Genomic DNA, 60,948 nt, shown 5'->3' on the forward strand with positions numbered 1-60,948 from the left:
GAAAGAAGGAGAGAAAGGAGAGAGAAGGAGAGAAGGAAGGGGAGGAAGAGAGAGAGAGAGATGGAGTGAAAGAGACAACAGCCTGCACACAAATGAGTTTATTTCATTAGCTTTTATTTTTAAGAGACAGCCCCGACCCTTTGTGCTCTGCCCATGCAGGGGCCGGGCCCTGCACCTCCCTGAGGGCCAACGGGACCGGCGGGCTCGGGCCTCGGGACCCCCAGGGCACGGCGGGGGTCGTTCCGCCGAGGGGGAGCCTGATCCCTGGGATACCCCAAGGCTCCCGAGCAGGACCCCCTGATGTCCTCGAGGCCTCAAGGCCCCGCCATGGGCGGCGAGGAGGAGCCCAGGCGGGCGGTGGTTGGTGTCCAAGGAGACCGAGCGCACGCCGAGCCCGCCCGCCGCCCGCCCTCCTTCCCGCCGGGCCGCCGCCGCCATGATGATGCTGGGCCGCGGGCTGGACGCCAGGTAACGGCGGCCTGAGGGAGGCAGGGGCGGCTCTGGGGGGCCTGTGGCGGTGAGGAGGAGGAGGAGGAGGAAGAGAGGAAGGCTCCGTTGGGCCTAAGCGGGCGGGTCCCGGTGCCAGGGTGTGGGGTTGGGGGTCCGTGGGGCCGGCCCGAGCCCCCAAATTGCAGGAGGGGGTCGGCTGCTGCCCTCAGCCGCCTCACGGAGCGCCGGTCGCTGGTGTACAGGGCGGAGGGGTGAATAATTTGGGGATTTTTGTCGTAGTGTGGAAGAACAAGCTCTCTTTTCAGCGGTCTGATAGACTGCTTGCTCTGAAGCAACATATCTGGGTTTTTGCCCATAACAACTTTTTTTCTAAAATATTTTTTCCTGAAGAATTCCTGAGGAATGGTGTTCGCTTGACTGCATTGCTGTTAAGTCTTAAAGTGTTAAATTGCTTCACATCCTTCTCATTTTCATGCGTTGCGATACAAAGATTCTCTAATACCTTTACAGATTTCCCTTCTGTTGCCTGATTTCTCCAACCACTGACTTGTTTCTGTAGATTACAGGCACTTGCAGGAAGCTGTCTAATCCTGCCTTCTTTGAGACCTGCAGATTTTGGTAGTGTTATGTTAGTAATTAACCCTAACGGTAACGAGCTTTTGCTAAACCACAATATGAAGACTTCTGAGGTGATTTTTGTGATTCATGTTTTCCCCTATTGGATCTTTAAGTATAAATCCTACGTTTTTGTTATTGTTACTTATATTAGCACATGGTATATTAGACCACTAGGACTCTTATCTTTATCTTTTTAAAAGTAGGTTTGTTTTGTGCTAAAATGAGATGTTTAAGTCACTTACAAATTATCCACAATGTAATTATACGGGTTTTATGCTGTGTATGTTGTAAACATTTTTCCCCTTCTTATTTTTCATTTTCTTTGGTATCTAGGGACAATCAGACTAGACAAATACAAGATGCCGTTTCAAATGTGGAAAAACATTTTGGTGAATTGTGCCAAATATTTGCTGGATATGTACGTAAAACTGCCAGACTACGAGACAAAGCAGATCTTCTAGTAAATGAAATATATGCATATGCAGCCACAGAGACACCAAACTTAAAAGTTGGACTGAAAAACTTTGCAGATGAATTTTCCAGACTTCAGGATTATCGCCAGGCAGAGGTACAAAATTAAAGCTGTACATGTTGTGTTTGCCATCTGAACTCTTCAGTTACTTATCTGTGATTAAAAGGGGTAAAATACGCTCTGTAATCTTAAGAGAAGCATGGAAGAAATCACTTTTAAATGTATCAGTGGCAGAGCGGGATAGGTTGCCAAATCATTCATGGTTTACTCTGCTAATAACTTTAGTGAAAACTGCCTGCAATTAACCCTGTTGAAGTCAGTGAAAGTATGCACATGAATGCTTACGGAATTTGAGAACAGGGCAAGCCATTTATCAGTCTCGCATTCCGGATTATAATTTACAGTTAATAAAGTGTTTTGGTTTTAGTTTCGTGACTTGAGTTGTGTAGCAACATTTTCCTTTTGCTGAATCTGTTACCAGAAGCAGTGTGGAAGAGAATTGTTCACAGGGCACTCTGAGAGCCAGTCTCTGGTGCTGTCAGGGACCACAGTTGATTTCTGTAAAGTTGCTTTTCAACACTTCAAGAACAGACTTGATGTGGATGTTTGTCAACATGGCCATTCATAGTTTTGAGAAGCTAAGAAGCGTTATAATTATGCATACAAAAGGAAAAGAGACTGAAGTGTTTGACATTCTTGATGTTTTCACTCCTTTTTTCAAAAAAGGAAACAATTCCACTCTTTCTATATTAACAAACATAAATTAAGACTTTTAAATTAACTTAATCTATTAACTATCTAGTTTATTAAAGAGAGAAAATAACCATGTGTCTTTCACATTGTACTTAGGGATGGATATTTAGGAAGTAATACGAAATCCAAGGATGTGGATAGTGTGGGGTTTTTGTTGTTTTTTCATAAGCTTTTATGCTTCTGGCTCCAACTGAACCACAAGTAAGCCATTATGCTTTAATGGGTAAATTGCTATCATACCGATCTGTTAATAGGGCAAATTTATATTATGGCTGAGGATATATATGAAGTTGTAAAACATGATCCCTTAATCTATTTTCACCTTTAAATGATGACTGTATTTTCAGTCAATGTTAGGTACCTATGCAACAATTTGAGTTTGCATCTTTACATTTCTAAGTGTGTTTTTACAATCTGGCAGTTGGCCTAAATCCTCCTACTGTGCCTGTCCTCAAACCACCACCGCGCTTTAAATGAAGAAAGGCAGAGGAAGAAATAAGAGCTTTTAGCCATTGAATCAAGTTCTCATTTGCTCATGGAAACCAGCTCAGCAATCTTTGTCCTGTTTCTTTTGTGCATCAAAGTAACACTTTCCATATGCATTAACAATGTAGGCAAGAGAAAATCGGTTTCAAAGGATTTTCCATTTCTGGTCTTCAGCTGCAGTGCTCTGTATGTAAATGTGAGGTTCTTACACAACAGGTGGAAGCATAAGCAAGCGAGATGGGCAGATTGTTTGGTATGTCTACGTTGTGTACTTCATTTAGAGACTCTTCTGCTATCCCACTGGTAGTTTAAATTACATTGTTTGACAGTGCACAGGTAGAGTGGAGTAAAGGAGGTATGTTTGCACAGCCGACATAGATTTTGGCTGAAAACATTCCTAATGCGTCTAGTGACTGGTAAATGAACCATCTCCTGTTTCTGCATATCACACGTGCAGATGATTTTAGTGACCTTGTGTTTTCTTTTGTAGGTTGACAGGCTTGAAGCCAAAGTTGTTGAACCTCTGAAAAGTTATGGGACCATAGTGAAACTTAAACGGGTAGGTTAAGCATGTGTTTTCTCTCAAACTCTGGCCACTCAGTTAAAATTTCTACTCTGCACTGGGGGAGTGGTTGTGATTTTTCATGTTGCATTAACCAGTGTAAATAAAAAATTATATGAGGATACATCTGGACTGAAGCTATCTATGTGTTGGAGGAAAAAGCTTTGATGTGAGGTGAAGGATATTCAGATTACTTGAGCCCAAGCAAAGACTTTGGAAAAAAATATGGGTAGTGTGAATGAAGCTTCCTGGATAGTGCAAATTCAGGTGGAAGATGTTTTCTATATAAATACTGTCATTTTTTTAAAATCTTAATATTTTTATTCACAGTTCCAAAAGATGGATTATGTGTAATGCTTTTGGCTCTTAGTCATCTGTATGCTGCCCCTAACAGCTTTTCTAAATTAGAATTGTGCATGGAAGTCTGTTATGTAGAAAACTCTTTTTGAAACTGAATAAATAATAAAAATAGGAAATAGGTAGTGGCGTGAATCTTGTCGCCATTGTGTGGAGTCATCAGGATGACCTGAAGAATCAAAAATAACTGAATTCTCTTTATTCTGGAAATAGTGTAGCCATAAAATGGTTGTAAAGTTCTTTCCTCTGGGAAGGACAGCTAGTTTTCCTTGAACAAGTAAATTTTAATAAGCAGACGCCAGCTTATGGGATGAAAGTAAGTTCTTTCTAGTATTTGTATACTAGATATATTACACAGAGGTTACCTTCACCCTGTAAACAATCTGTAATTGACATGTATATCTTTATCATAGTCTGTATAAATAGAAAAGGATCAACATTTGATGGTATTTTAGGTACAAAAAAATCTTAGCATGCTCATCATATTTAATCTGAGCACACTGTGGCATTCCATCTCAAGCTGTAGTATTTTTCATAGGTTTTTGTTCTTTTCATATGGTGAAGAAGTGAGCACAGTGATTCCTTCACTGCCTAGCTATCCAGCTTGGTCGGTAGAGAAACAGTTGTGAAGGATACTTCCTGCACCTGTGTGGTACTGCTTGTGGTCTGTAGGAAAGTTGTAGACTACAGTGAGAGACATGTGACGTGCAGAACACCACCGGGTGCTCTGCACATCCGAAGCATTGAAATCCTGCCCTCAGGTGTCCTGCATTGCCACTGGTAGCCTGTAAATGCTGAGGACAGCACCAACTGAAGCCAGGTCATGCCTCGGAACAATGAATGGCATTTCCTGTTGTCTTTGCCATTCAGAATGCTAGAAACTATGACATGATGTTTGTCTTAGCTACAGTGAGGAGTCCAAAAGCATTCCTGAGCTGTAAGTGGGGTTAACAATTACAGCAGCGCACCTTTGAACTAAGAGACACTTTGCTAAAGATGTAGGCCATGCTTTTGTTTTTCTTCCTACCCATTACTGTAAACTTTGGTTAAAACCTCAGCCGGCTGGTCTTCTATCATCCAACAGTGGGACATTTTTAGTGAAAAAAAGAAGTTTTATTACATAAAACTAGCACAGGCTGCTAGCTGTAGGACTGCTTTACGTTCGCTGGTTAAGTAAATGAGACACAACAAATCATCATGGCACTTCTTACGAAGGGGATGTTCTTGTTGGATGTGTTCCACGGTATACACAAACTACTTTCATGCTGTATCTTAAAAAGAAGTGTTGCTATTTCCTAAGGTGCTATTTGCTTTAAAGAGGTCCAGGTCAACTAGAATGCATTTGTCCTTTAGCTGCTAAAGCAGTAAAATTGTTTGAATCGCATGTTTATGCGTTTATAATGTTGAGTATCTCTTTGGGGAAGGTTTTGGCAGCCTCAGTGGAATTTAATGTAGTATTGGCCTGTAATACAGCTTCAGTATAGGATTTTAGGATTTGTTTCTGTTTCATTGTTCTACACATCAATCTTCATTTTCTGCTTTTTGGCAATTCTGTTCCTGGTTCCTTTTCTCTGTATAAAACAGGACATCCTAAAATCAAGGTGCTCCACCTGCAGAAGAAAGGACTGGTTTGCTTTAATAACCTCACTGACTAAAGCAGGTAACAGTACAGTGGCGAGGATCTGCCAGCTCTTCGTCTGGTGGCTGTAGCTGTACTTATGAATGGTTTGAAATGAGATGGCTGAACAGAGTGACTTAAATGCATAGTTTAAAGCCAGTGGAACTATGAGCAATTTAATATTCTCTGTATCTAACCTGCATCTCCCTGGCAATTACATTCCATCCCATTTCTCCTTGGATGTAATTAAAGCATGTTTTCCAAAAGCACATCCAGTCTTAGTCTGAAGACACTGGGGGAGAACGTAGGACTGTTTGTGGTATTTAGTTAGAGGTTCGTTGATGTTTGTGGTGTTTTGTTGTAAATGAAAGATTTCTCATAATCTTTGGTGTTTATGTTCCACTAAGATTAAAGAGCTCTATGATACCTTGTTTTCTTCTGGGTGAAGGTATTTAGATGCTAGTAAAACCATTTTTTCATTCTTTTCAGTTAACTAAACATCTCAACTCCCAATTCTTTCACCATAATGACATCTTCCCCAGCTTTTGAATATTTCTATGGCTCTTTCTGCACCCTTTTCAATTTTCCTACATCCAGGATAAAATATGTATGTAACCGTGCCCTACCTTTGTATATCCAAAACATCTGTAAAGCTGTGCCACAGCAGCACCACATCTTTGTCAGTCTCTGGTAAGCACAAAGAGGCGTATCTGGTACCTGTTCGTGCTGCAGAGAACAGAGGTAGAGAAGGGAACAGTGCAGTCCTGTAGGCATTTCCGAAGTTATTATATGCTAAAAAAAAATACTGAATTTTATAATGGTAACTAATGGTTTCTTCACCATTCTTAAGTCTGCTTTGGAGTGAGGTCAGAGCCCTTTGAGCCTAGTGTTAATTCGGAGTGGCTGGTGTAAATGGGCCAAGGCAGTTGGTGCTGGTATCGGGGCTCACTCATTACATAATACCAAGCATTCAGCTGTGATTATGAGATACAAAACGGCTGTGTTCTGTGGCAAAAATACACTTTTTTTGCCTATTCTCTTTCTGTACCTTTAATTTGAAATGTAGAGCTTTAAAAATATATTTATTATTGCTTTTCTTGCAGCTGCATGGTTTTCATAAAGGAGAAAGCCCTTTCCAGCAGCCTGTCAGATGACCCAAAAGGTGCTGTAACTTCCCTTTTGCACGAAGAGAAGCAAAATTAGTTTTGATAGTCTAAAGTTGTGGTTGTTTTTTATTATCACAGACCAGCTTTGCGTCCCTAAAGTTAAAGCAAACTAACAGTTGTATACATGAGGACATACGAACAGACAGGAAAGATAAAAACTAAGAATAAATTGCTTATTGTGATGCTGACCTCATTACAGACTCGTTGAAGAAACACACAGCACTTTGAGACTTGGCAGGCTTGTTTTTGTCATTGACTAGTGACCTGGTCACAGGATCCCAGAACTTTGAAAGAGAAATATTCCTCGTTGCAGGTCTTCCAGGCCAGGAGAAGGAGACCTGCAACCATGATAAAATTCTGGAATCCCAGGAAGGAGCACAGACAACTTCCTGAGATGATAGATTTAAGAGCATTAGGACACTTCAATCTATTCCATTTTGGAGGGCTAGATAAATGGGAAGTGTTCTTTTTAGAGGAACTGATGGCCTAAAACGTCCATCCACTGGCTGCCTCGGGTAGATTTGGTCAGATTGATTCCTTTGGGTTGTCTGCTTGTCTTAAGGTACGGTTCCTTTAAATTAGGGTCACCAAAATTAGTGACATCTCTCATACCAGGGCAATGGAATGATACGTATCTGACTGAAAATTGTAGTTTCCATGTATGCCAAACTGTTTGCAAAACAGACTTTTATAGCACAAACAAGAATTTCAAAGCTGTATGTAAGCATTCTGAAATCATCGTGTATCTTATATCCTGCTTCTCCCTCAGAAATGAAGAGCAGAAATATTTATCAGCAGCATGTGCCTTCCCTATATCAGTGTTTTTTCTTCAGCTACATCATTACTTGGATGTATTTTGTTCCAAATGTATTTAAACACCTAGCTCACTGCATATGGAACTATGCAGTTGAACCCTTTCAGCCATGGATTTTCTAGGGTATCTTAAGCTCTTTGTAATGGTTTTCTGTTCTTAATTTCTCCTGTTTGTTTTCTTCCTTACTGATTTGTTAGACGTTGCTTTTTAGTTCTGGATGCCAACTTTAGTCCATCGCTGAACTAGAATAGCCCTGTCTTCTTACTGCTTTGGGGGTCTCAGCTTTTGACTATGTACTGTACTTTTTCTGAAAAGCTGCAAAATTCTTTTTCTTCACTTTTTAAATTGTACTGTGTGCTACAGAGAGTTATGCAAGGCACTAAACTCTCTTGGTCCCCACTGTCTTATCTTTTAGGGGATCATTTAACAGGGTAAGATCAGTAAAATCTGGTTTTGTTCAAAGCACAAGTTTTGTTCATGTTTTCTAGGCAATCCCTATATGACGAAAAATGCATTTCATGTTTTCCTAGATCTATTTCAAACATATCTAAACCATTTTATTTCCAGGATGATCTTAAAGCAACTTTAACAGCAAAGAATCGAGAAGCCAAGCAGTTATCTCAACTGGAAAAGACACGTCAGCGGAACCCGTCAGATCGACACATCATTGTATCCTGCATTTCTAGTGACTATAAGAAATATTTCTAAAATGTTATGGCAATTGTATTTAGAAAGCAGTAGAAAATTGCTTTTCAGAGGGACTATTTCAAATAATATTAGAGAGACTATGTTGATTTTGAATGTAAGTAACTTTTTGTAAACTTTGTGATAACGAGGTGAAGGTTATGATAGTTGCTTTGTTACCCAACCCCATTTTGACTGAAAAGAAACTGAAGTATTTGATACGTTCATGCCAGAGAGGTAGTCATAGATTACATCTAAGACATTGGCAAGTTTTGAAAGTAAGTGGAATCAGACACCTTTTTCACTTCTGTGGATTTTTATTGTTATATTTACATTTGCCCTTTTGGTGGTTGTGCTTCCTTGTACCTAGACAGGGCGTGAATTTGTGTGATGGGAAAAGTTGTAATTCTGCTGGAAGAATACTCAACCAGACTACTCTTCCTCTCAAGAGACTGATGACCCTCCCCAGTATATTGTTCTGTATCACAGAGGGAAAAATTAAGCTTCTACAAAACTTCCATTAAAACATCATTGATGTTTCAAATTCTGAAACAATCAGCTTTTAGGAAATGACAATTTCCTAATCCTTTGGGGCAATCCTAGTTCAGTCCCCTTGTGCCTTTATATTATGATACAGCATTTAAGTTCATGACCACATGCTGTTTATTTTTTCTTACACCCCGGGGTTGGACTCAGGATTGCATAGTGAAGCAGTGCTATTCGTTATAGGATTTCATCAACTTTATTTCAGAAATGATGATCTTTCTAGCAAGTGGAGCATGGGACAGCAGAAAAAGAGAAATGATTGTGATGGTCAAACGCCACCCAGGAGAATTGCATTCTATTTTTCCCTTCTGCTGAAGAATTTCTATTTATTACTAATCAAATCATTTAAATCAAGAGATGACTAATCAGAGTTCCTCAGGAGACAAGGACACGTGCGTCAGCTGTGGGGTTGGAATTTGAGCTGTGATGCAGAGTTCTCTTCCAGCAGGATTAAGGAAGTAAATCTTAGCAGTAACATATTATCCCCGCAGGGAAGCTGTTCCCTGTTTTCCTTCCTCTTGCACTAATTCCTAGTTGATTTCACATACATATTGCTGGCACTTCACTTGTTTCTTCTTGTCTCTTTGCTAAGCTTCTTCCAAACACCCTTCCATGGCCTAGCTTCTTGTAACACCTGTGGGTTTTGTACTTAAAACTTTGCCTGAAAACTTAAGTCTGAGTAGAGCCTATTTTTGGATATGCCCAAAGGCATGTGCCTTCCAAACACTGTGTGTTTGCATTTAAAGTGATCAGCACAAAATACTGGGAATCAGGAAGACATCGTGCAACTTTCTTCCTGGCCCAAGGAAGCCTCACAGGCTCAGCACTATAAACATTCTTTGCCTTGGGATAGAAAAGAACAGTACAATAGAGTAAGCTAAGTGTCAGACCACTGGTAAAGAAATGCTTAAAAACCGGGGGGGTAGTACAGCTTTGCAAAGAAAACCTTCTCAGATGTGTGTATATATATATATTCTAATATAAAAATGATTTTTTTAAATTTCTTTTTTCTGAAATGATCTAGCTAGGTTGTCTGAATTAAAAAAAAAAAAAAAAAAAAAAGTAACTAACCAAAATGTAAGTCCAAGACAAACAGCTGTCCTGTTTATAATACAGAAGTCATGATAAATTATATGACTTGTAACAGGAAGCTTCAGACAACATAATAGTAACATCCTCCAAGTACACAGAAGTTCTCAAATATCTCAGGTAAATATTTCACAATGTATAGTAATTGGAAGTAGAAACAGGTACTTTTATGAATATTTATTATTTTGCCATTTGTTTCCTTTACTAATATTTCCAGTCACAGGTGAGTGCTTCAGAAGAGGCAGTTCTAAACTGCTGCTGTACAGACTGCAGGTTCTGCAAGTTTAAACACTTCACTCTACAGCAAACAAAATTCCTTTCCCAAATCATCTGCGCACATCTGGCCAGTCTAAGATGGATCAAGAAGATATATTTGATTATCATAGAAATAACGTAGTGTGTTTGCATGTGTAATGGCTGCTCATGCATAACAGCTGCCTTCTTTTACTGAGAGTGAGTGATTGCAGTAATTGGGAAAACACAATATGTCTTTTTTTTACTCTGCTTACCTCCTGTGCTTTGGACAAAATCAAGGAAAGGAGATGAGTACGTGACCTGATGGAATACATTCAATGCAATACTGTCCTGGGCTACATCAAACGAAGCGTGGCCAGCACGTCACAGGAGGTGATTCTCTGCTGTGATGTGACCCCACCTGGAGCACTGTGTTCAGCTCTGAGGCCCCCAGCATAAGAAAGACGGGGACCTGTTAAAGCAGGTCCAGAGGAGGCCGTGAAGATGCTCAGAAGGCTGGAACACCTCTCCTGTGAAGACAGGCTGAGGGAGCTGGGGTTGTTGGGCCTGGAAGGCTCTGGGCAGACCTCCTGCAGCCTTCCAGTACCTCAAGGGGGCCTGCAGAAAAGCTGGGGAGGGACTCTTTGTCAGGGAGTCTAGGGGTAGGGCAAGGGGGAGTAGTTTTAAAGTAGAGGAACTGTATTTATGCATTAGTTCTTGGCTTGTGTGATCTCTAACTGCCCAGTTGAATATATTTTTATAAAATAATTATATAAAATACATTTCGTATTAAAGATACACATGAAATGCTTTTTAACCTAAAAAATATATTGGCTCTAGTCTACGGATTGAGATACTTATGGGAGAAGTGCATTAGTTCCAGCTGCTGCTTTACTGTCTAAAGAATTTATAAAACCTTAGACAAGGTTTAGTGTGTGGCACTGGAAGAGATTTGTTCTAGACACAACAGGTTGATCTGCGCTGAAAAATAAAGGGCAATATTGTCTGCTTTTCCAGCAATCTGGCCTGTGCATTCCTGTCTTCTCCTTTATTATTAGCTCTAAAAAATTACCTTTTTGTGAAGTGTAATCCCTTGGGGGTTTACCCATCTGGGCTTAACCCCCTGAGCCCAGTCACTGTGTGGTCAGATCATGTCTGGGCTGGATTTGCAGAATTAGCAGATAAGCATTTAGAAAATGGGTAGGGCAGTGAGACTCTCCTGATTGCCTGGAGCTAGTCATTTCTCATGTTTCAGATCAAAACCACAACACTATAGAAGACATCTTTATTAAGCTACAAACACATTTACGGATACAGTAATCCAGAAATGTAGTATTTTGAAAACCCAGATTCAAAGGTTTCAGAGCAATTAGATAGCAAATAGCTTTGTATCAAATACAGAACTAATTTCACCTTTGTGTTCTTTTACCAGGCTGAAAGTGAATTGCAGAGAGCTTCGCTGGACGCAACTCGAACAACTCGGCAATTAGAGGAAACAATTGATAATTTTGAGAAACAGAAAATAAAGGACATAAAAGTAGGTGTGCTTATGTTTCAGTATATAACATCATCTTCATCTTGCATAACATTTATTATAGTTACTCTTCAGCAAGATTAAGCAACAGTTAGTATTAATTTATGCTTACATAAATAAAAAGCTTGTGATATTGACTATTTCATAATCCAAACATCCAGAGCTTTGCAATTTGAAAATCAGTTCATTATTTTTACAGGTTCTCAAATTCCAAATTTTCGTATATTAGATGGTGTAGTATCTGCAGTTTCCAACAGTTGCTGTATTCTACTTCACTGGTAGCTGCATTTCGTAGTAGAATGATGTGTGGATTTATATCAACAAGATTAACGGAAATAGTGAGAAGTAAATAATATATTTTACATGCCAGAATTTGTATAGGTTACTGCAGTGTAGAAACCACTAAACGCTTAGTGACTGCAAATACAAAGCTTTCATTTCTCTCAATCTCAAACGTCGAGTGGCTCAAGTCCCAAAAACTACAGTAATTGAAAAACATTTAAATTATGTGATCTCAAATTCAATTATAAAAGTGAGATAGTTTTTATTGGAAAAAAAAAAAAAGACTAAATAGGAAAGAATGGTGAATGGGAATAGGAGAGATTGTTGGGGAAAAAAAAAAACAGCCAGTATTTGATGTTAGATTAATACGAAAAAGATTGCGTGAGTTCTGAACGTATCAATAAAAGCTTTTATATGTCTTTTATTACAAACCAAAAAACACATAACTATCTGTAAATTATAAATATGTATGAAGTTTACAGTTAATCTTTCCCCATAAGTTAAAAAGATACCTATCAATAAAGAAAAAGTCCCTGGCATTTCAAGTAGAATGTACTCTATAGCATTAAGAAAACTTTGTTCTTATTTGTTTTTAGAACATATTTTCTGAATTTATAACCATTGAAATGTTATTCCATGGGAAAGCTTTAGAGATTTATACTGCTGCCTACCAAAATATCCAAAATATTGATGAAAACGAAGATTTAGAGGTAAGAGTAATTTAAGATTTGCTTTTCAGTTTACTTACTACATAAAGACAGTTTTCATACTTCAGTGGTATACATGTCCCATGCAACATTACTTTTCAGGTTCCCAGAACAAGCTTCTCATTCACACTAAGCCCTTTTTTGCATTTATCCAATAAAATAAAGGTCCACGGGTTTATAAACTGTGCGATTTTAGAAGCAGACAAGAACCATGGTGACCATCTAATCATTCTCACAAAGACAGATAAGAGACTTCTAAATTAATTGCCATTCCAAGCTCAGCTAGTCCCAGTTCTTAAAGAACACTTCTGCAGTGAATCTTGCTGTAAAGATGCACAGTAAGACAGAATGTTATACTGCTCTGATAAGATCATCTAAAGACTAATTACTCCATTAAAAATCTTTATCTTCTTTCTGTTCTGAGTTCTGTTTTCTTTTTTCATCTTGCAGTTGTTATTTTTCATTACGCTGTACGCCATAGCAATCTTGTACTGCTGTAGTTTCACAATTAAAAGGGCATGTGACACCACTTCAGAAATACCCCTTAAGTCAGTATTTTACCTTTCACAGCCAGGTTTCTGGTTTCATTTTAGTGTTCTTGCTGATTTGACAAGATATGCTTTCCATGCAAATACTGACTTACCATAATTCTACTCTCCTCCTTCACATTATTAATAAGGTCCTGCATGAATAGTTCTATTATTTTTAGTATCAGGCTGATAGTCCTACAATTTACTCTTTTTGGCTGTTGGAAAGAACTTGTCAGTATAATGGATACCACATTCTCCCCTGTGTTCTAAGGGTTTTCCAAAATAGTTCTTGAGCTGCAGATCACTTGAACATTTCAGACAAAATTCCTGACATAGCTGTGACTGGCAGCAAGGATTTGCTTGTGAAGGGGCCAGGAGTTCATCTTCCCAAGAACTGGAGAGCCTGAGGTGGAGCTGCTGCAGTTTATAGCTCTAGCTCTGGGTTAGCCTGAAGCTCAGCTCTCTATTTTGATGGGAAACCACTGCAGTTTTTCACTTGTGAATCCCCTCAGATATCTGAAGAATGTTTAAATTGACCACATAAATGTTTTGATAATGTCTTAGGTTGAGCAAGGATGTTATTTCAGCTAAAAGCAATCGCTCCAAACTACAGCTGGTGCATCTATCTAGAGCAGGGCTAATTGCCCAATGCTGAGTTTTTGTTAGCTTCAGTCTTGGTGAGGGTATCATGATACCAAAGTAACAGCTTTCTTCATTTGAACAGGTTTTTCGGAGCTCGCTTTACCCACCAGACTACCAGTCTCGCTTAGACATAGTTCGTGCAAATTCAAAGTCCCCCTTGCAAAGAACCGGCTCCTTAAAATCTTCATTGAAGACAGTACAGGTAAGAAAGAAAGATTAAATACCAGCTCACTATATTTATTAAAAGAATGTCTTAAGGAGAACCTTAGCTAATGGAAATGAGTCTGCTCTCTTTAGTGAATTCAGGACAAAGTGATTTCCAGTGATACCATTTCTTTCATTAGTGAACTCTGGCATCTTGTACAGCAAAGATCTAGGAGCTTCTTGGGAACAGAAGTGCTGTTCTTTAAGTAATATTTCCATTTTCTTAGTCACAGTGGATTCTCTACCACATGGTGACTCAGATTAGCGATACCTCCTACAACGAAGCAAAACACTGAGCTACACACCTTCAAATTCAAATTCAAAGCAGGTGAAGGAACAGAAAGATGATTTAAAAAAAGGCAAAACAGCAAACAGTGTTACTGCTTTTGACCTAGCTACCTTGCAAAAATATATGACTGTTTGCAGCAGTAAGCTTACAGACATCATCACAAAATGACTGAATTTTTTCTTCATTACAGCTTTAATCATGTAACTGAGGTGATTCTTTAGCAGTGGTTCAATTACCGAGATGGCCAGATATAAAATGTACGCATCCCATCTTCCTTCTTTGGATGCACTGGTATCGTACCAGTAGACAGTTTTCTTCACTTTGTACATTACCCCTTCTCTGCTCTCAACACTTAAAGGAAGGATCATTACGGTTGAGTTACTCTGTTAATGAAAGTGTGAGTCATGCCATCTGAACAGATAAAAGAATCCAGGGCATGGAGACCAATGTTAGCATTAAGATTCCTTACCTCTTTACCAAACAACCAAATTTCAGGTATTTAAGATTCGTGGGTTGTGTTTTGTTTTGTTTTTTTTTCCAGAAAGTATTTAACCATTCATTTTCTGAAGCCCAGAGAGAGCCGTCAGAAATCCGTTGCCACATTCCTTGAGAATTCCCTGTGGTACCATAAAACTGTCTCAGTGTTACGGAAGTATTTGTAATTACTTCAAGGTGCCACAGCTAGCTGTATTTTGGGACTGTCTTTAGAAAAACAGAAATCTCAATGTGTGTATGCCCAGAGGTGGTGTGGGCTCCATTTTGACTAACTTGCAAGTTTACCTCTCTTTCAGCTATATAATGTAGGTGTTCATGTTCTCTTAACCTATTAATGAAATATCTGAGAGAAATGAGACCTAGGGGGAAACAATGCCATCTTACTGTGCTAGGCAACGGATCCAGGGCAGGGGTGGAGTGCCTGAATGCAGTCACTAGAGGGCAGTAAAAAGACGCAGACATCTTGTTGGGCACCCACACACACGTTGCCCTTTTTGGTTCTGCAATTAGTATGTTTGCATCAGAACCTTGGGTTACACTAGGAGCTGCAGTCTCTTAAACCCACCTCCAAACATTCACTAGCAAAAAACGCTGCTTTCAGCAGAGCCTTCAGGTGAGTGGTTTTATCTTTCTGGGGATCTTCCATTCCCAAAGTTTTCACATCTGTTTGATTCATGCACCATAACAATCTTTTACTGCCTACATAAAGCAGTAGTTTGGAATTTTCGATTTAAAGCAATATAAATTGTACTGGTAAGCAGTTTGCAGAACGACACAGAGTAAGGCTGCAGGAAGGGGAGAAAAAACAACCTGTAGAGGGGAAAAAATACTGCATATCAGATAGACAAATACTGTATTATGTAATTCATCCTTTCAGAGGATTCAGCTCATGCCATCCTAGAACAAGTTTCTGGTTCTTTCCAGTAGTTTTCAGTGTCAGAAATCTGAAGTACTCCTTGAGCTGGATTCACTTTGGAGAAAGTACTGCCTCCTTTTAAAATTCTAGTGCCTTGATTTGAGGTCTAACTTGGTCAAGCAACAAGATAATTTGGCATGTGTCCCATCACTTACAGGATGGCTCCCCATTATGAGAAGACCTTTTCAGACATTTTAAAATATTTTTTTTTAAACAGGAGTATTACAGATACTTAGTTTTACACAAGTGCTGAAAAGGCTATTTAAGTTTTCATAAAAATACTTAGTGAATCCCTGCATTTTGCCCTTTCATCAGCAGTTTTTCTCTAGTTTTCATTGTCTTGATTCAGGTTGGTTTGCTGTATTTTAGACAGAACTATTAGCAGAAAATAATGACTTCTTCTAGGTACTTTATTCAGATTTAGCTACAAGGGTTTTAGGCACATGCATTTAACTGGTTTGCACCTGTTCTTCTAGGGCAGAAAAATAGTTTAACCATGGCTGAAACTGTATGCAGCAAGGTGTTCCAACACCTTCCACTATGTAAGACATGAAGAGAGAATGGCAGGAGCAGAAAATTGCCATGCTTTCTGTAGCACAAGCAGTGAAGCATGCGGCTGAACAGCATGAGCAGGGACAGCCATCACCTACATGCAAACTTAGGAGCATTCATTTTCACATAAAATAGCTTAGGACAAGAAACAACAAATTATCAAGTTCCATTACATTTTTTAAAAGCAAATTAATTTTTCAGGTACTGGTACGTTCTAGCTTTATGGCAAAAATAACATGGGTTTAAACTGCCTCATTTTCTTTCTCATTTTCCTTACTCTGATCCATTTTGGTTCTCAGGTTAGCCACCAGCTTACCTCCATCAGTGAAAGTATTTAGTTAGCTCTTTATTTAATTACAGAGTGGTCAGAGATACTCGACCAGCGAGTAGAAAGAGCCTTAAACCTCAAATGAGCACCTCATATTCCAAGAGAGGGGAAGCTTTTATTCAGAAATACGATTGAAGCTCTCGAGAATTTCAGATGCTCTTAAATAGAGGAGGAAAAAAAAAGAGGGGGAAGAAAAAAAAAAAAAAGGAACTTGGAAGATGAGTCTGTTGAAATGAAGCTACCTTACCAGGTTCAATTTGCAGCACTCCTTTATCTTCAATTCCAAATCAGTGTCATTGTCTCTGTCTTCTTTCCCAGAACGAATTGCTGCATTAGGCATTTACACTAAAGTTAACCCAGTTCCATCTAATGATTAACTCCATTTTCTTTTAAGTTCAAAAATTTGCAACCAAGTATTTGCTTAAAGCTGAATCATATATTTTGTGAGCATCAACACCACTAAGGATTCTTCTGCTTTCATTAGTTCACTAATTACACAGTTTTGCACTCACCAAGTTTTTTTGTTACGTACATAGCTGTATAAATTAAGAGATCTCACAAGTCAGAATTTAATAACCAGTTTTTAAGAACCCTTAAAATAGGGGGTTGAAAATAAAAGGGCAAGTTTTGTCTTCAGTACTGAAGTTTGTGTATGTAGCTGCACGTGAGAAAACTCAGGAAACATTAGAGCTGCAGATGCCCTCAGAGAACTGCTGAACCCAAAATCATTTTTGAAAAGCATTCTTGATGATTCAGATAGCTGTCTTTCTTGAATTTAACGTTCCTTTTTTTCCAGGGGAGAAAAAAGGTATTCTACTTTAAATTGTAAATGTTTCATCTTATATGAATACTCTCTCTTCAATAGGAATTAGAGCTCTCATTAGAAGAAAGTACTGATGGCAGAGCCTTTCAGATAAGATGAAAGCTGAGCAGCTGGCATTTTATTATTATTTTTTAATATTTGATGAACCAAAAAAGGACTGAAGTTACCACTCTGAAGGGCAAGCACTGATGGTCAGGGAAACAAGTTCATATATAAACCAAGACTTCTGGTAAAGTATTTAATTTATTCTCAGAAACAGTTCAGAGCAGCACAGTGTTGAGCTTTTAATTTAACTGAAGAGGTTTGATGTCTTCAAAATAAGATTATGCCTTAACACTCACCTTCAACCTGCCATCTAGGGAGCCAACCAGCAAAAACCTAACACCCTGTTGCTTTTTAACATTAATTCAATTACTGCATAGCTTTCCCTGCCATGTAATAGCCTTCAGGAGTATGGGGATTTTTAGCTTTCAAGATTCATTTACTGATTTTCTGGTTGGTGTTCTGTTACCTTTCTGTTGGCATGGTGCACTTTACCATAAATTGCAGGATTAAGGGATAAAGACCACCACCAAGCATCCAACGAACAAGACTTGAAATGCCAACAGAGTCGTTTTCCTTCCAGCATTAGATACATACTTGATTTACTTTTGTTGAATTTTCCTTTTAGATTTCCAACAGCATGCCAAGGAAAGAGGAGGAGGAAGAAGAGGAAGAAGATGATGAAGATGATGATGATGAGGAAGAACTTTAGATGCTACAAAGAGATGTAACAAAACTGAATGTCTTTTTTTCTTAACTGACTGGAAAACAGAAAAGACTTCCCTTTACCTAAAGGCTTTTATGTATTAATTACAATATTAAAAACTTCCCTGAGGTTGTATTTTTTTAAATTCCATCAGGAGCAAGAATTGCTACTAATAGTAGTGTATTCTACAGACAACAAATGACCAGTTTCAAAGAAATGGAATTAGGTTTGCTGCAAGTGGACAATTTCAGCAGCTAGGAAATGAAAACTGTAAATAGTATCTTCTATTAGATATGCATAGGTGCTATATTGCAGTCACAGTTGCTTAAACTTACATGACAAATGACATTGAAAAACTGCACGAAGCTGACAAGCAGTTATGAACGTAAGGGTTTTGCTTGTTATTTTGCCAATATATTGCCACATTCTGTAGCTACACACCTCTCTGTTCAGTAAATCCTCTAGTGGTACCTGTCCTAACTGGTTTTATCCATCCTAAAGTAACAATCCTGTTACATTTCATTTCATTTTGTTACACACCCTGGATTACAGAAAGCAGAGCGGGGCATATTGTTCTCTCATTATTTTCCTGAGACTTGTCTAAGATGACTTTTGATTTCTTTACACATGCACAATGAAGCATTAACTATTAAGGGCCTAGCCCAGGATCTTGTTTTAATACTGCATTGCTTTTAAATAAAAGTGCCTTCATACTAAAATTAGGTAATATTTTATATAACTGACATTTATTATGAATTGACATTCTGTATATATAGTTTGTTTCCTGTGTTTATTTGGTTGATTCAGTTATCATTTCCATCCAATGCATCAGAAATTACACATTTTTGAGTGTAATTTCCAGGTCTAGTATCTGCTAAATGTGTATGATTTTCATTACTACAAAAAAAAACAAAAAACATTTTTAAAGGTTTTTGAGATGTTAAGCACATGTATAAAGCCAGAATTTAAACCTGTAACTGGGAAAACAGTTTCAAGTTATAAGCAAATACTCTCAGTTAAGGAAATAAACCATAAAATGATTTTTTTAATATTGATGCTGTGTGTGTTCACTGATGCAAAGCATGCAACACAATTGTTCTAACAGGTGAGAAAACAGGTTTTGCCAAAAATTAACATGAGGAAAATAGAAGTGAAAATGTCAGTATAGAGGGCTCTGGTTTAAACCCAGGAAATAGTTTTACGGATGAATTATGTATATCATCACTTACCTACTGTTGACAAGAAGCAGAATGCTAATGACCAGAAATAGCAATGACCAGAATTGGTAATTACCAGAATTTAGCAGAATGCTAAAATGTATTTAGGAAACAAATTCCCCTCTATTTCAGCACGTAGGGCACTTAGATAGATACTGGTATCATTACTGATCATCACCACTTTCCCATTTCATATTCTGTCAAGTCATGTAGTCTACGTCCTAAACAGCTGGTTCATTTGATGCCTTTATCAGTATGCTCTAGGTATGTGTGAATAGGAATTATTTCTGCACTGTGTTTTGAAAAAGGGATTCTTAGTAAAGAATGAAATAGTGTTTACATCACCTCCCAACTAAAAGATCGGTTTTAAGATACAGAAAGGGTTTTTCTTTCCTGAGCAGCTTCTCTACCTCACAAGAAGTTTACTTTAAGACTTACACAGAAAGGGAGAAATACCAGCGTTGGGCAACTTTGTTCTCCTACACATATGTCTTAAGTTTGAATGTTGGACAGAAACTTTGTGAGCTAGAAACTATGGACAAAAAAGCCAATACATGAGTTAATGCGTTTTAAAACCACAAGAATTCAGACTGTAGCTACAGAATGAAACATTACCTAAAGATACTTTCGCAAAGATTATTCTGACGGATTAAGTGCTTACTTCAAGACTCAGTACTCCCTTTGTTCATGCACATTTTTGTCCCGACACCTAGATGATGCAGGCTCTTATGAAGAGTTTTTTTTCAGACTGTCATAAGTTACGGCTTTCCTGAATGCCTCCAGCTGCTTCCTGTGTGATCAGTATTACTAGTTTTTGAAGCCACAGACTGTTCTTTAAATACAATTTTTGGACAATGGTAGCAAAAGCAACCGCAGATTAATGTAACTAAGGCAACTAGATGGATTCCAGATCAACAGCACAAACTGCAGCATTTCCTTTGTTCTTTTACTGGATGGATGGTGCTTAAAAAGGAAGCGCAGTAATTCACGCCGTGTAATTACAGACTGCTGTCACTGATGTGTCCTTTACTCTGAGTGCCTCCAAAGCTTAAACATCTGAACTATTTGCAGCAGGGAACGCTATCAATCACCACACCACGCACTTGTACCAGCCTATGCAAGCAGAGACAGAATTCAATGCAAACTAGATATACACGTCTAGATTAAAAACAAAAATACTAACTGGAAAATGGGTAAAAACTGAGAATCAACTACCCTATTAACCTTACTAACTGATGTATTGGCATCCTTCTCTAATTTCCCTGTGCTTCAGATCATCTACACATCCTTTGAAGCAGAGCTTTTTACATATCTCATAGAAATTAATCTGGTCCATCGATTAGACGTTTCATAGATTAACCTAGAGCAGTCATAAACTCATATCTGTAATTTAAGATTAAGTAGCTACAGGGCAAATAAGGAACACTTTAAAATACCTTAATTATGATCTCTGCCATTATAAGCTTTGGGACTCTTTTCATGTATCCACTAGGGTAAAAAAAATAAAAAAAAATAATAAAAAAATTACCATTCCCCAAATTAATAGTTCTTTGTCAGCAGTTACTCAAAATTTCTTGAGAACAGACAATACCCTTGGAGTAGGCTTTTCCCAAAAACAATCTCACACCTAACCAACAAATGACCCACTAAATTACCTTGTCCTTCCAGTCTCCAAATCCTGTTTCTCACAAAAATGCGTGTATGTGCACTTGTGCATGGAGCAACACTACTCTAAAGGCACAGTAAAAAATTTACCGATTTATATTCAGGATTTGACAACCCTTATTTTGGTGTTTTTAAATTCTTCCAGCTACTCCACATTACCTGGAGGAGAAAATAGTCGCTTTCCTTCTTTACAAAACAACAGCAGGTATCAGAGGCAGGAATTAGTAGTAAAAACGTTAGCTTACAGAAAAAAACAGTTTTCAATGGCATGATTGGAACATGTAACTTTATTCCTTTATTTTGAGGAGAATATGGATGCCTTTGGCGTGCTATTATTTTCCCTGCAGTCTGTTGGCTTTTCGATCACTCTTATAGCAACTCTGAAGTAAAAGCAGCAGGGTTTTTTTTTTATTCCATTTAAATTCAGAGGAGCATTCAGAACAACACACTTCTAAAGTTCCTACCAGTCAGCAAAAAAGTATTCAGGCTTTTTTAATTTGGCCATATCAAAGTTCTTCTGCTGAGGAATCCACACCTACGAACTCGGCATTACCATTCTCATTTAAAATGCTTTTTTCTGAGCACTTCAAACAGAAGACAAGTCATACGCACAAGAAATGAAGCTACATTAGCCTTTCAACAATTATAGATGAAAAAGGGGGTTGCCTTGTTAATTTCTAAAGAGCTTACATGGAATTTAGTAATGATGATGACTTTACATAAAAGAGTAACTAAGGTATGACCTCCAGCAAGGGTGATCAGGCACTGGAACAGGCTCCTCCGGGGCGGTGATGGTCTCTGTTCTTGGAGATACTGGAAAGCCAAGGCACGAGGCCTTGATTAACATGTTCTAACTGACCCTGCTTTGCGCAGTGGGGTTGAATGGGAGACTTCCAGGTCCCTCTTCAACCTCAACTGCTCTACAAATCTATGATTTTTTTGGTATTGCCTGAGCAAAGGTTAAAACTAGTTTTCATCATCAAGTAGCAAGTTTGCTGTCTTCAGTTCAGAGGCAACTACAAAAACACCCTAAAATCCTTTAGTAATCCAAGTACTACCTCATTCCAGTTGCAATTGCCACAGTGTATTCACACCAGTTTCCTACTAAGCCTGAATTTTGAAGATGCAGAGGATTTTCCTCAGTCAGGATAGCTTTTATTTCTTACTAGAGTTCGTGTCAAAGCATTCCGAACACTGATATTTATTCTCTTGTAAGAGAAAAAATAAAACAGCTCGTTGTGAGCATGGTTGCCAGGGACACATTAGTTAAAACTGATTATATATTGACCTGGAATGCATCCAGCCATCGCTAGCAAGTTAACATTCACGTAACAAGTATGTGGAGACAAACTAAAGGCCACTGAAAGTTCAGGCTGAAGCCAGAATTCTTGCTGTAATTTTAAGGCATTTTCTGCCTCAAAGGTACTACACTGCAAGAAGAGAAGAAAGCCTATCCACCTGATTCATGGAGATCTCGGAGTCTTTGTGAGCTGCGTGTTCACTGCTACGTTGACAAACTTTGCACAGTTCAACCTTTCCATGGAAAGCAACCAGCATTGTTCTAAGACCCAGGTACACTGAAGATAATAGGTGACGAGAGCAGCTAGACAAGTTTTAATTAGAAGACACACACTTAATAACAATTTCTTTTTTATTTAAAAAAAGTTGCAGAGCCAGCAAAGCCAGCTAATGTGAACAGATCTTTTTTCTTCTAACAGGGATGCCTGCAAACACATGAAACCGAACAAAACCTGAACAGCTTACACGAAAAAATAAAAAATAAAAATCAGTCTTTTTTAATTTTATTAAGCTAACCTCAGTAAGAACGGTTACTGACTAATGCAGATAGCACTGAAGTTTTTGTCTGAACCGTTTGCGTGGTTGGTCAACCAGCACTTACAATTTCATTTGATGCAAAGTCAGGAGACAGGGAATTAAAGCAAACAAGAAAAAAAAAAAAAAAGGAAAAAGAAAAGAAAAAGCATTAGAAATTCATGCTTTTATACCTTGCTGTAAAATATCAATGTCCTCTGGAATTTCAGGGCTCTTCTCTGCCACGAGAAGTAGGCACAATACATTTCTCAAATCTTAACCATCAAGGTATTTCAACCCAGAGCTAAACACCCAAACTAGGTATTATTTACAACCGTTGATGGAAACCGTTTCTTCTTCAACTTCTAGCCATTAAAAACTTAAAAACAACTGTCAATACTGTCAAATCTAGAATGTTTTATTCTAGAGCATCTCTTCCTCCTTTACAGCAAGCTCAGCTTTACTTTTCTGGGACCAATCGGCCTATCATTCAATTCGTTAATAGCAGCCATCGCTTCCTCATAGTTTGTCATCGCCACAATGGCATCACCCGAAGGCAACCCTTGTTCGTTATACTGCACGGAAACCGACTCCGGTATGACTCTGTAGCCATAGAAAAAATCCAGAATCTCATTGGGAGTCGCTTTAAAAGGTAAATTTTTCAATCGAATAGGAACAACCCGGTCAGAACCACCACCACCACCACCACCACCACCGAAATTTGGGTCCGGCATAAATCTGCCTTCTGGAAAGTTTCCCATTTTGTTATTCCCAAACTCCATTCTGCCAAAGTGTTCGCTGTCACCACCAAAATCCATGAGGGGTGGCGGGCCTCTAAAATCCTTAGGAGGGCCCATGAAGTTCTCAGGGGGGTGCCTAAATTCTGAAGGATGCCTGAAGTTCCCAGGGGGACCAAACGAGTGCATGGGTGGCCCTTGCGGTGGTCCAGGTGGGGAACCAACCGGACGGGAGAGCTCACCTCTGTCATATGCGTGCGAATGCCCCTGCATCTCGTTTGGGGTAGAGAACGGAACAGTGACACCAAACTTCTGCATCTGCTCTTCAGATATCAGTCTCAGCAACACCTCTGTTCCCAAGAACCTCCGACGATTTAAGTTTTCCGCTTTCATGGCTTGTTCTTCAGATTTAAACTTCACTAAGGCTTCTCCCAGCCCAGCTCCTTTGTCGTCATAGAGCAAGTAAATGTCATCTTCATCGATATCAAATCTCTCAAAGAACTTTTGCACTTCGACTTTTGTCACATCAAACGGAAAATTCCTCACATAAGCACACACCTTAGGGCCAGAATGACCTTCCCGGTAACTTTTTTCTGACATGGCCTGGCCAGGAAGATCTCTTTCCTGAGATCTTCTCCTCTCGTAAGAATCAATTATTTTCAACATAGACTTTCTTGCAATTGGAAAAATGTAAACGGGACGATTGAGAAGAACCTTTCTATGGCACTCCAAAGCAGCCTGATAATCTCTCTCACTCCTTAACATCACAAAGGCATCTCTAGTCCTCCTCTGATGCTTGTCCGTTAGAAGCTTTATTTGTTTGCTGCCTATATCCAGATCAGGGAAAAAATCTCTCAGATCTCTCTTCTCCACGTTAGTCGAAAGATTCCTTAAGTGTATGTAATATTCCTGGCTGGGGGGAGAACGAGAACGCGTTCTTTGTCTCCTTGGTGATCTCGAACGAGAATGCTTCCTTGCGTGCATGTAGCCTGAACCTCTCGGCGAGCGTTCTTTGAAGAAGTGATCCATCTCATTCGGCACGTCTACCCGCCCGCCGTACTCGATCCACCGTTCCTCCGTGGTCGGACTGATTTCTATGAACCTCTGCCCCATGTACTGTCTGTGGCGTTTCAGTCCCTCTAAGGCATCGCCAGGCGTGGCGAATTTTACCAAGCAATCACCGTTATTTAAACCGTTACGGTGCTTTATCAGAATCACCCCGTCCACGCGGATTCCGGAAAGGAACGCCCGCACCGCATCTTCTGTCGCAGAGTAGGGAATGCCACGCAGGAACAAGTACAGATCATCTGGGTTAAACGCGTGGGAATCCTTTCTCGACTGGTAGCTTGATTTAGGCATGCCTACATCACCGTGTCTCGTGCCATTGGCATGGAACCCAGCCTCTGGGTGATTTGGCGGACCATAACCGGATTTATTTATTCCTTTCGTAATAGCCGCGACTAAATGCGAGATGTCTCCGACACCCGATGCACCAGAACCAGCACCTGCTCGTCTAGACCCAGACATTGTTTCTCGGCCCCCACGGTCAAATCGTTTCCGGCTCATTTCTATGGTGTTCTGCATCTCCGCCTTGCTGCTGAGAAAGAGCTCTACGCGGGAGTCCTTGATAAACCCTCCCGAACAGCTCATGGCACGCCGTGCGTCTTCATCTGTTGCAAATATAATAAAAGCCTCCCCAATTTCTCCTCCAATAATATGCACACCTCCATCGGGAATATTCAATCCCAAGAAGAAACGACGAATATCTGCAGGACCCGCAACAACAGGAAGCCCCTGCAAACGGATGACTACAGCCATGCTGAGCTCAACCCACAGCAAAAATCACCTGCAGACAAAAAGGTACACATGATAGCACGTCTTTAGTACTCAGCTGTTACAGTATCTTAACACTTAAGCCTTTTTAATGAATGCCATTGTCTCAATCAAGAGAGAAGGCACAAAAAAACTCACACGTTCACAAGAATGGGATTAAAAGAAGATTCGCTGACAGTTGATTAGTCAGAACAATTAGCTACTCCACCTGCACACGTGCACAAGTCTATCAGTATTCCCTATCCTAAGGGCAACAAAATCCACCTCAGTCACTCCTCACCATCCACGGTACCCAAAGAACACCTGAAGTCTTTCGTGGCATTGTTGCTGGATGCCAGAGATCTCTGCCCAGTCCCGAGGAATAAAAACAAAAAAAAAAATCCCGTTTGCTTTTGAACAGGACATTTGGGAACATAAACACCGAAAATGCTAGATGATAAAAGGAGAAAGCAAAAAGACTAATTGCGACACTGGGAAATGAAGCAATTCACCAACACTGATGACTTTACTGCTTTGACAAGTTGCTCTAACCAGTGATAGGTTCTGCTCAATACCGTACGTTCTCTCAGCGTTCAAAACTGTTGTCTCTTTCACGTAGTCAGAGTATTAATTGCAGCAGCCACATGCACTCAGGAGAGCATATCCTAGCTCCCAGCCGCAAGACTGTGAGAAAAAAAAGGCTGTGTACGATCTCGTCACAATACTCAGTGAGAAGTGTTAAGCTTTGGGCAGCTTACCTGTTTCTGCTTGGAAGACCTGATAAATTCTGTAAAATCAACTTAACTGTGGAAAGAAAATGAAACACAATTAATGGCTGATATCTGTACTTTGGTTTACAAACTGTGCTACATTGCTGCAGCTCATCCATAGCAGTGGCTAATATTAAAGCCAGGCATGTAATGAAACCACAATCTGGGGTACAACGAAGAACTCCTTTCGCGTTCCAACATGTTATGCACCGCATCCCTGTGTTGCCATTTTAGAAGCAAAGGAAATTCAAAAGTTAAGTTGACTTCTGCAAATGATGAAAACACGATGAGGTTATTTGGTCATCGATTGCGCCATACCGAACTGTTGAAATCAAACAGATTGACAGCGAATCGAGGGGAAAACCCTCAATTCTTTGAGTCCTTGAAAGACGTTCAAGTCCATCTCAAGATTACAGTAAGTGTCCGTTCTTCCAAAATTCACCTGCTTTCAAAGCTCACACCAGGAGTACACTACTCACCAGTCCAGCACTGCACTTAACGTCCACAGTGAAGACTATCAAAAGAACAAAATTAGGCAGCAAGGAGAAACTACAGGGCTTCAATTCACAAAGCAGAAGCTGTATTTTCCCTAACTGTGAACTGCCTTTCACAAGTAAGAACAACTATCGCTTCATCTGCTGACTTGACCACATCCAAATTTTCAACATGACCATCTGATGTCACAACACAGAGCACAGTACCCTCAGAACAAAGACAAGCTCCCAGAACAACTAACTACATCCCTCTAAAAAAAAAAAACAAAGAGTCCAAGGCCCTGATGACAAGCGTTGGTGAATATGCCCTGTACAAAACCCTTGCTCAACATCTGAAGTACTAGATCCTGATGCCAAGTTACCTATTGATCACAGCACCTAGTCACTCTGCGTAAGCCCAGCAAAATGAGAGCAAAGACCAAGTTCTGAGTCACTTCTACATCCGCACTTTGTAAGCACAACAAACCCAAACCAACTGCCTGTTTAATACCTGCACTGAAGACCATCAGCTCTCCGTGTGTTTTTGGGGAGTGTTGACCCCAGCCAGCACCCACATAGTTGACTCTACCCCATCCTCACCAGCAGGATCGGGAAGAAAATCAGAGGAAAGGCAAGAAAACTTGTGGGTGAAGGTAAAGAAATTTTAAGAGGTGAAGAAAAAAAGCAAAACAAAGGAAATCACTCACCACCTCCCAGGGGTGGACTGATTCCCAGCCTGCCTCCAAACAGCCACCTTAGAAGCCAAAAATACACTTCCCTCCACAGAAACCAAACAGAAACCTTCTTCTTCCTCTACCTCAGTTCGACGTTACATGGCACGGAACATTTCTTTGGTAAGTCTGGGTCAGCTGCCCTGGCTGCGTCCCCTCACCACCTCTTGCCTACTCCCTGCCTGCTGGCTGCAGTAGCTGAGTGGGGAAAAGAGAGCCCTGACGCTGGGCAAAGGCTGCGCAGCAATAGCCAAAACACTCGTGTGTTGTCAGCACTGTCCAGCCACCAATCCAAAACACAGCACCACAGCGGCTGCTACGAAGAAAGTTAGCTCCATCCCAGCCAGACCCTCTGCACCTTTTAATCTATCTTCTCAACAGATGTGATGGCCATGCCAAAAAAGCAAGGAGAGAATTCAAGGGCAGGATTTTCTTACAGGGCCTTCGTGTCTTGTGAAGTGAAATCCGCTGCCCTGCTACTTGATGATGCACTTTATCTGTAGTTGTTCTGAATTTCGCAATTCTGCATTCTCATCCCCATTTTTAAACAGCATTCAGAACAGATCTCCACAGTACTTCTTCGGTGACAAACGGCAAGTTCTCCTCGATGTGCCAACATACAACCTCCTGCGTTTAAAACCAGGCACACTGATTCCAGATCCTAATGCGATATTCAAGAAATCCACAAACAGAAGCGTAAGACCAGGTAGTAAGCTTTTAGGAGCCATATATTAAACAACCGAAAAACGGTAGGAACTGCAGACAAGCCATCCAACTGTTAAACGAATCAACAGAATGAGTGGCCTTTAGGATGCACGTTCATGAACTGAGCTTCAGAGAACAAAGGTTTACGTAATGAACAGACTGGCAACCTCATGGCAAGTTTAAAAGCAGAGGTGTGCATGTTAAAGCTTTAAGAAATTCTGCGTTTGCCTCGGTTAGCCGGAAAGCAGCACTACACCTGTACCTCCACAGCCTCAGCGAACTCTGAACACCATTAGCGCTTCGCTCCAGAAACACCTCCCTCAAAAAACAGGTAAATAACTAAACAAACAAACACTTTACGCAAGCTAAGCCTGCACCGGACCAGCACTTTGAGCACAACGCAGCGAGGCCAGAGCCGCTCGCATGCAGCAAACGGCGCCAGGAGGGGCACCCCCGGGGCGTAAAAGCGACCAAGCGCCGGGTTTCACCAACACCCGGCGGTTCCCAGCAGGATTTATCCTTCCGTCTGCGGGGAGAGAAGGAGAGGGGAGAGGGAAGGAAAGGGGGGACCGCGGGCCCAGGCCGCCGCCGCCGCGCAGCGCTCCACGAGGGCCGGGCTGCCGTGAGGCGGCTGCGGGGAAGCCCAGCGGCCCTTGGGGAGCGGAGGCCGCCCGGGAAGCCGCTCAGCCGCCCCTCACGCCCTCCATCACCCACCGGCCGCGCCGCTAGGACAGGCTCCGCGCCCAGCCCCGCCGCCCGCAGCTCCCGGTACGGCACCGCCAAGATGGCGCCCGCCGCCGACCGCCGGCGGAGGAGGAGGCCGAGTGCGCATGCGCGACCCCCGCGGCTCCTCCCGCCGCTTTGGCGGGAGCGGGCGGCGCTGAGGGGAGCCGCGCGGCGGGCTGCGCATGCGCGTAGCGTCCGTCTGTCCGTCCCTCATCTCTTGTGGGGGGGGGGGAGGTTAAGTAATACAATGGGTAAATAATAGCTGAGGAAATAGGAAATACAATGCCTTGGTGGCTGAACAGTCCTCTTTTACAACTAAAAAACACACCTCCTGGTCCTAAATAGCCCCCTCCTCGCTGTGAGCCCGCTGGTCATGGAGTGTGCACAAGGAATTAAAGGGTCACAGTGCCTTTAAAGAGAAGCAATAAAGAATTAGCTGACACTATGACATTATGCATGTCATTATGCTCCCTTAACCACCAATTGTAGTAATTTTGTGTATAACTGGAAAGTATAAAAATGAATTTTCAGCATCGAGAGGTGTGCTAGCTTTGTGTAGCTACCACCTAGCACCCATCTCTACACAGATACATAAATATATAAATACATAGATATATACATATATAAATACATAGATATATAAATATATAAATATATAAATATATCTTGACCATTAATCAGCTCGTTACACCAGATAAAGAACAACACTTTGGCTAGACAAAAATAAATCTTTATGGCAGATTCACCCTCTCGATCATCCGACTGGCCCTTATCTATCTTTTCCAAGATTAACTTGAGCCTAAGAAGTTGAATTTGTGCCAGTGTTTTTGACAGAGCCATCCCCAGAGCAGTGTTGAAAGCAGACTGCCTGTTCTCTTCCAGAAATAAATTTCCTGATAGTAAAAATACACAGTGTAACTGAGACATCAGTGAGATGTAGTTGAGCAACTAGTATAACAAGGTCCTCCTGTCCTTTTGCTTTGAGTTTTGGGAAGCCAGTATCCATTCTGTGTTAGAAAATCCCTAGAAAACAACAGGTGGCTGGCCACAAGCTGTGAAGCTGCCTTCTCCTTAGGAGCCAGCAGCTTGCTGGTAGTTGTAGGACTTTTGTGAAATCATTAACCCTTTGGATTAAAGGGCTTAAACGCAGTAATCACACATCAAAAATAATATTATTTCTTTTAAAGGATTAAGATATTTGAGTAATAATTTTCGCACAGGAAGAAACTACTTTTTCTCTGGATTTTTTTTTTTTCTCTAAAACCAACTTTTATGGCACCATTGCCTGGGCATGTCTTGGTACAGAGGAAGCTGTCTGTCCTGACTAAAAACACTGGAGATGTTTTAAAAAAACATGCAACATTGTGACGGGAAATACCTATGACAAGTGTTTGCTGTCCCTGGGAGGGGTGTTAGAGACCAAAACATAACAGGTTTCTGTTGTGGTTTAACCCCAGCAGGTAGCCAAGCACCACACAGTTGCTCTCTCACTCCCCTTGAAAAACCTCATGGGTTGAGATAAGCACAGGGAGGTTGCGCACCATCTACCACCACGGGCAACGTGATTCAATATGGGGAAGAACAGTGTAATTTGTTGCCAATTAACAATACTAGGGCAGTAAGAATTACAGCAAACTAAAACCACCTTCACCCCATCCACCCTCTCCCATCTCCTCCCTGCAAGGGCTGCAGGGGAACGGGGGCTGCGGTCAGTCCCTGATGCTTCGTCTCTGCCTCTCCTTCACGGCGTGGGCTGCCCAAAAGCTCTTCAAGAACTGCTCCCAGATGGGTCTACACCACGGGGTCCATCCCCCAGGAGCAAACTGCTCCAGCACGGGTCCCCCACGGGTGGGGGCAGCTCCCCCCAGCCCCCCTGCTCCTGCGGGGGCTCTCCATGGGCCGCAGCCTCCTCCAGGCCACATCCACCTGCTCCACCGGGGGCTCCTCCACCCACGGGGGGGCTGCAGCGTGGAGATCTGCTCCATGTGGGACCCCTGGGCTGCAGGGGGGCAGCCTGCCCACAGGGCTCCCGGTCCCTCCCTCCCTCCGTACGGGGGCGGCTCCGCCGTGAGGCTGCGCGGCCGCCGGCCCCCATGGCGCTGCTGCCGCTGCTGCTGGTGGTGGTGATGATGGTGGGGCCGCCGCCCGGCCTCGGCTTCTCGCTGCCCCTGCAGCGTCCCGCCGAGTGCGGCCGATCCCGGTACTTCGACGTGTCCCGCCTGGCCTGCGGGCCCTGCGGGCAGAACCAGGCGCCGAGCGCCGGCGGTGAGCGAGGCGGGGGGCGGCGGCGGCGGCCCCGGCAGCGGGACGGGGGGAGGCCGGGCAGGGACACGGCCCCCGGCCCCCAGCACCTCCAGGGATGGGGCAGCCACAGCTGCTCTGGGCAGCCTGTGCCAGGGCCTCACCGCCCTCTGAGGGAACAACTTCTTCCCTATATCTACTCTAACTCTCCCCTCTTTCAGTTTAAAGCCATCCCCCCTTGCCCTATCCCTACACCCCCTGACGCAGAGTCCCTCCCCAGCTGTCCAGTAGCCCCCTTTAGGCACTATCAGGCCTGATCCTAATACCTGACAGCCTCTTTCCTCAGGAGTGGTAATGGTCAGATGCAGATGTCTCTCTCTGTAACTGCTGCCTACCACCAGCACGGTATCTTACAAAAGTAACTCCATACTTGCTGAAAAAATGCACTCTAATAGTTTTCAAACCCTTCATAATGAATGTGTTTAAATCCACAATGTTCTTTTAGCCTTGGCTCTTCCTTTAACTCCAAGGTTTCAAGGAAAGGTAAATTCCTGGGGGAGGTCAAGGATTCGAGCTTTTCCACAGCACCTGGCTGGAGCTGTGCAGGTAGATGCCACTCAGCCTGCACCTTGAGTCTTGCCTGAAATCTGCTTGGGACTGCACGAGTCACAGAATCGTTAGGGTTGGAAAAGCCCTCCAAGCTCACCTGGTCCAACCATCCCCTACCACCAATGTCACTCACTGAGCCGTGTCCCCAAGCACCACGTCCAACCTCTCCTTGAACACCCCCAGGGACGGTGACTCCACCACCTCCCTGGGCAACCCGTCCCAGTGCCTGGCTGATCTTTCTGGGAAGAAATGTCTCCTCATTTCCAACCTGAACCTCCCCTGGCACAACTTGAGGCCATTTCCTCTAGTCCTATCACTAGTTATCTGTGAGAAGAGGCTGACCCCCAGCTCCCCAAACCTTCCTTTCAGGTAGTTAGAGAGAGCAATAAGCTCCCCTGAGCTTCCTCCAGATCAAACAACCCCACTTCCCTCAGCCTCCCTGGCCATGCGCTTCATGACAAGCTCATGGCTGTGGGTTCTTCTCTCAAGCAACAGCTCCTTACACCTCTTCCTTGATCTGATCCCACTGGGCTTTTCTTTCGGTATCGTTAAGAACCATATTGGTGTCCCCTGACTCAATCCCTGATCATTTTCAGAAATGCCATTTCTGTAAAACTGGTCTGGTGAGGAAGCTTTAAGGTGCTTTAAGGTTAGAGAACTTTTCACAGAGTTTTACATGATTTTTATGTGCACAGTTCTATGAGCTGAAGTAATAATAAACATAGTTCATTAGTACTTAGAATCAATTTTATTTTGTAGTACATTTTTAAACATACAGTCCATGATAGCGAGACTGAAAAATTTTAGGAAAAAGATATTGTTGACCACTAACAGGTGCTGCGAAAGTACTGTTGAGTTTAATTTCATATTAAATATTAATTATGTTCTGTTATTCATTAAAAACCATTCCACAGAAAGCTTGATCCTCATGCAAAGTTTTAAAGGCATTGAGTTTAAATTACCTTTAAAACTACATTTATATTTTGAAAAACTTTTACATACAAACATGTTTTTAAGACTGACTTCTTATTCAAATGATAAAAAATGAATACAGACATTTAATGTTGGTGGCGTAAAGGGACTGGCCTGAGAATAGCACTGTGGCAAGATTTATACAGATATTTCTATCTGTTATTAGATAGAGCTAAAGAAAAAATACAAAAACACAAGCTCTGTGGGTTCACCCTTGATGCCCCAGTGTATCAGCCAACCCAGTGACATTTTGTGGAAACCTTCCTACAAACGGTAACATGAACATTTTTTAAAAAGCTAGCTGATTTTCATACCATCTTACTCAGGTCTTTTAGTTGTGTATCTAAAAAAATGTATTGATCTCTTGAGAACAATAACAGTTGTTCGTAGTATTCTGTGAAAAACAAAACAAAACATTTTTACATACATGTAGATTAAAACTGTTTTTGTTCTTGTTTTCAGGTAGTTCATGTGAATGTCAGCCAGGATTCAGGATGGTTTCTAATAATGGTGGGTCCTCTGTTGTTTGTGAGAAATGCCCAGAAAATATGGTAAGTATTGCACTTTTAATACTTTGCCATAATAATGTTTTTTTTTTTTTTCAAATTTAAATTTCCATCTGAATGCAAGATGTTTTTCCTTAATTTTAAATTATTTTCCAAAATAGTCTTTGTTTGCGATTTTTTTAATTTCAGACCATGTTTATCTGTAGTATTTTTTTTCTCTTTGGAGCTGTTTATTACTATTATTTTGCAGGCATTTTTTCATAATAAATTTGACCCCACAGCCAAAGTTTATATTTTAAATGTTCAATATTTTGTTTGTTCAAATAAATGTTCAAATATTTATGTTTATATTTTAAAAGTTCAGTTTCCTTCTACTGCTTTTCTATTCTGCCTCATGTTATGTTACCCTTGCCCACTCTTTTACAGAATGCCAAAGTAGAAATGCAGCTCATAAGTATCTTATTTGATAAGTTATATAATTTCTATTATTGTAATACTTAATCTGTATCATCCTACTGCATGATACTTCATCTTTTTACTTTTAAATTAACTGCTGCTTTTATGTTATTTTTCTCCATATACCTTTGTAGTTTGGTCAATTCTTTCTACCTGTCTTGGCAAATTAAGCTATAATTTTGAGCCACATTTGCAGCATTGAACCAGAGACACCAGACTTAACCAAGCATCTTTCTCCCTTTGCAGTAAATAAAAAAATAACATTTCTCCAGCAAAAACAACTTGTGAAAAAGCCTTCTGGAATATTTCCTTCTCTCCAATAATTGTACAAAAACTCTCAGGAGGCCAGTTTAGTTGGATCAGTTACATATTTAGTGGCTAACTGGGTAATGCAAGTAATTTCCCACTTCTTTTCATTTTCTTGCTACACTAGACAAAGCTTTTGACAAATATCCATTGGTATTTTGGTCATTCCACTGTTTCTTTTTCTTGTAATGGTGGCATTTGTCTTCGATCCCATGGAAGTGGAGAAGGAAATAACATCCATATCACCTGAGGATGAACATTTATCTTCATTTTCCTCATTGGTTTTGATCTGTGGTACAACTACTTAATGATATAACGGAATGTGCATGTGACTGGTTTGGATACATGCAAAATCGCATGCAGTTATGCAAACTGCTTGATGTCAGACTTCCATTTCCATTGTTTCTGTATATCTATATGTAAATATGGCTATTTATGCATTGCTATGATTATTGGTTGTTGTTGGTGGTGGTTTTAAGCATAAAGCCTCTATCTTTTTCAAACCTAACACTTCCAGCAAACTCTTATCTTCACTGCGGGTGTTAATTAATGTTTCAGAAAAACTGAAGAACCCTTTTTTTAGTCTATCTCTGCATAGGAATCATTTTTGCCAGATTGTTTAGCTTTTTTTTTTTTTTTTCTTTAACAGCTTCATGAATTCTATCAATGTTGTTATACATGAACACATTTTCTAATAAATAACATCTGGATCAGGAATTCTTCACAGATGTTTGGTGATTTTGATGTTTTTGAAAAATATAATAGCTTTACATTTTATTTTAGAGTGGAGTTACTCAAGATGGATGGAATTGTATTAAATGCCCTAAGGACCTAACTTCTGAAGGAAAATGTAAATGCCTCATTAATGAAGTATTAGGTAAGGAACATATGCAAGTTGTGAGATACTGGTGGTTATTTTAGATATTAGAGATTATTAAGCCAGGCACTTCTGTTAAATGAGAAAGGAAATTTAACATCTGTTTACATTTGTAACATAGCATTTCAACATTGCTGTTGATTTCAAACCTCATTCCTCAAAGAGAGCAGGTAAATCTGTGCCACTGTTCATTGCACTGATAAATACTATGCAAACATTCTAGAAATGAATGCTGTGAATACTGCTACATCGTTTCCTTTAAGCTGGTTGGCATTGGTGAGGAAGGGTTGAAATGGGCATAAAAACAGTATCAATATAGACTAAGAAGAACACATTTGAAAGTTTTGAAGGTTATAAAGTGTAAGTACTTCTCAGTACAGGGATTATACATACATAAGTAGGTGGAACAGGATAGCCTGAGCAAGCCAAGCAAGCTACTGTGCATTAAGGTCTGTGGATTTCATGCTTCCCTAAAACATGACTGTATCTCTGAATCCCTGAGACACACTTCCTTGTATCTGCAACGCTTACTTGATGCCCTGGGAAAGCTGCAGACTCATTTCAGTAAACACAGGAAATGATTTTTGCTGTTAATTTTAGTGGTGATATTAAGTATATTTTTGCTTATCTTGCACAGTAAAAAAAAATAATAGCAAAGAATAATTTTCATCAGGGGTGTAAAATTACCTCCTTGGAGCTCTGATTTTCCTCATTTGCAAAGACACAGGACAGAAAAGACTTTCCATGTGCCTGTAATTCTTTGATTAATTATTTGCTAATGTCCAGTTTAGGTATTTATTTAACTGAGTGTGCTGGAGAGTCACTCTTTTCCAGGTGACTACTTATAAAATTTTCTAGGAATCTGTAAAAAAATTAATACCACCTCCTCTCCCACAAGCTTTATAAGAGTTGAAAAAATATAAATTCTGAAACATTTTGGTAAAATACTGAGAGTAAAGCTCCTTCTGTCATTTAACCTCCAAAGCATCAGTGCTGAAATTTTTTAATGCTTTTTTTTTTTTTTTCATAGTTAGACTTAAAATCTCTTGCCAAATGATTTCATTGCTGGAGGATGCAGTTTTGAAACTTCAAATCTGTGACATTTGCATTTCAGATGAAAATTAATAATTATTATTTTTCCCAGTAATTTGTAAACTTGATGTTTTGAGTTCTATGTTTGCAATGAAACCTTGTTTTGAAATTTGGTTCTGAATAAACAGCAAAGGAACAGCAATACTGGACATGAAATATTGCATGTGCACAGCTATAAACAACACATGAATATAGATATGTGCATTATAGGGATGTGTTTTGCAAGTTGTGCTCTTGATTTTTGGGAAATTAAATCTTTGCATTTATTTCAGAGATCTACATAGACAGTTTCATTTTTAACACTTTTTTAGCCGTAGTGACATACTGTGCATCATACTATTGTACTACAGTTGCTTTTCTTCTCCACTTAGTGGAAAGAAGTGTTGATGGTGTTTTGCTAAACGAAGCTTTGTGCATACGTTGTAATGGAAGTGAGCCGTCATTCTCCGCTTCAGATGTGTTAGGAAACAGGTAAGTATTTTCGTTCCTTGTGTGTTGACAACTTTGAAAGTGCCATATTCTGTTTAAATGGAATATTCTTGAGGTAAAGCCTGTATCTGTGGGATATAAGTATTTCTGGATAATAGAAGCATTCTCTTTTGCTTCATCTGTATACATTTTGAAAGCTTAGTGACAGTTTTAAAAGCAGTGAGTTGGAAGTCCGCAAGCCCATATCAAATTCAATACGTATTGTGTTCATTGAAGTCCTTATATCAGCATTGTTCTTTTGTTTTTTAGTTGTTTGTTTTCCTTCAACGTGACTACAAGCAGGATTTGGACTGGAAGCAGAAACATAATTCTTATTTTGATAATCACCTATTTCATTTCTTTACAACTTCACTGACAAGAAAAATTGGTAATGCGTTTTGGGTTTTAGTTTGAACTCCTGAAGATGCTTACAGTACTATCAGGCCTTACCTCCATAAATTGCAAACTATATAATCAATTTTCACTAAATACTTAATCGCATACTTAACTACGCTTTAAGTGTTTTCTTCATGTTTGTGCTTCATAGGTGTGTAAGATGTGAACAAACTTTCATCAATGTAAGCAAGTCTTGTGACTGTAGCAGCCCAAACATTCTAGTAAGTAGGAGAACGCTTATTTCAATGAAGTTCAGAAAAAAAATAAAAGTTATGTTGAAAAATAATAATAAAAATATAATTCTCTCTTTTTCAGACTGGGGGATTATGTTTCAGCGCCACTGAAAGCTTACCTCCAAAGGCCATAGCAACTGTTCGGTTTGGACAAATAGTATGTATGCTTATTCTGAATCATTTTCAAGCTATCTCATTATTTATTTTCAGTAAGTCTTTTAATTCTGTTGCTGAAAAATGAAGGTGGTGGTTTGCTATCATGGTGATCACAAGGTAATTAGCATCAACATGGAGAGTGTAGACGTGGAGACCAGGCAGGCATTGCTCTAATGGAATAGGCTTAAGAAAATTTGTGCCCTCCTGGAAACTGAAAAACAGAGGTAATTCACATGAATTTGGTATCAAAACAAGTATCATGTGGTCTATTGTATTTACTGCATGCATTTAAAACACATCCTTGTATCACAAAAAATGCTGAAGAGTTCATGAGAGCCTCTAGGCTTTTTTTTTTAATATAAAATTAACATTCATATAACATATTTTAAAGTGGTTTTAACAATTGAGGGGACATTTCTAGTTATATCACCTGTCCAGAAAAAAGCAATTTTCAGTTTTCCTGACAACACATACTAGTGCTTTTTGAAAGTGCAGTATTCTAAATAATATCTTATTGAAAACACGTCTTTTCAGTTGCTTACAGTAGGTATGAAACCCGTGTTTTCAACAAATATGAGGAATTATAAAAGGCAAGTTGTGAAATAATGAATTTGGCAATTTTGTTTCTGAGTTAAATTTACCACCCAGTCGGCTTTTTCCTCTTGAAATCATTAGTACTTCCCTTGTGCAGTAAAGAAAACTCCTTTGTCACAGATTCTATTTAAAAAATGTAGGTATTTCCATTCTTGTTCTGTGTATTCTGTCTAACTTGATGAAGTGAAACAAATTATTTCATAATGGTTGGGTTTTGAAAGGAGATGGTTTGGTTTAGACATTTACAAAGGACTGAAGTCTCTTAGAAAAAATAAGTAGCAGCTCTTAGTTGACAATTTTTCAGATTGTTTTGTGATGGGTTATTGTTCTGAACAAAGACAGTGAAACCATTCCTTATTTACAGGGTGTAACATTGACATCAGCCTGGTTTCTGAAAAACCTGCAAGCCTCAGCCTCTGCCTGTTGGGTGAGTTTCATTAATGTTTCCATTTTTTTCTTATTCAGAAGTAGTACTCTGTATAAAAGTCCTTAAATAAGTGACTTTAATTTGTAGAAGTTAGTTGTGCTTATTATTAAAGAACCTTATTTTGAGATGACAGAAGATAAGAAAGTAATATATATACATAACGCTTAGAAAGAGTAGTGAGCAGTTTTGTCAATGGTAATGCAAGTCTCTGTGGCTGGAATCTGCACAAAGATATTTACCTTGAGTAAACCTTATGTTTAAAAAATATCCTGCAATAGTCATAGTCACATGAACTGTTGAGTATATTGCATAAGGGACACTCAGAATTACTTTCTGACATATCCAGTACTGATTGGCATCTGGCCTTTATCTCTTAATTGGATTTCAGTTGACAATTCTGTTTTGTGATAGAGAAGAATTATCACAGTACCATCCTTTTAAGGTTTTATTTGTTTTATGTATTCAAATGTTATTTAACATTATATTGCTGTGGGTACCTGTAACTGTCACGGAGGTGTAGGTGCAGCAACAGAATCACACACAATTTTGAAGCAGATGCTCATCTGACCCACACAAAGGCAATAGGTGATAATAATAATTAATACTAGTGCCACAATCTATCTGCATACAGATTTGTTTCACATGGCAGCAGTTTGTTTGCCAAAACTGAACAATGGTATAAATACAGCATAGTTTAGTAACAGCAGGCTAGAGTAAGTACTAAAACTGAAAAGAGAGTATTTATGATACATACGACTCCATACATACTGTTGCCAGTCTTAGGTCTTTGATGGAGTCATCTCTGTCCTACAGCCTAAGAGGTTTTAAACATTTTGATTCTGTGTTTTTCAAATACACATCTTTACATTTTTGTAACATCATATCATCTAGCTGATGCAGTGAAAATAAACTCTGAAAAAGTTTCTATTCTCGTGCTGCCATCTGCAGACCTTTAAAAATGTAGAACCTGAATAAAAGGAAGAAAATATTAGACGTTGACAAAACGAAATCTGTTTAAAGTAGAAACAAGGGTTCAGGAATGACTTATTGAAGATAACATTAGTTTTATGACTGCCTCACCAAAAGGAGAGGTTCATAAATACTTTTCTTTGTTCCTGTGTTTCTCCACTACAGTTGCACTCTAATTTAACCGCATGCCAAGCTCTTGGAAATATGTGTGTGATGAATATGAACTCCCTGAGTTCTTCAAGTACTGATGCCTGCGGTTTATTTCAGTACATTTATGCCAATACAGCAAGGCTAGGCATCGTTCATTCGATAGCCTACTGGTGAGTTTCCTTTTCCATTATATACGATCTGTAATAGTGTTTATGGAATTTATTATTCTAAGTGTTCTTTGATTTAAAATGTTATGTTTCTTTAGAGACAGCATTGTCATTTTTTTCAGGAGACACAATCTTCCATGGCTGTATTACGGTGATCAACCAGGTTTAGCATCCCAAGTGCTTGAGACAAATCATTTCCCCACAGTCTTCAGTTTTAAAGGAAAAAATAAGGTAAGTGTTTGGCAGTAGACACAGGGAAGCAGATACCAGGAAAAGGACATAATTGGATAAAAATGTTTAGTCTTGTTTCTGATGCAGGTCCACCGAAGATCATTTTTAGGCAGCTCATGTAAAAAAACCTCAGAGATCTAATGGAAGAGGAAGGTGTATTTACATAAAACAAAATCTCTTAAGTAGGGTGATTTTACTGATTCACACTCACTTGCACACACATTTCCTTCGTTCACACTTTTATACCCACATTCTTATAAGTCAAGGATGTTTGTGCCTGTGTGATCTGACCAGGACCAATTGTGTGTGACACAGGAACAAGGGATGCCAGCTATTAAGTCCTAGTTATGTCCATAGGATTCTTCTGGATTGTCAGTGATGAACTAGTATTCAGACAGATCATTTATGCTCCTTAGAAGTTAATAGTTGTTTTGGCATTGTCCTTTGCTTCGGGGTATTGTTTACTTCAGTTTCCATAAATCTGAGGCAAAGCAGTTCTCTGTGTCTTTCTCTTGTTTAAAATATATACATCCTTACAGCTTTTCTCAGTTTTCCTGGTGAGCTAATTGGACAAAGAAGGGTAAATGGGATAAGCCATAACTTTTCTGCCATTTTCCTGGTGCCAGGATGCAGGATTATTGCTGACAAATCGTCTGATCTGTGGTTTTATCACAACTCATTCCTCAGTTTCACTGCAGGGAACAGTATGCTTCATTCTTGCTGCACACTATTTAGCTCTTACCTTCTCTTGTTTCTGGTGCTTACACACACATTTCTATTCATATTTCAGTTATACCAACTTTAATATTACTGTTACAAATCTCAACAAGCTGAGTTATATCAGAGGTGGATTCAGTCTATAGCTCCCACCCGAAATTTTCATTTTCAGTTTATTTTACAGATTCACTGTAAAATTAGTAGAACTGGAAGAGTTCATTCAAATTAAGTTAATCACACAAAGTAGGTAGTGCTAACGATAACCTGTTTGTCAGTTATATTGAAAAACATACCTTTTCTTCTTATTGGCTCAAAAATAAAGCATTTTTTCAGACAAGCTATAAAAGGTTGTATTTTAAAGTAAACTAAGTTGCAGTGTTGCAGTGCAGCTTCTGATTTAACAATTAAAAAAATCATTCTCCATAATGCTGAGGGTCCAAGGCTGGTATATATTAGAAATCTACCTAAATTTCTGATTAATTTAGGGCATGTCTATCTGTGTAGACATATATTTAATTTGAATAGATTATTCCAGTCCTAATAATTCTAATAACAAAGGCCTGTAAAATAAAATGCTTTTTATATACCTACAGGAAATGAAAATTTGAGGTTGGTGTGATGGACTAAGTCCATCCCTCACAGATAGAAAAAGACCTGTTACTGCTAGGACCGAGCTGTCTCATCACTGCCAAACAAAATGTCTCGGTATTTGTTAGTTTGGGTAGGTTTGCCGTTGAGTACCAACACTGAGATAAATGTAGAAGGTCACAGGCCTCTCCTAGCAGAAACCAAGAAGTAGGATTCATGTTCTTTTTCACTAAGTTTAAAGCAGTGTTTTTTACACTCACTTGGCTACAAAAGCAGGATCCCTTGTGAACCAAAAATGACACACCTGGAACGCTGAATCTTTATATCTCTTTCAACACCTTACTTTATGTGTCTAGTTTTTAAGCATGTCTTAAACATGCAAACACTTTAAGGTATAGCTCATACTGATAAATCTCATACCAAAAACAGGCATCCCTTTTGTCAAAATTGTCATTGTTATGATGTTGTTCCAACTTTCGTTTTCCATTTTGCAGTAACATTTCCATATTAAAAAAAAAAAAAAAAGGCAAACCAGGGTGATCTTTATTTCCTTTTCTGTTTCCTCTTAATCAGTAGTAGAACCAATTTTCTGGGTGTTAGGGTGACTTTTAATAATTAGTGTGTATGCCACTGTTCATTTGTGTTGAGCAATATGTTCAAATACAAATTTTTCTGTAAAATTAAAAAAGCTCAGTGTAATCAACACCAAATGCTAAAGCAGTTGAATCAATATAGGCCAGGTGGTAGTACAGCAGTACTACAGTGCTGTGGCTTTTAGGTTGTAGGTAATTTGTGTTGACTTTGAATTTGAGTAGAGCAAATGTCTGATTGTCTGCAATCGTGCATATGCACTCGAGTGAAACTAAGTCATCCTCTTAGAATCTGTCATTTTGGGGACAAAAAAAAATCCAAGTAAAAAGTGAGACTGTAGAAGAAAGGAAAACTAGGTTAAAAAAATAAAATACCAGAAGCAAGATTAAAAATATAAAATCAAAGAGGGGAAAATGAAGCATTATGCTGAAAGTTTTAGGGATGTAAAACATCAAACAATGAAAATGCATTCCCTAAAATGTGTATACCCACTTTGTTGGTTTTTTTTGTTTCTTTGTCTTTTTTCTTCATCACCAGGATGTAAAACTGCAATTTATTGCAGCCTCATATGATGCAGCAGGAAATTTTCTTCAGTGGCAAAATTTGGAAGGAGGCATCCTACAGGTAGGTTTGATTTTAATTGCCTTTTTTGGATAGTGTAATACTCTGAATGCCTTTAGCCAGAGCCTTAAAAGAAAAGCCAAGTGTTTCGTTACTACAGTAATGACAGTTCATAAGATAATCATAGATTTAGATTAGGGAACATAGCCCTAGATTCATGCTCGCAATGATCTCTCTAAATTGAAGAGTTTAAACTCAGCAATGTTGTCCTCTTCCATTAGACCAATATCAGTTTGGAATATCAGAAAGTTCTGAGAAGCAGCAGTCATTTAGAACCAACTGTCTCTTTCTTCCGTTCAGCATCATACTGTTATCTCTGTGCATATTTATTACTAGCTTCCTTTTTCTTAATGAGAAATGTGTATTCATTAACTGTAAGTCCACACACATTTATAGAATGTCCCTGTGTATGTCCCTGTGTATATCCCTGTTGGATGCTGCTACTGTTTTCACACATTATGGGAATGCAAAGCAAGTCAGTGCTTATGTCTGTTGCCAAGAGACGGGGGAAAACAGATCTAGCACCCCATATTCGTTTGGCTGACTTTTGTTTGTTTGTTTGAAATACAGAGCATACACATTGGCCACTGTCTACCTGGCTTTTTTACAACATGAAGTTGTAAAAAGTCTCTGGGAGACTTCACAAAGAAATAGGGAGCATTGGTTAGAAGATTCAGAGTACCCTTGTTCACTCTACCCTCAAATTTCAGTAGCACACACACACATTCCACTTCAGCAGTACCACGCTGTATAGAGTATGAAAAATGCAAGGAAGAAGCAAGTAAAAAGTGCAATAGTAATTAGCCTAACAGCAGAAACCGGTTACTGTGAAATGTTACAGAGCAGAATTTGTTTAGCAGACCAGTGATGATCTAGGCACTCTCAGCAATTCCCTAGGCAGGCAACAGTATGAACACTGGCAAAAACAATTGGGAATTGTCCATCCACTTTTCTCGGTTGTTCATGTCACCCTTGGAGTATGTCACTTCAAATGCTCCAGTATCTACGGAAGAGCAGTTGACATTCAGGGTTTAGATAGCGACTGCTGTTTCTTTTGTTATTGTCTCTGGATGAATTCTTTTGCTTCAGCCTCTCAAATTCTGAGGACACTAGTGTCTGAGAAAACAGGTCACTAAGCTAGTGATGAAACTGGAAAATACTATGAAAGCATGAATAAGTTAAAATAGCATTTTAAGAATGTCTATATTGCTACTGTAAATAATGCTGTTTACTCTTTAAAATTAATCCCTCTCTTATTAAAAAATAGTATAGAATAAAGCTCAGTGTATCTTTAATGAGGACTGTGAATACATAAACTGCTTGGGGTACCCGTGAATATTTCATGTGAGAAAACTATAGCTTTGAATTACCCTAATCATTATTATGTTTTGTTCAGCTCTGTCCTGATACCCAGACTAAACTGAACGCAGCTTATGTGTTTGGAACAACTTATGAACAAAGTGTAAGTAAGAGATAAAATGCTTTTCTGAGTATTTGGATTAAGTTGTTTTATGTGTCACCAGTAACCCAGTGCATACTGAAGGACCTCTGGAGTTCAGCCATAAGCTGAAGCATGGAGACTGCACAGCCTCTCTGGGAAACTTGGGCCAGTGCTCAGTCACCAGCACAGTAAAGAAGTGCTTCCTGGTGTTCAGACAGAGCCTCCTCTTGTTGCCTCACCAGGCACCACCGAAAAGAATCCTTTTTGCACCCTGCCTTCAGGTATTTGTAGACACTGATAAGATCCCCCCTCAGCCTTCTTTTCTCAGTCCTAGCTCTTTCAGCTTTTCCTCATAGGTGAGGTGTGACTGTCCCTTCATCATCTTTGTGGACCTGCATTGGACTATATCAAGTAGCTCTGTATCTCTCTTGCACTGATGAGCTCAGGACCAGACACTCCATGAATTTAGTGTTCATGCCATTTCAAATTTTATGTCTGTGAAAGCTGCTAGGATATTTTTTCGGAATGTGTTGAAAAATAAGAGAAGAAATGTTAGCAGAGCTTCATTCTCCTCATTAGTTGTTCTGGTCAATTGCAGTCATTTTTCAGAGGTTTGTATAAAATCATTAGTACTTCACAATCACTTGCAAGTAGCTGGAATGCCTTGTCTTTTGTGAAGGGCATAGGACAAATTTCACAGTAAGTTTGTAAGTTTGTATCAACCCACAAGTTGATAAAATTATTAAATGGCAGAAAGTGGTCTTATTCTTTTTTTTTTTTCACATAGTGCAAGATTTCTGTTTCCAAGATATTGCTGGATTTTCCTAATCCAATCTTCTATGACCTATTCCTTGAATATAATGGTGAAAATGGACAACAACATCTTTGGGCTGTGCCAGTTTTAAATTTGGATCTTCAATACAGGGAAATGTATGTGAATCAAGGTACGAATATCACAGTAACATTTATTTGAATTTAAATAATCTGAATAACTTCAATTACAAAGAATTTGTGTTAATTACAGACACTTAGTTGTTTTTTGAGATAACTCCGTTCACCGTAACTTGTTCCTGCTCTAAGAATTTATCATTTTGTGAGCAGGTTCTGATAATGGTATGTGCAAGTTTTGGTTGAATACACTGGCCCAATCAATACTATGCACAAAAAGGTTATCTAATTTTATTATACATTTCTTTAAGTTGAAAATAAATAATTTTACATCCTGAATAGATGAATACATATTGCTTCTAGTAGATTTCATTCCTTTTATGTATTGAATTAATTTTTAAAATATTACGTGGCTCTGTCATGTTTTTCCAAAGGCAGCAATATGAACAACTGGCTTTTGACTCGTCGATTTTTTTTGGTGGATGCACTAAGTGGAAAAGAGAATGACATGGGAAAACTACCAAGAGTAATTCGAGTTGCTAGCAAAATTTCAATAAGGTAAGTAAATACATATAAAATATATTGTACATAGAAAACAAAGCTAATCTTGTGCAATCTGCATTTTATGGTCTCCTAAATGAAAGTTGTTTTTTTTTTTTATGTTGTTTCTAGTATGTCCCACGCTGCTTTTTCCATTGTTTAATTGGAAATAGCAAGAGTTTCCACAGGTTGTTCTGATGAGTGAGAATACCTAACACTGACTCGTGAGGTTTAAGATTACCGTGGTTACTTCTCAGTTAAGATGGATCAGACCATGCAGGCATAATGCAAGTTAGCAAGCGTACAGTAAATTCTTATTAGTGGTTGTCATCTGGCAAGACCTTTTTTCTAATAATCTAATTATTAATTAGATTCTAATTAGGTCTCTAATCTAGTCTAAAAAGAGACCTTTTTAGGTCTCTTGCTAATTGTTTTTCAATGTGTATATTGCTGACTATAGAAGGATGCTTTCCATATTAATATTCTTTTTTGAAGTATTTCAATAAACTGTTGACTATAGATGCTGTCACACAATCCAGAAGGGTTTTGTAGTCATTCAGCTGAAAGTGTGAGACTGCTTTTTAGGGTCATCACTGCTTGTTAATCTGAAGTGGAATATGTTTTAGAACATATTTTTTCCTTCTCTATATAACATCTTTCTCTAAGATCACTGTCTAAAGAAAATTGAGATTTCTCTTGTCCATCAGCACTTCTTCACAATTTATTGTGAAGCTGTAGTTTAAGAAGATTGCTGACTAGCAATGTGTACTCATCCATACAGGTAAACATCTTGAAGGTTAATTTAAAGTACTAACTCCTGTTTGCCATGAGTTACAGATTAGACTATTTCAAAAAATAAGGATTAGTTTATCTACCTTAGGAGAGCTGTATCATCCTCCGTGTCGTCATCTGTCATACCCCCTGAAAAAAACAATGACAGAAATTCAAAATAAATATAGAAAAGGTCATTCTGCAATGTTTTGGGAAAAGTCACCTTTTGGAATTGACTTCAGTTGCAACTCTTGTAATGTTGAAGGTGAAGATTAATTCAGGTGTTTTCTTACAAAGGAACAATTCTCCTGAGCTTCTAGTTTTATCTGTTTGTGTACGTCCCTTTTGAGTTGCTTTTAAAATGTGAATTGCCATGTCTCTGAGTTTGAAACACACATTTTATTGATCAGATTGTTCTCTTTGTTTAATATTTTCCTATTAGTACAAGTTTCAGTCAATACCTTCCAAGCGGCTCATCCATTTTCTGTTTTTAAATAACATTGTTTGTATTTCTGCAGCGTTCGTTTGGTATCCCATACTCAGAGAGGAAATATCTACCCACCTCTAATTACTATTGCTTACACAGATGTGCTTGTCCAAAACCCTGACACCCAGAGTGTGATGGTGAGATCTTTGTGCTATCTTAATTGAGCTGGTTTTTAATCATATTTTTAGTTTTGTTGGATTTCCACTTGAGTGAACACTTTGGAGGCTGTAAAAAAACTAAGCAGTTTATAGTTCAACTGGTAAAATTAGCACTAAATGTAGGAAAACACATGCTAGTACTGCACATACCAAGTGAGGAGGTATACAGTAAAAAATGTATGTTACGTCTGTATAGTAGCCCTGAATGGGAATCCTCACCAACTAAAAAATGTGAAAACCACTACTGATTATAATGGTTGTAGCATTTAAGACTTTCTGTAGATATTTACCTTTTGTATTTTAATATTCAGGTTTCCTTCTCGGTCAATTATGAGATGAATCAGTCGGAGGCTCAGATTCAGACTGACGTAAGTTGTATTGCTCCTTAATTGTTGATGTAATGATTTGCTTATATCTTGTCTTTGCAAAAAATACCTACAAATAATTTTCCATTCTCTTCAGATCACATTGGGTGTGTTAGGTGGGCTCGCAGTGTTATGGTCCCTTCTCAAGACTGCGGGCTGGAAGAGGCGTACAGGAAGCTCTGTTATTGACTTGCAGGTATAAATAGCTGATAAACCAGAAAGAGTCATGTTTTCCTCTCTTTAAGTTAGAGACCTTTGCTGTCATTCCCTGTGATATAACTGGTCTGTTTCTTATGGAAATTGAAGTAATTTCTAGCCTGTCTGCATGGAACTGTGACCTGGAGTTGGGATCACTTGAAGAAGTAGTTTTTTTCCATTTTCTTAGATTCTGATGTTGTCATTCAGGAAATAGCTTTGCTTTAAAAAAAAACAAACAAACAAAAAAAACAAACAACTCACAAGGAAGGGTATTTATAAATAGAGCTGTAGTTTTCATATTCATTCTTATTCATTCTTCTCTGAACAAAGACTAGAGTAAGAGTTTCAGTTACTGAATATACCATAAATATGTGGCCACAGTAGAGGAATGTTGTCAGGGGCTACTTTTCAATAGTAGAGGCTCCTGTAGTATGAGCTGCGTAACATTTTATAGAAATGCGTATATATGTTACTGAACTACTTTGTACAGTGTGCTTTTATAATTGCAGACAGTTTTGAAGTTCTTACTATTTTATGCTGGAGACCTTGCCAACGTTTTCTTTATCATCACAGTGGGCACAGGGATTTATTGGCTTGTGTTTTTCAAAGTAAGTGTTCTACCAAATTTTGCTGTTACGAATACCTATTAATACTGCATTCATTTTTACACAAAAATTCATTTCTTTTTTTTTCTTTTTCTCTTTTTCTTTTTTTCTTTGCCTTTCTGGTCAGACTATTGAGGCAAGTTATATACAATATTCTGTTCTATGTGCTTAGAGGTTTGTGATCACTTCTTTCTTTTCCTTAGGTTTCATTATGCTTGCAGTCACATTAATAGCTAAAATATTTTATAATTTGAAACAATTACAAATAAAATACTGATATTTTTCTAAAAAAGATATTTTCTTTTAATCACTTACTGTGTTGTTACCTATGCTTTCCACAGTGTTTCAATGTAGCTTCTCAATTACAGGCTCAGCAGTTTGTCTCTGTCTTCTTACCACTTCCTTCTCAAGAAAAAGCTTTTGTTACATACATAGCATGTGCTTTCAGTCTGAAGGTAAGTATTTTTTCCTCCGGCATTAAAGAAATGTTAGCATATGCTCCTGTATATTTTCAGTAGGCTTCTTAAGCATCTTGAACAGTACATTTCATTAGCGCATAAATGGGAACAGTTAGACAATTAAGAATTAAGTTATTTTCTTCATAGGTATTTATATATATTTTGTTAGTAATTCTAGACATTGTCACATGATTTACCATGATTCCAGGCCTTTAATTAAAATGTATATATATTTATCTATCAAATCTTAATGATGAAGCTGCAATTTCAAGTGTAGTCAAGTGTATTGTTATATTTAATGAATAACATGTGCAATGACAATTACTTCATTTTTGCCTTTATGCTCTTGATATTCCTATTTTGAGTTCTTTTCCTGTTTTTTCCATAGGCTCTGCAATTTTTACAATTACTGGTTTCACAACTTACTATAGATATTTTCTTTATTGACTGGGAAAGACCTAAGGGCAAAGTTCTTAAAGCAGTTGAAGGTAACTCCAGCTACGCTTGTTTGTATAAACAACTTGGTTAAATTATCATATTGCTCTCTAGTGTTAAATTTCAGAGCTTTATTATGTGTATTCTTCTTAGGTAAAGGTGCAGTAAAAAGCGCTGCTGCACCTGTGAGCATATGGAGAACATACTTTATAGCCAATGAATGGAACGAAATTCAGACAGTGAGGAAGATAAATCCCGTCTTTCAAGTGCTTGCAGTTCTTTTTTTCCTGGAGGTATTACCACTACACTTACAATTGTTATTTTTATTATTTTTTATATTTCACATCCGAATTGTAACGTAATGGTCTGTATTTTAATTATTGCAGTTTTTGTGGTAATAGTAGATGACCTTCCAAGTTCACTTGATAAGATGTAGCTTGGTGAAATAACTATTTTGATACCTTTTTTATGTGTATGCATGTATGTGTCATTGCACTCGTTCATTAAGGAAGATTAAAAAAAACACAACTTTTATTACCTTATAGACCTTTGTTGGTTTTATTTTTTTTAAGCTAATGAGTTACCGTAAATGGCCTAAGAGGCTGATAAATTTGTGTACACACTCACATCTTTATTTGCCTACTTGCTCCCTCCTGCCACAGTCTGCAGCTTTATTTCTGCTTCCATATTTATCTGAGCAGGAGCTTCCTTCCTGCTAATTTGCTGTAGTGACCTTCTATGAAGCAGGAAATGAAATGTGCCAGTTCTGTTTCTGATGTCCTAACATAAGGCGGTTGTAAGCCTTAGTTACAACTCAAGGATATCTGAGAAATTATGCTTTAGCTTTTCAAAATCATTTTCTTTTATTTCTTCTGGACTGTTTGGAAAGCAGTTTAATTTGGCAAGCACTCTTAAAGCGCATAGTTGTTCATGTCAGGTTCTCTGACATTTTTTTGAATACCTTAATTCATTTTAATATTTCTGGTTTTGAATTTCCTATTTTCTTTTAAATGAAAGACAGTTAAAATATTAATTTCTCTTTAAATGCTGCAGCATTCTCAGTAGATACAGCTCAGGACCAACATCAGTGCCATGACACAAGGAGAGAATTGGAGAAAAGAGAGCAAGTATTCCCAAAACTCAACCAGCATCCTCACATTAATCTTCTAAGGCTCCTGTTATTACTAGCAGGGAGAATCTCGTTTGTACATCTTGCTTGGTAATTCCTGCTATGAATTTACCTCTGGAAAAGTCCCTTTCTTGTCACCAATAGTGGAGGAAGTCATGAAATATCTTAGCCTAAATAGTAGGCTAAAAATACTCCAGTTACCAGTTTTGATAATGTGACAGTTCAGCTCTCATTCACCATGGTGACAGGCTGGACAGGAGTAAAAAAGAAGCCTGGAAATTTATCAGCTGGAGGAAGCAGGAAAGTGCAGAAGGACTCTCCCTTGCCTTAGGCCTTATTTCTGGCACCAAAGCAGCCTCTGGTTGGCACTGGTCATCATTGCAGCGTTGACTGTAAGGGTAGAGAAGATAGCAGTGGCAGCAAAACTGAGGTTTTGAACATTGCACTGTGTGTGGCTGGAATGGAGTTAAATTTCCTAACAGTGTCCCACATGGAGCTGGGTTTTGGATTTTTTGCAACAGCGATAGCACAGGAATGTTTTAGTTGTTGCTGAAGAGCACAGCATCAAGGTCTCATCAAGGTCTCCTCAGTCTCTCACTGTGCCCCCCTGCAGCAAGTAGAGGAGAGGGGATGACCAGAATAGCTGACCCAAACTGATCAAAGGAACTATATAACATTATGCTCAGCAAAAAAAGAAAATAAGTAAATAAAATAAAAATGATTAGGGTAGGTGTTTTGGGTATGTAGCCGTTGCTTGGGGACTGGCTGAGCATTTGTCTCCCTGTGGAAGGTACTTAGTGACTGGCTTTTTTTTTTCTTTGTATGTGTTTGTCTTTTTTCCTTTCTCCTTCCAATTCCTTTGCTCATTAAATCTTTCTTTTGACCCACAAGTTGTCTTGCTTTTGTTCATCCTATTATCTGCCTCACCCTGCTGTTGTGGTGGGGTCAACCCACCACAAATATCTATCGCAGCTTCAGTTCTGAATGATTTTCATGAATGTTCACCTCTTAAGTGTTTCAATGCCTAATTTTTCTCTCATCGTGTTGATTTGGAAACTTTTTCTTGATAGTTTGTTTAAAATAGATTCAGCTATAAGGACAGTAGAGGGAAATATATTTATGTTCAATAAAAACGACAAAAAAAAATCCTGTTTCTTATATTTGAAAACAAAAAAAATATTAACTCTGGAATATCTAGGACCAGAAGGCTGAAGTTTGGCTGAAATAAGATCCCTTTGCAGTCTAATAGAAGAATCTTTTGGACTTTTTCAGGAAAAATCAGTGGCAACTTGTCATGAGATTTAGCTGTGTATGTTTGAATATTTATACATCAACTTATTTATGTATAATTTGTTTTTAATTATGTTTCCCAGTAATAATACTGGATCCCACAACTGGGCTGTATCAGAATGAACATGCTGCTATTCCCAGCTCTGTTTTTCTTGATTTTTTATTGTTTTCATTTCACGATGGAAACAACGGAGTTGTAACTAATGCTATTCATTGCCTCATGCTTTTGTATGGACCTTCTTATCTCTTCAGGTGGTGGGATTTTCAAACCTGGCTTTAATGGATTCTTCCTCCAGCCTTACAAGAAGCAGTGATAGTTACATTGCACCTTGGAGCCGCATTTTAAGATTTGGTGTGTCTGCTGCACTGTGGTTAGCCATTGCCTTCCTACAGGTATGACATCCATAGGTAACAGTTTTTCAGACTGCTTCTTGGAAACTAAAATGTATCACTAGGCTATCCATGCTACCTACAATAGTGTTGAGTAAATCCTTAACCTTTTTTTCTTGATGCTTTTGAGCTTCTTTAGTGTGCTACAAAATTAGAACCAAAAATGAATCTTCTGAGCTATGACAGATCTTGCTTTGTTAGTCACAATTTTGATCCTCCCAAAGGGGAGAATTTATGCAGCTACTTTGTTTTGTTCTAGTCAACCATGGAGCATCTCCCACATTTGAAATAAAAATCAGGTTATTGCTATGATTTGATTTCACAGGGGAAGGATGTCAATCCCATTTAATAGACCCCCATGCAATGATGGCCACTACAGAAGTCTTTAATTTATGGGTATTGAACTTTGAAGTTAATTGCTTTGCAATTCATAAAATAAAGTCAAATCTGATGAACTAATAAAATAAAATCTGTCTGGTTTATTTCAGGTTATATTTTTTGCTGTGTTTTATGAAAGATTTGTTGAAGACAAGCTAAATCAATTTGTTGATTTGTGTTGTGTGAGCAATGTAAGTATTTCCTTGTTTTATTTGTAGAGTGATGTTTTGAACACAATAAAGCATAAGATAGTATAAAGAATATTAAATAATATCTATTCATGTAATCTATTCAGAGATCACTAGCTAACAGCTGAAGGTGGTATTTCTTTCAGCTCACTTCATTGGTGCAATCTACAAGAAAATTTCTTTTAAATTTTAGTTGAAAAAAGATTCTGGAATCTTAAATATCAATATGTACTTCTAGACATGATTTTTAGGTTGTTATTTCAAATTATGTTAGTTATATATGCTCATACAGAATTAAAAAGTAACAAATTGTGACAAAATTTGGCATGGAACCATTTACTGCCATTCTTTCTACTGGTATACTCTTTACTACTTGTTTTCTAGGCACAACTGCATTGGCTTTGTTTAATATGTATATGTTCAGTTTCTGCTTTTAGCTTTTGGTTGTCCCTCAGATGCTGAACTTCATGGTTATGCCTCCTGAATAGTTACCACCTTTCTCACACACTTTCATTTACCGCTGAACTACTTCCATTAGTTTAAATATGAGTCTTGGAGCTTTGTACTGCAAGAACAGGATGAATTACTTGATTTGGCCAGAACTTATTAAAAATACAGGATTTAACCCCTTTTATCAGCCTTTTCAGCCTTGGTTATTCCTTTCCCATGGAAAGTCCATGTAGTGCATGGGTTGTATAAAGAGCTAATTTCGTATCTTACATGATATATAAGCAATACATCACACTGAATGAAATTCTATTACATACAGTCTCCTAGGAGCTCAACTGAAATCATGCACGTGTTATGTATCACAGAACTGAAATAAAAGGTAATACCTTTGTTTTAATGTTTTTTGGTTCTGTGGAATTAGATGCTGATCGTTGCTGTTGATAAACTAAACTTGGAGCTGTTGTTTGTCTCTGGTTAAACATAGATAAACAAGTTGCTAAATATTTTTCTGTGATATGTATTTTGCTACCTACTTACTTCGTATTCTAGAAGGGCTGATATTACCAATCTCTGTGAAAAAACAGTATTTAATGACAGTATTCTTCCCTTCTACCACCTCTTTTAGATTTCAGTGTTTATCCTGTCACACAGCTGCTTTGGTTATTACATCCATGGTCGCTCTGTGCACGGACATGCAGATACCAATATGGAGGAAATGAATATGAACCTAAAGAGAGAAGCAGTAAGTAAAAGCAGTAAAAATTTATACCTGTTCTATTCTTTTAATTTAATTTTAATTTTAAAAAGCTTTCCATTATGGATTGACACTTCTGCATTACATTATACCAAGTTATACTTAAAAGATACCAGCTGTTGGTTGGCAAATAAGTGACTCAGTAGTTCTTTTATAACCATTCTTAGATACAAAATTCCTGTTTTTCTAATATTTTTTTTATGTATTTATACATGAACTTTTTAATCTCGAAGCCTTTTGTAAGCTCATGGCCACATGCAAAAATACATGTACTAAGAAGATTTCATAAAGAGACAAATCTGAAAAACTCCTAATAAAGAATCATCTACTCTTCCAATAAATTATTTTATTCTATCTATCCTCTTCTGGTGACATAACCTGACCTTTACAGAAACTTATTTGAATAAGTATTTTTTTCTGTTTTGTTGTATGTTGCATCTTTTTAGCAAGATCAGGCAAATGTCTAATAAGATTGGTTCATGATGGGAGCACTTTGCACTAAATTTCGTGACATCTTGCATTTTTGTATGGAGAAGTAAGAAGAAATTACTTTAAGCAAAGGGTGTGATTATTGCTGATAACTGAAAAAAAAAAAAGGCTAACCGTGTGAAAATTAACATTGAAATTTCAAGGAATCTTTTGAATATAATTTTTGACTTGACTACATTCCTGTGTTGTGTTTTTTTGTTTGTTTGTTTGTTTGTTTGTGTTTTTTTTTTTTTTTCTGAATTGTTTATTTTAATATAATTTTGGGAAAAGGTGTTTTTTTCCCTTATGGAGATGTTGAATTTTCTGTTCTTGGTTTTCCTGAGATCTATTAAGAATGATCTGGTAAAGATATGGAAAACTCAGAAATCCAAAGCACAAGAAAAAGCAGAAAAATACAGAACAAATGATAAACATGAAACAAAAGGCTTCAAAATGAACATTAAAAGATGTTTTAGAAGGTAATGAAAAGAACATGAGTAAAAAGAGGAATGACTTTGTGACAGCAGGGGTCAGGATTTCATGTTCTAAGAAAATCTTGCTATAACAGAGACAAGGTGCAAAGGATTCAAATATTTAGAGATATCAAGTACTTTATATACATGAAAGAGAGGAAAATAAGAGTCTTTGACTTTTTTTGGTCTATGTATGACATTAATTATGTCAATTAACAATTGTTTTAATTGTGTAGGAAAACCTGTGTAGTCAGAGAGGTTTGTTACCAAACACAGATGGCCAGACATTTCAGATTTCCATCTCAAGAAAAATGAGACTGCAATATGACAGGATTCATGAAACCCTAACAAGAGTAAGTGAGATGTTTTTATTCTGTAAATGTTATTTAAAATAGGTCATTTTTTTCCACTGAAATCATGGTCATATTTTTTTTTCAGAGACGTGGTCCTGCTAGATTTTTGGACTCATCTGCAAATACTTTCGAACAAAGCACAAGGGCATACAATGCCATGAACAAATTTCTCAGTTCTTTTATTGATCACGTATGTATGGACATTAATATATTCAGGAAAATTATATATATAAGAAGTAGAGACTTAAAATTGTAAATGAGAAAGACAGTAATTTCTCTTCAAGCATTTGTGCTTAAAAACTTCTTGTTAAAGGCTTTATGGCAACCGAAACAGTGGTTCATTCAAGTAAAAAATTGGAGTACTGTCCAGCAGTACAGCCTGCTCTTAAAAAAGACAAATCCTTGTTTGTTATGTGTTTGTTTTTGTCTTGAAATAAACTGGTGCTTTTTCATTCGTACAGGTCTAAGTAGCTGTATTCCACTTTGTAACAAGTACATTCTCTTTGTAATCATAAAACAAGTTTTGTCTTTCCTTTTCTTATAGGTTCATAAAGAAATGGATTATATTGTTAAAGATAAGTTGCTGCTTGAACGGATTCTAGGCATGGAGTTCATGGAGCCAATAGAGAAGAGTATTTTTTACAACGGTAAAACTGTGACTTGTCATTTGTACTTCTATAATATGTAGGTTTCGATGTAGATTTATTTCACAGGATTTACAATATAAACTGGATTTTACAGCAAGAGGTGTCATTAAATGATAGTTTATAAGGGAATTATTTAACAGGTGTTCTTATTTTCTTATTCTATTTCTATTATGTAACTTAATTGCAATTTTTTATTCTTTTAGACAACTGAAAATACTGAGTAGAGTTGTGTACGTGTTTAGGAAGTGCTACCTTGACTTGCTATTTAGATCCAATATACACTTTGTAAATGGAAAGAAGAGCCACAGTATTTAAATAGCTCAGTGTTTTGTTTTGTATAGAAATAAATCGCTTTTGAAACAGCTAAACATACAGAAAGACAATTTCTCTAAAGAGGATATTGATCACAGTGAGGACGCTTTAGTGGAATAGTTGATGTTAATGTACCACACATCTTTGCAGACTGTACGGAGTAATTGAGGTTCTTGAATATTTTATTTCGAAGCTTTTAAGTGTTGCCAATATCTACAGCAAAACGAGTATTTCAGCAGGCACAGGGATGACACAAGTTCTGATTCTGGTCCCTGGGGCTATGCGGAATCAAACACTTGGGTTCTCCAATGCACGGTCCTGAAGCCCAAGCCCATGCTAAACCTAGCCATAAGTGTTTCCAAGTACATGTGGTAAGAACAGGTTTAATGAAAGCTCTTAACCATGTTTCAGCCTTCAAGGTTCTGAAACCCTGAGTTGTGGTCTCCTCCTGTAACACACAGCCTAGGGATCAGCATTCACGTTGCAATGAGCTGTGAACCAGTAGGAGTATGAGCCTGATGCCAGTCTGTTTCCTCAGTCCCTGAGCTGTTCGGAATCCATCAAAAGTCTTTCCAAGCTTCATCTTTGAAAGACTTAGTTCAGACCCTTATTCTACCCCTAATCATAAATATGGCCATCACCTTCGTGAAACCTGAATATTAACTAGTGATCTGTGACAATGCAGGCCCTCATTTTGAGTCCCTCAGATCCTTGGCTCTCCAGCCTCACTGTTCAGAAACTTCAAACTCTATCAGAACCATAATCCAATCCTTTGGTATTACCAGATGACCATCACACCTCCTAAATATGTCATTGTCTTTATATAATAGCAATCCCCACTTTTAATTATTGAGCTGTGCAGAACTTAACGCTGCTCTCTCAGACACCAGGGCTGCAAAAGCTGACCCCCTTGTTTGAATCACAAACCTTGCTATGTAGTCTGGAATGCAGTACATGCTTTCAGACGAAGTAGAAGCCATGTGTGATGTCTTTTCTCATCCCAGATGTCTGAGCTACACATAATTCAGCAAAGGATCAGGCTCTCCTTCCCTATTAAGGCAAAGCACAGTATTTGGTAATGTATATTACCAGGTAACTAGTATCTAGGACAATCAGATAGTATTCAGCTTTAGTTTCCTGACTGCCACTGTTTGAAACATCACCATCACAAGCATTGCTCTGAATACATTGTGAGATGGCTTAGACAGCCATAGTTCCTAGTTTAGATACAAGTCAGGATTTCATGGAAGTCAGGTGTATTCAGGTTGTAATGAAAATAAACTGTTGCCAATAAAAGTTGCATTAAACATTCTTATAAAAAGCAGAAAGAAGTAAAAGAACCTATTTTCAGTAGTTAAGTGTTTTATCTTTTGAGAGTGGTGCTTGGTAACAAAGCAAAGAAGTTGATAAGTGGTTTAAACTGTTTTGACAATGGAAAAAGGTAATTTAAGCTTAAAAGACCCATTTTTTGGAAGATTGTTTAGCAGATGAGCAAAGATAACACTAAGCTCTGAAGCTCCTCATGATTAGGGTTTTAAGCATGTGTGTCATTGTTTTGTTGAGTTGGGCACAGAGTTAACACTTGTTAAAAATCTCAACGATGAGGAAGTTTTGTCTGCTTCTTGTTCAAGACAGCCTTTTTTTAACAATTTGTTTGAGACTTCTGGAGTGAATGAAGTTGTGTGTGGCACATGAGCTTTTCCTATTGTTCTTGTCAGTATTAAAACCATTTCATAACTGAAAAGGATTCTAGTATTTTGCTTAAATGGAAAACCGTAACTACCTTACAAAATACCCTTGCTGTAAGTTTACTTTTTCTTACCAGCTTTATCAGTGTGGACTGATGAACTTCACAAAGCTGTAATTCACAGAAATAATCCTTTTTTCAAAAATTCCTTTCTTTCTGTAGATGAAGGACACTCTTTCGATGATGTTCTCTACTACGGCAATGAGACAACACTGCTCATCTTTGATATCCTGTTTTTCTCCATTGTGGATCTGGCTTCCCAAAGTTTTGTTTTAGCAGCTATTCTAACGTACTTGCAACAGGAGGTAAATTTTAATTTAAGAATACAATTGTATCTTTAAAATGTGGGTTGGCATGAAAGCTTATATAGTTAGATAACTAAACCCTGTGGGCAGTATGTGGTGACAGAAGATTATACTGAGAGCTTATAAAGTTACTCATTATTTTTCTTTTTGGAAAACAGGCTTAATTTTATTCACATGCATGTCATCAGTAAAGAGGCTATAAGTAGCTTTCAGTAGAAAACACAAATATCTGTTAAAATTAATCACAATTTTATCATATTTTGAGGTGAAAAGATATTGGAAGATACTTTGAAATTGCTAAAGGCACCTAATTCACTATTTATGATTTAAATATAATATGTAGTTATTTTATGTTGGCTATTGAAACCTGCTGTTCTAAGCACATCTTCATTAATACAGTTTCTCTATGTTGTTAGATATTCAGGTTTATTCGTAATACAGTTGGGCAGAAGAATTTGACATCCAAAACCTTGGTGGATGAACGATTTCTCATTTAGTTAAGAAGTCTACAGACTTTGGTGAGGAGTTAATCATGGAAGTTGTGTCCAGGACCAAAGCATCTCTTCTGACCTACAGATTAATTCTGGTGTGCTTTTCAATCATAATGTAATGGTTTTGCAATTTATCATTTTTTATATTGTCTGGTATTAGATTTTATTTTTGTATATTTACAAATGTTTTTACATTGTGAACACTAAGCCATAGGCCTTTAAAAGGACAGATAAATTAAAAAAAGACAGAAATAAACTTAATGTTGTTTTTATTAGAAGAAGGTAAAGATTATTTAATGGCTTTTGATAAGATATGGAACACTAATTTTGAGGAAATAATTCAAGCATTCTCTTTGGCAAGATTGGCTGTCAACTCTTAAATTTTCTGAAAATACCTTTTCTTTTTTTTTTACATTTTGTTGTTTTTAATTTATTTTGAGGTATAATGTTTAGCAAACGTATTTCAGTTTTATTCAGCACAGGCTTTGCTCTGAGTTGAATTAATATTTCAAGAGGGCTATCTAAAAATCACTTATTTATAGTGACTCCAACTTGAAATTTTAGCTTTTCTTCATTGTGTCATAGTAGTAAATGCTTTTGTCTCTTTTCTTTATCATTGTTTTTTTGTGTGTAGACTATACATGACAAAGTTTCCTTATGTCTGAGATACAGCATCACTACAGCAATGCAGAAAAGCAGGCTAGTCATAACTGCACGGAGGAGATGTTTGTAGGTATTTTGGGTTTGATCCTGATCTTCTCTCATCTGATGTGAGCTGCTCAGGGAAATAATAATAGTACTAATTCTGTGCTGTTTCCACACAAGTGAAACAGAAGAAACTATTCATATCTTAAAGTGTTCTTCACAGGTGCCTATATATGCTCATATACTTCAGGCTTTCTAATTTTCTGGCTTTGTTATCTTTGGACTTAACAACCATACCTTTATCATATTTTTGAAATTTAGCCAAGTTAATCATTGTTCAAGTGCCATTTGTTAAGTATTAAGGGAGATTACGAATGGCCTTCAAAACACCTCAAAGCGAGGTGTCTACCTCCCATTTGTATCTTTGAAAAGTCTCCCTGCTTTTTTAAAATAGTATTTTTCATTAAATGATTAAACACAAATATTGTTTGCTGTTTTTGTAACTGTGACTTGTCTTTAGATGATTCAACAAGGGACTCTCACCAGCAAAAAAAAAACATAAAGGAGTAAGTCGAGGCAAGCACCCTTATTCAGAACAGAGATGAAAGACATGGTTAGTTGCACCTAGCACATTTTAAATGCAGACATGCTTATCGGAGTTGAAGCAGCATTGTTTTTCAGGTGTTTCTTGGTTTCACAAAGAGGAAGGTGTTGTTAATACCATATCATATTGTAATTTTAAACTTATGTCCAGGAATATGGATGTAAATCTCAGGGTCACGTGTTCTAATGCATTTGCTTTTGGTGTTGCAAAAGTAGTGTAGCTTTCTTGTCCAATATGGTTTCCATTAACTGATAGAATGTGTATTTGCCAAGTAAGGCTGTAAGGGAGATAACTGAAAGGCTGATTTTTCAGCAAGACATCCATTTATTAATATGCAGCTTAGCATAAGCATTTCTATACCATGCTTTCTTTATTTTTGTCTACTACTGTGCGCAATTCTTAGTTTGTTGGTGCACCCTATGCCACAAAAAAGTTGAGAATATATAATTTGCAGCAGCAAAATGTCCACTGCATAAAATCGAGGTTAATGCCTTTATAGGGAGCATAGTAAATAGAAGTGTCCTTTAGGTTCTGGATCTATAAAAACAGCCCCAAACCATATTCCCACTGAGGACCATGACGTATGACTTCACTAGTTGTGAGGTTTCTATCATGTCACCTGTCAGTGATGTACTGAGTGCCAAACCTCTAAACTAAGCTAAGGAGCCATCTGAAAAATGGTCTGCAACAGGACATTTGCAAGGCAAAGTTAGGCTCGTATGATGCCCATGCATTTCTCTGGGCAGTATCTTTGCATAGCTTAACCACATGTAATTACACTTGCCAGATCTTACAACTCCGGCACGTCCCGTGATAGAACTGAGCATCGTTGTCAGTGATGACAGAAGCTTTTTCTCTGTGCATGGCATGTGGAAGGGCATGTGGAAGCTTTTAATGGCCTTGTGGTTTGAAAGAACTACTGGTAAAGGCAACTCCTGTTGCAGATAAATGATAAATTAACCTGAAATTGTCCTGTCAAAACAGTTGAGTCACTTGCTCCCCTACTTCTCCTCAGTGCACACACTACTCTGTTGTGTTTTAGTTTTCCAGGCCATTTATCTAAAATGTTAATATAGCTAACACGGTTGCTGTACATGTTTTAGAAAATAATTACAGGAGTCAAAAGCTCCAGGAATTCACAGATTTTCTTCATTCCTGATGACTATTGAATGCTTGAAATGGGTTAACTGTGCTATGTTCTCCTATTGGTTGGTATTTGTTCAAGAAATAGCTCTTATGATTGTATTTCCAATTTAATGTGTGTTCTTTTTTTTCATTTTGTAAATTAGTCAGCAGCTACAATGTGTCATTCGTGTGTTGAGCGTCTTTAACTTTTATAAATGTTTTAATCCCACAGGACTGGGATTATGGGTTTGATAATCCCATATCAAACTTTCATACCTGTCCCTCTGAGCAATAAAGACATTTTCAAGGATTGGAGAAGTCTTTTTGCACTCATTCACTCAGCTGACCCAAGTCTACAACACTGTTTTCCTTCCATAACCACGAGAGGTTTCAGAACAGGGCAGGAGGTGTTTGCTCATTCTGTGGTTTGCTCATTCTGAAGCTCTCTTGGGACAAGGGTAAGAAAAGGACATGGCACGGAGGTAAATCATACAGGAGGGGAGAAGTGCAGCTGGCGTGAGGCTCAAACTTCCACCCTGTCCGTCAGGTTGCTGCAGCGTGGGCGAGGTGGCAGTGCCACCAAAACATTTCTCTTTGTTTGCAAAGCGTGACCAGTGGATGACTTGGGGAGGGTGACGTTGCAACGTGCTCCTAAGAAAATCATGAGGAAGCTGGGATGGCGGAAGAAGGTAACCAGCAAAGCCCTCAAAGCCAGCCTCCTGCAACCACACCTGCTTTCCCCTGCGTCTCTGCTTTTCTCTAGCCAGTATCGTGGCCTTTTCCAGTGTGCCTTCTCACCATTTGAAAGCACCGAACCCCTGTCCCTCTTTCCTGCACCTCATCCTCCACCAGCAGTGCCTGCCGCAGCCTCGTACTTCACCCCACATCGTCAGAAATGTCAGGCAGGTGCCCTGCTCGCCTTTTTCTCAGCAAAAGGCA

At 38.5% G+C, this 60,948-nt stretch overlaps 3 protein-coding genes across 5 annotated transcripts; 2 read left to right on the forward strand and 1 right to left on the reverse strand.

Moving 5' to 3' along the window:
• Positions 1-207: 207 nt before the first annotated feature.
• Positions 208-18,948, forward strand: CIBAR1 (CBY1 interacting BAR domain containing 1). 3 transcript variants are annotated; one of them, XM_068672254.1, is made up of 8 exons: positions 208-468; positions 1,402-1,636; positions 3,270-3,338; positions 7,864-7,965; positions 11,282-11,386; positions 12,262-12,375; positions 13,627-13,746; positions 17,822-18,948. In XM_068672254.1, exons 1-8 carry the CDS (start codon positions 437-439, stop codon positions 17,903-17,905), a joined length of 861 nt encoding a protein of 286 aa, XP_068528355.1. In that variant the 5' UTR covers positions 208-436; the 3' UTR covers positions 17,906-18,948. The 3 variants fall into 3 exon arrangements, 2 of the variants coding, with proteins under 2 accessions (XP_068528355.1, XP_068528356.1); XM_068672255.1 differs by lacking the exon at positions 208-468 and adding an exon at positions 1,110-1,180; XR_011093108.1 differs by lacking the exons at positions 208-468; positions 12,262-12,375; positions 13,627-13,746; positions 17,822-18,948 and adding exons at positions 962-1,180; positions 9,833-10,068.
• Positions 18,949-22,414: 3,466 nt separating this feature from the next.
• RBM12B (RNA binding motif protein 12B) lies at positions 22,415-28,665 on the reverse strand. The gene is made up of 3 exons (XM_068672253.1): positions 28,536-28,665; positions 25,901-25,946; positions 22,415-25,176 (listed from the first exon to the last, which is right to left on the reverse strand). Exon 3 carries the CDS (start codon positions 25,146-25,148, stop codon positions 23,037-23,039), a length of 2,112 nt encoding a protein of 703 aa, XP_068528354.1. The 5' UTR covers positions 25,149-25,176; positions 25,901-25,946; positions 28,536-28,665; the 3' UTR covers positions 22,415-23,036.
• Positions 28,666-30,172: 1,507 nt separating this feature from the next.
• Positions 30,173-60,322, forward strand: TMEM67 (transmembrane protein 67). The gene is made up of 28 exons (XM_068672257.1): positions 30,173-30,812; positions 32,832-32,920; positions 34,421-34,514; positions 35,978-36,077; positions 36,622-36,691; positions 36,786-36,860; positions 37,818-37,880; positions 39,015-39,169; positions 39,289-39,397; positions 41,831-41,917; positions 43,311-43,376; positions 44,143-44,299; positions 44,678-44,801; positions 46,073-46,178; positions 46,511-46,567; positions 46,662-46,760; positions 47,272-47,370; positions 47,736-47,822; positions 48,214-48,313; positions 48,414-48,553; positions 50,932-51,072; positions 51,558-51,638; positions 52,711-52,827; positions 54,017-54,133; positions 54,219-54,323; positions 54,678-54,780; positions 57,002-57,144; positions 57,561-60,322. The coding sequence occupies exons 1-28, from the start codon at positions 30,641-30,643 to the stop codon at positions 57,639-57,641; spliced, it is 2,937 nt and encodes a 978-aa protein (XP_068528358.1). The 5' UTR covers positions 30,173-30,640; the 3' UTR covers positions 57,642-60,322.
• Positions 60,323-60,948: the final 626 nt, after the last annotated feature.

The sequence above is a fragment of the Anas acuta genome, chromosome 2, assembly GCF_963932015.1.
Source record: "Anas acuta chromosome 2, bAnaAcu1.1, whole genome shotgun sequence".
Classification (NCBI taxonomy): Eukaryota; Metazoa; Chordata; class Aves; order Anseriformes; family Anatidae; genus Anas; species Anas acuta.

Excerpts from the sequence above, each read along its gene's own strand:
- CIBAR1 (XM_068672255.1), top strand. The coding sequence starts at position 1,125 with ATGAAGACTTCTGAGGTGATTTTTGTGATTCATGTTTTCCCCTATTGG. Across the intron at positions 7,966-11,281 it reads CGTCAGATCGACACATCATT|GCTGAAAGTGAATTGCAGAG; the intron begins GTATCCTGCATT and ends TTCTTTTACCAG. Across the intron at positions 11,387-12,261 it reads AGAAAATAAAGGACATAAAA|AACATATTTTCTGAATTTAT; the intron begins GTAGGTGTGCTT and ends ATTTGTTTTTAG.
- RBM12B (XM_068672253.1), bottom strand. The coding sequence starts at position 25,148 with ATGGCTGTAGTCATCCGTTTGCAGGGGCTTCCTGTTGTTGCGGGTCCT.
- TMEM67 (XM_068672257.1), top strand. The coding sequence starts at position 30,641 with ATGGCGCTGCTGCCGCTGCTGCTGGTGGTGGTGATGATGGTGGGGCCG. Across the intron at positions 30,813-32,831 it reads CCAGGCGCCGAGCGCCGGCG|GTAGTTCATGTGAATGTCAG; the intron begins GTGAGCGAGGCG and ends TCTTGTTTTCAG. Across the intron at positions 46,179-46,510 it reads CTGACACCCAGAGTGTGATG|GTTTCCTTCTCGGTCAATTA; the intron begins GTGAGATCTTTG and ends TTTAATATTCAG.